The sequence below is a fragment of the Sus scrofa genome, chromosome 2, assembly GCF_054392235.1.
Source record: "Sus scrofa isolate SSC_HxYL_T2T_F1_AM1 chromosome 2, Sscrofa_HxYL_maternal_Yorkshire_Landrace_v2.0, whole genome shotgun sequence".
Taxonomy (NCBI): Eukaryota; Metazoa; Chordata; class Mammalia; order Artiodactyla; family Suidae; genus Sus; species Sus scrofa.
The window spans coordinates 50,913,336-50,973,548 of NC_139384.1; the positions used below are offsets into that span (position 1 = coordinate 50,913,336).

The 60,213-nt window shown below is 44.5% G+C and overlaps 1 long non-coding RNA gene across 1 annotated transcript; it reads right to left on the reverse strand.

Moving 5' to 3' along the window:
* Nucleotides 1-13,997: 13,997 nt before the first annotated feature.
* LOC146405380 (uncharacterized) lies at nt 13,998-44,933 on the reverse strand. Its single transcript, XR_014837288.1, has 3 exons — nt 44,839-44,933; nt 15,973-16,028; nt 13,998-14,132 (listed from the first exon to the last, which is right to left on the reverse strand). It is a non-coding gene; the product is annotated as an uncharacterized LOC146405380 (long non-coding RNA).
* Nucleotides 44,934-60,213: the final 15,280 nt, after the last annotated feature.

Genomic DNA, 60,213 nt, shown 5'->3' on the forward strand with positions numbered 1-60,213 from the left:
ATCTCTTCTATGTCTAATTCTGTTTTGGTATTTGCTTCTCAGGGGAACCACACTAACACGAAGACTGGGGATTTCCTGTTCTATTCCTGATTTGCTGAGAGGTGTCTTTTTTTCCTTTTGTCATAAATATGCATTGAATTTTATAAAAGGATTTTTCTGCATTTACTAAAATAATCATATGATTTTTCTTCTTCTTTTTTTTTTCTGTTACACTGATTGCTTTTTGAAAGTTAAGCCAACCTTGCATTCCTGAGGTAAACACTAGTTGGTCATGAAGTTTTATCTTTCTTATATATTGTTGTATCTTAGTTGCAATAGTTTCAAGGGTTTACATTTCTATTCATGGGAGATATTGATCTGTAATGCCTAGCGTCTTCATAAGATTTTGGTACCAAAATTACTCAGGTCTCATAAAATTAGTTTGGAGCGGTTCCCTGCTCCTTTATTTTCTAAAAGGGTTTTGTAAGATTGGCATTATTTCTTTTACATGTTTTGATAGAATTCATCAGGGCAGCCATCGTGCCTGGGGTTTTCTTTGTTTGCCTCTCTGCATTTTTAGTCTTTATTTCTGGCATACTTTATTGTCTGTGGGGACATTATTCTGCTCACTATTCTCTTTTTATCTTAAAATAACTTTGTGTGGGATTCAAACACAATCCTTTTTTGTTTTCATGCTTAAAGGGCATGAGTTCTCCTATTCACTTTGGAGAGCAGTGTGGGCCAGAATTGCTTTCCTAGTTTCACAGCACTAGACTTCACTATGCTGTTGTTATTTCCAAGTGTTCAAATGGCCTTATATGTTCTAACACCTGCTGGCTCAGTTATACTCCCCCAATTTTATCAAGGAATTTTCTTTCTGTTTCCCTTAATGCTTTGTCCTTGATAAATTAGATCCTAGCAGTGTTGACCTTTGTCTTGGAAGGGAACTCTTTTTTTAACTTTTTAGGGCTGCACCAGCAGCACATGAAAGTTCCCAGGCTAGGAGTTGAATTGGAGCTGTAGCCCACTTATGCCACAGCCACAGACAGCAAGGTGGGATACCAGTAGCATCTGTGACCTACACCACATCTCTCGGTGATGCTGGATCCTTAACCCAATGTGAGGCCAGGGATTGAACCCCACATCTTCAAGGATACTAGTTGGATTCGTTTCTGCTGCTCCACAATGGAAACTCCTGGAAGGGAGCTCTTGTTAGTACTAGGAGTTCATAGAACCCAGACTGCCCTAGCATTCTCTGACCTCATGCTCATAACCTACAGCCTGCAAGGCACCTGCCGTTATGGCTGTTTCCCCTAGATTGTGTTCTTCCTCCCTTGGGAGTATCTGTTGACAACATTGAGTTCTCTGAAAATCAAGTTCATCATAAATCCCTTTGTCTCTTCTTTGCTTCCCCCTGCACACTTGTTGATACCACATGGTCTTGGTGGTACTGTGGTTTTTCCTCAACTCCACATATTCTGGGGGTGGTGTGGATTTCTGGTTTTGCTGTATTGTCTGTAGAATTTTGATTTTGCTCTCTTAGGCTCTCTGTTTTGTGGGGTGATTCAAAAAGAAAAAATTACAACACCATTATTACCACCTTCCTAGAATCTCTGAACATCTCTGGAAATTTTACGGTGGACGTGGGGATGAAGGCATCCAATTATATGCCCACCTGAGAGTTTCAGCAATATGTCCAAATCGCTTAGAGTCTTACCTGATGTTTGAAATGTATGAGAAACTACAAAAGTCCTTTAGAATTGATGGTGGCAAGCCCAGGACACTAAAGTTAATACTTGTTAAAGTGGGAAGAAAAATAAGCTTCTTGTTGAGTTCTTCTTGGCACCAGGTGTTGTACGTTCTCCTTCCTGAGCTTTCTCAATTAAGTCTCTCAACCACCCTATAAGGCAGGTACTATTGTCATGCTGACCTTATCACTTTTATCACTAGGAATTGTCATGAGGCAGGCAGTATCACCCCAACTTTACGGGGTTAAAAATGAAGCATAGAGAGGGTTGTAACTTTCCTACAGTCTCACATGCCTCCCAAACTTCAAAGACGATGCTCATAGCCATACTTCCATACCACCTCCCACCTCCATGTGTATATACACCCCTGGGGAATGGAGCTCAGAGGGTCAAGGATCACATTCATGTCAGGAATCACTCTCAGGTAGGTACCTAAAGTCTTGCTTGAGTCATGAGGAGGGCGCTGTGTGCCTAGCCTTAATGACTTGTCCTGAGGATACAATGCAGCACTCTTCTTTCCCTGCAAAAAGAAGAGCTTTGGAGGAGTCTTGTAAGAAAGTGGCAATTCAATAGTCCAATGGCAGGAAGGGAGGGCCCTCTTCAATCAGGCAGAGCAGAAAAGGTAGATGTGTCAATAATGGCAAGGCCAGCAGTGGAAGCGTCAGTGGAGGTCACCAATTGATGGATGGGAGAGCCACCTGGTAGAAGCATCAGAGAGGCTTCAGCTGATCTGTATGAGAAAGTATGAGCCAGTTTGCCATGTTGAAGGAAAGGTAGGGGGTTCGGATCTTTGGCTTCCAAATGATTCTCTGGAGAAACTAAGCCCATCGATGGAGATTGCTATGCAGAGGCAATATGAATTAAGCATAGGGGTTCTAGAGCAAGATACCTGGGTTCACATCCTGGCTTTGTCAGAATGGCCATAGGACATTCAACAAGTTACTTTACTTCCTTTTTGCCTCCATTCCCTGAGCTGTAAAGTGGGGACAATAGTAAAACCTGCTTCATTGCATTACTGGTGGGATTAAATGAGTCAGTTCATGTGAAGCCCTTAGAGTGATTCCTTGTGTCTTTTAAGCCTCTATATATGTTCCTTCCAATTACAATCCATCCTCATTATTTGCAGATTCTGTATTTGCAAATTTGACTACTAGCTCAAATTTATTTGTAACCTCAACATCAGTACTCACGGTGCTTTCATGGTCATTTGTGGATATGTGCAGCGTGGTGAAAATTTGCATCAGATGATGTTCACATTCCAGGCTAAGGCTAAGGTGATGCCCCCTGCTGCCTTCTTTCAGCTCAAGCTAGAAACAACTATTCTTTTTGTGGTTTATTCAGTTCCAGGTTTTCTTTTGCATTTTTGTTGGTGACTTCACTGTCTAAAGTGAAGGGGGAACCTAAGCTGAAGTGTTCTCAACTGTTCCTAAGCACAAGAAAGCTGTGCTGATCCTTACAGAGAAAATATGGGTGTTAGATGAGCTCAGTTCAAGCCTGAGTTATAGCCCTGTTGGCTGTGAGTTCAATGTTAATGAGTCTTATATTAGATAAGATGTTTTTACACAGAAACACACAGAAAACAAGGTTATGTATTGATCAGTTGATGGAAATGTTGTGACCAGAGGCTCACAGGAGGCTGACCCTGATTTTCCCTCGCAGAGATGGTTCTGTAGCCATGTCCAGTTTATAGAACTTAACTACTGTGAATGATGAGAATCAGCTGTCTTGTCTCACCTGGACTCCCCCAGCCTTTGTGGCCTGCAGAAGTCAGGCTTGTGGACATGAGCAGTTGTTTTCTTCCTTGGGGCTGGAAGAGAAATGTCTTAAGCTCCTAACTACATTTTCGCATGGTCACAGGCTTTTCTTACAAGATGCTGGGAGGAAATTTCTTGACCAAATGCATGGGTATTGTGGGAAATGTCCACTGGGAGGTGGGTGTCTATTTGTAGGGGCAGACCGTGGGACAGAAGCTGGACCCCTGACCGGGCCCTTGGTGATTTTTTTTTTTTTTGTCTTTTTGCCTTTTCTAGGGCCGCTCCCACAGCATATGGAGGTTCCCAGGCTAGGGGGTGAATTGGAGCTGTAGCTGCCGGCCTACACCAGAGCCACAGCATCTCAGGATCTGAGCCGCGTCTGTAACCTACACCACAGCTCACAGCAACGCCGGATCCTTAACCCGCTGAGCAAGGCCAGGGATCGAACCTGCAACCTCATGGTTCCTAGTCGGATTCGTTAACCACTGAGCCATGACAGGAACCCCCCCTTGGTGATTTTGGAGTCATTCCTCCTTGCTGATGCCAGGCGAAGGTTAATCCTGGCTGAGGGATGGAGCTGCGCCTCTGCTCCCAGCCTGCTTCCTCTGCAGGAAACTGACAAGCTGCCTCTTATGCGGCAAGCTTTGGAAAACACCTGGCAGACACCTTGAGAGAGTGCTGGGATTCTAGTCGTTAGGCTTCCCATTAAGTGTTACCACTTGCACTTACACCTGAGGAGAAACGTGTGTGATCCCACGCTTGGGCATCTATCCAGAGAAAACCATGACTCGGAAAGACACATATACGCCAATGTTCATTGCAGCACTATTCACAATAGCCAAGACATGGAAACAACCTAAACTAAATGTCCATCAACAGAGGAGCCAATCAAGAAGATGTGGTACATATACACAATGGAATATTGCTCAGCCTTCAAAAGGAATGAAATACCAGCATTTTTAGCAACATGGATGGACCTAGAAATTAGCATGCTAAATGAAGTCAGTCAGACAATGAGACACCAACATCAAATATTATCACTTACATGTGGAACCTGAAAAAAGGACATAGTGAATTTCTTTGCAGAGCAGATACTGACTCACAGACTGAAAAACTTATAGTTTCCAAAGGAGACAGTTTGGGGGTTGGGGGGATGCGCTGGGGGTATGGGGTGGAAATTCTATAAAATTGGATTGTGATGATTATTGTACAACTATAAATGTAATAAATTCATTGAGTAATAATAATAATAAAGAAACATGTGTGGCATGTTTGGAGCCCTCTCTGGGGTTTCGGGAGGAAATGGACCAGGGCAAGCTTATAGTCTTGGGCACCAAAATGAAAAGACTTTCTGGTCCCTCAAACCAGTTGGGAATCCCTCTGGCAAGAAAAGCAGTGTCACATAGGATCTTGCCTCCAGTTCATGTTGCAAGATCACAAAGCCAGGACACAGCAGAGTCACCATGGCCTGGGACATCCTAGCCAGCTGTCATCACAACCCTGTGACACACTGCACTGTGACACATTGCACATCACACTACAAAATGGGTCTTGGCTCCAACACAACCCCACACTTGCTCTAACACCAAGGTTTTAATGTGGCAACCCAGTAGTCCCACTGCACCTCCCATGATATCACCATGTGTATATCATGATATTGCAACACTGACAATACGCTGGCATATTGCAAAGCCCTGACCACGCAGCATTCATTTCTGCCAGATTCTTTGACAGCATCTCATCAGCTGAGAGTCCAGATGTTTCAGGGGCTGGCTCAGAAGCACCACTGATATTAACACTTGAAGGAATTCCCTCGGCCACTCCCTCACTTGTGCTCTTGATGGACGTGCCTGCCTCCCCCACTGGATGTGAGAACAGAGATCATTTCTTCTTTACCTTTGTATCTCTCAGCACTAATGTAGTACCTGGCTCAGAGCGAGTAGAAATAAGGAAAAAAGCTGCTTGGCGAATATGGCATTGAGTTAAGGAAATCCAATGGCATCGAGAGGTCAGTGTATAAATCACAGTCACAGACGCAGAAGGTTCCTCAGCCTAGAACTGTGGCTTCCCAGAGTTTACTCATTCCCATATTCATTTTTTGCTATATTCATGTGTTACCTATTATTAGCGCAATATTTTTAAGTGTGCTCATTAAAATTAAAACATTTATGTGCGTGTGAACATGTATGCACAAACACACACACAATGCAAAATCCATTTCCTCCTTTTTTTTTTTTTTGTCTTTTTAGGGTTGCACCTGTGGCATATGGAGGTTCCCAGGCTTGGGGTCGAATTGGACCTGTAGGTGCTGGCCTACACCACAGCCACAGCAAAGTGGGATCCCAGCCACATCTGCAACCTACACCACAGCGTACAGGCAACACCAGATCCTTAACCCCCTGAGCGAGGCCAGGGATTGAACCTGTATCCTCATTTATACTAGTCAGATTCCATTCTGCTGAACCATGATGAGAACTCTGCAAAATACATTGCTTAAAATGAAAACAAAAAGCCACAAGAACAAATGGCCTCTTGCCCTGTCTCCCTGTGAAGCTAACCTGATGTTGGCCTCTGGGCCCTGTTGATGTGTGGAGGCTGCACTTCAGAAGCGGCAGGCAGGTGGAGTCCAAGGTAGTCTATGTCCCTTGAAGAATGCAGGGTTCCATGGATTCCCATTGATTTGGTGGTATCAGCCTAAGCTGGGGGTCAGGGGGCTTTGGGGCTGTGCATGACCAAGGCTGGGGAATTGGTGGCCTCAGGGAGATGAGGAGACTTAGATCAGCCCCCTTGGTGTTTTCCTGGGTCAGGGGACAGAGGTTCTTGCAGTTTGCCTGACAGTGGCTATACTCCTGGAATGATTCTTTGTTACCAGTACCCCCCTAGCTAACTTTTATTGAGCTCTTTTGCTCAAGTGTCTTGCTTTCTTTTCTTTTCTTTTCTTTTTTTCTTTTTTTTTTTTTTTTGGTCTTCTGTCTTTTTAGGGCCACACCTGTGGCATATGGAGGTTCCCAGGCTAGGGATCCAATCAGAGCTATGGCTGCCGGCCTACACCACAGCCACAGCAATGCCAGATCTGAGCTACATCTGCGACCTACACCACAGCTCACGACAACGCCAGATCCTCAACCCACTGAGCAAGGCCAGGGATCGAACCCGCAACCTCATGGTTCCCAGTCAGATTCATTTCCGCTGCGCCACAATAGGATCTCCAGTGCCTTTCTGTCTCTTTTTAATTTATGTACCAACTGAATGAGGTTGGTACTTCTTACTATCCCCAGTTTGACATTTGGGAAGCTGAGGCTCAGAGAGGTTGTGACCTGCACCAAAGTCACACAGCTAGTAAGAAGGAGAGCCAGAATCCAGCTGCAGGCTCTCCAGCTCTCTAGCTCCAGAGTCTGGGCTCTTAACCATTACACTCAACTCCCTTTCTGAGCTATTTTCCCTGATTTGTACCTGGCTGTCTGGTGTAGTCAGGAGATCAGGTAAGGGTGGATCACTGAATTTAGGATGATGTCCTAGTCACCCTTTCTGCTTGGACAAAGCCATATCCTGAGGCTTTGAAAAAATGCCAGAGGGACACAAATGGATCTGAGGCATAAATAATGTATAACATGAGAAGGTAGGATGTGGCTAATTCTATTGCCATCATTTTGCCTAATTAACGGATACTCCCAGGGATGTGTAGTAGTAATTACTCCTTTGTCATGTCCCTCTTTTCTCCCATTTGCTCCTAGAATCCACCTATAATCCGAGACCTGTCCTAGCTGGCTATTTCTGAAGCGATGCCCCTCTTTGTTCTGCTGGTTTGCTAGGACTGTCGTTGTTTGGAGCACAGAGATGTTGGCTTCTGAACACAAGCATCCCTAAATGGAAGGAAGCCTTGAGACGGTGAGCACAGATATTTGTTCTTAAGTATAATTTCATTAACATGACATAGGAGTTGAATACATGTTCGCACACATTCATGGAAGACTTATTCCCAATAGCCCACAGGGGGAAATAACCCAAATGTCCATCAATGGATGAATGGACAAACAAAATGTGGTAGATCCATATGGCGGAAAACTATTTGGCCATGAAAAAGAATGAGGTATTGATAAATGCTACAATGTGGACCAATCTTGAAAAGATTATACTGCGTGTAAGAAGCCAGGCTCAAAGGTCACACATGGTATGATTCCACTTAGATGAAATAGCCAGAAATGGTAAATCCACAGGGTCACATGTAGATTGGTGGTTGCCTGGGGCTGGGAGGAGGGGGAAAAGAAGAACCATTGCTTTATGGGTCTCGGGTTCCCTGCTGGGGTGAGAAAAATGTTTTGGAAATGGATAGAGGTGATAGTTGTACAGCATTGTGCATGAACTAAATGCCACTGATTTATTTATGTTCAAATGGTTAATGCTATGCTATGGACATCTCACCTCGATAACATGAGGCCAACTTTTTAAAATACTACAGAGATTTGGAGATACTCTGTGTCTACAGATACAGATACTGCAGATACTAGGAGAGATTTGGCAAAAGCACCATATAATTATTGGAAAGGGTCTGAGGTCATGACAGAAGCTACCTAGTTCTTCCATGGAAGGAGCATATGTTTTTCCCTATCTTTACACATCCCCAGTGGGCAGCACATTCCCACACTGGCAGGGTGTTAACCAGGCATATCCTGAGAGAGCATCTGGGGTGAGAAGAGAGTGGTTGGGGGAGGGAGAAGAGCTCGAAAGGAGTTAGCCTCCAGTTCAAGACACACGGGGCCACCTCTTCTGCCTGGGACAAGGGAGGGAGGAGACTTTTAATAATCGTTTCTGTAATCCAGAAAAAAGCAATTGACCAGAGAATTCATAATTAAATAGTAATGTATTTTTTTTAGAGTCACCATTTATTCCCCGTGCAGAATTAAGCATTCTTTTTTTTTTTCCATTATAGCTTGTTTACAGTGTTCTGTCAACTTTCTACTGTACAGCAAAGTGACACAGTCACACACACACACAAATATACACATTCTTTTTCTCACAGTATCTTCCATTGTGTTATATCGCATGTGACTAGATATAGTAGTAATGTATTTTTAGAAAAGTGTTCTCCTCATGAGTTTTTTTCTTAAAATTTATGGAATTACTTAACTATCAAAGGAACTTACTTATAGATTGGGAAGCATACAAAAGAATAAAGAAAAAAGGGGAAAGTCACCCATTAGCCCACCCCACAGAAATAGCTCCTTTTAATGGTTAAGATATATCTTTTCCAGTGTTTTATCTTTGCCCATTATTCACATGGCTTGAATCACATGATGCGCATGAGTTTTTAACCTGTTTCTTTTTCCTGTAATCTCATAGAATCAGCATTCCTCTGGTGTATTAAAACCGCTTTGTAAACATCATGTCAGTTGGTTGCACAATAGTCCATTGTAAGGAGGTATGGTTTATATAACCCCTCCCTTAGCATTAGACATTGACGCCCTTTGAGAGCTAAATACTAAACTCAGCACACACACAAGGAGTCATGGGTGGAGGGACCCAGAAGAGCCCATGGGCCCAACTGTGGGACCGGGAATACACAGATCTTCAGGCGAGGCAGCGGGGTGTAGTCTTGGGGAGATGAGCCTGGTGCATGATTATACTCTCGCTAGTAGGATGCAAGCTCCCAGCAGTGTACACCCTATTTGGAGAACAGACCAATGGGTGACAGCAGCAAGCAGCCCGGAAAAGAAAGAACCGGAGCTGGCAAACTCACCAAGGCACTGCCTAGGGAGGAGGGAGGGCTGGACCAAAGAACTGTAGTTTTCATATCTTCAGTAACCCTTTCCTGAGCCTCCTCTTAATGGCAGGTAAAGGTAGGATAAGGAGTTTGTGGAGCAGGCAGCCAGGCCATTCATTGTGATTGCGAAGATGAGGAGCAGTGAGGTCCATGCCACGATGTGACTCTATGCTGGGAGCACCAAGGAAGCCTCCCAGACTAGCCTTGGCATTGGGGGCAGGGGTGGGGACAAGGTGGCTTCCAGTAGAAGGTGACTCCTGAGCTGAGACTCAAGAGTGGAACTGTGATCAGAGTCCTGAGCGCCACTGTGGGTCCTCCCAGGGTCACCCCCTTTCTGATTCCGCGCTCTGTATGTCGCCATTTGTAACTCATTTGGCTTCCAGTAACTATAGAGAGAAAATGTACTGTTCAGGTCCATGTGATGGGGAGGCTTCTTATTGCCACGGCCAAGTTAGCATCTGCTCCTGAACTTGGTTCCCATGAGCCTGTCCCCAAGAAATGGGCCCACTCTTTGCTCTGGCCTGCTGGGTTTTTTGAGCCTATGAGGCCAAAGGTGGGCTGAGAGTGGGCTGGACATCCTTGGCCTTGTAGGCTCAGATGAATTGGCCAGGGTGGCCCAAGGCTCCCAAGAGGCCCTCTCTGGGAATATCCGAGCTCCGAGCTACGCACACACCTCATCCCTTCTAACTGCTGCAGGTCCCCCTCTAGGGTGCTGTGCAGATTCAATGAGATGACATGACGTGGGCAATGGCCCTGGCTCCAAGATAGTGCTCCCAGGTCTGATTCTTGTCCTCCCTCGCAGCCTCTCCTGCTCTGGCTTGTGGGATAGCGGAGGGGTGGAGAGGATGAGTCAGAGTTCGCCAGCACCCCCAGCGAGAGCTCCCAGTTCATTAACCAAACCATCAGTCAACGGGACTAATTGTTACTTTTTGAGATAAATGTTTAAAATATCATCTTCTATGACAAGGTTCTTTAAAGGCTCAAAGACTTGCTGGGGGTGGCAGGGGAAGGTAATAGGCATGCAGAGAACAACCAGAAAATCACACCGGGAGCGATTTGACTCTGAAGGTTCCTTCCTGGGCCTGAGCTCCATGTTTATGGCCAGCATCCCATTCTGACCAGGCAGTGCCCACATGGCACCTCTTCCCCTCAAGGCCTGGGACGAATGCCTTCTCCTCTCTCAACTCCCTCTCTCTCTCTCTCTGCACCTCTGCAAGCACCAGACACCTTTATGTCTGCATAGGGGCCGAAGCTCTCCTTCCTTAGACCTCTGTGACTCAGGGGTTAACCCAGAAGGGGTCTTACTGAAAAGCCTGATGTGGGCTCCACCTCAGGACTGAAATGACCCTGCTTGTGTGAGCTGAGAGCTCAGTGCACTTGACTAAGCTTGGTTTCTTGGATGAGGGCAGGGGTTACCAAAGGATGGGAGACAGATGCCTTAGGCAGTAGTTTATCGTTTCCATAAGCATGGGTGAGGCTTTCAGGAATGTCCGAGGCTGCCCAAGGCGGTCTTGGAATTGGACTTGGGCCTTTAGGGGGCCAAGCGTAAACTCTTGTAGATGGGATTCTGGGTTGACTCAGGCAAGGCCACAGCTTCCTGATTTCTAGATGCAGACAAGGCTCAAGCACACATTGGGTGCTGGGGCTCTCAGAAGTGCCAGGCACTTCCCTGTGCCCTCTAAGTGTGGGCTGCAGCATTAAAGCCCACCTCTGGCCTTCAAAAATAGAAGTGGCACTGCTACAGCCCTTCAAAAATAGAAGGGCTGTGTTGGCTGCTCTGTGACATCAGTGCTGAGACCTTGGAAACATTCGTTGTTTTACTTGGAGTTTTTCTTTTTTTTTTTTCTTTTGCTTTTTAGGGCTGCACTCTCACCATATGGAAGTTCCCAAGCTAGGGGTTGAATCGGAGCTACAGCTGCCCGCCTACACCATAGCCACAGCAACGTGGGATCCAAGCCACGTTCGTGACCTACACCACAGCTCATAGCAATGCCGGATCCCTAACCCAATGAGCGAGGCCAGGGATCGAACCCAAGGCCTCATGGAACCTTGTTGGGTTCGTTAACCACTGAGCCATGAAGGGAACTCCTACTTGGAGTTCTTAAAGTATCCAGGACATGGAGGATTTCTTGGCCAGCATTTGTGGATTTAAGAAAGACACACACACTCTTTGGTAAAATCTTCAATTAACCAAAAAGCTGCCCCTTGACAGTTATATCCACATGTGTTAGCAGGGAGTTTTCAGATGACCTGAAGCCCAAAGCAGGGCATCTTCTTGGCCAGCTTAGGGTACCTTGTTTGGAGGCCTGTGTCTTTGCTGGCCCATTTTTTTTTTTTTTTTTTTTTTGTCTTTTTGCTTTTCTGGGGCCGCTCCCATGGCATATGGAGGTTCCCTGGCTAGGGGTCTAATCGGAGCTGTAGCCACCGGCCTACATCAGAGCCACAGCTACTCAGGATCTGTGCCGTGTCTGCGACCTACACCACAGCCGGATCCTAAACCCACTGAGCAAGGCCAGGGATCGAACCCACAACCTCATGGTTCCTAGTCGGATTTGTTAACCACTGTGCCACGATGGGAACTCCTTTGCTGGCCCTTTCAATGGCTGATGAGAGTCATGATAATTCAATGTATTAAGGATTTACTGGGAGTTTTCATGCTTTCTATCACTTATTCCTCAAAATTAACTTGGAGGTAGAGACTCTTGTTAATTCCACTCACAGATTCAGAAACTGAAGTTCAGAGAGGCAAAGGGATTTGCCCAGGGTCACACAGCTGGGAACTGGCAGAACTGGTATTCAAACCTAGATCTGTCTTTCTAATGCCCAGTGCCTGTACATGTGGTCTCTCTGTGTGTGCTGAATGGACAGTCATGGACTTTGGTGTCAGATGAGCCTGGCTGTGCCTTACAAGCCATGGACAGACCTTTTAACCTCCTTAACAACCTTAAGACCACAATGGCAGCAGCAGCAATGATAATGGCCAATATTTATACTGCACCTGCTAGGATCCGGGCATGTTTTATTATACTAACTTGTTTAACTTGCAACAACCCTATGAGGTTGATACTGTTATTTTGGCAGGGAGTTAATAATGGCAAACTCAGTGTGATTTCCTGAAGGTTAAATGAGACACTATGTGTGCAAGTTTTTGGCCTGCAGAGGGTAAGGGCTAGACATTGGGGAACGTGGGTGGCTACAGCTCTGAGAAAGACACATGGGCTCTTTGCTGCCAACATCCTACTTTTGTTTTGTTTTGTTTTGTTTTGTTTTGCTTTTTGTTTTTGCTTTTTAGGGCTGCACCCATGGCATATGGTGGTTCGCAGGCTAGGGATCCAGTTGGAGCTACAGCTGCTGGCCTTACACCACAGCCACAGCAATGCTGGATCCGAGTGGTGTCTGCAACCTGTACCACAGCTCATAGCAATGCCAGATCCTTAACCCACTGAGCAAGGCCAGGGATTGAACGCGCAACCTCATGGTTCCTAGTCGGATTCGTTTCTGCTACACCACAAAGGGAACTCTAACATCCTCCATTTGTGAGAAGCTAGATTAGAATCCAGATTCTCTTTGATTTTCTCTGCTCAGTGTAACTACTCTGGTTCATGAAGCTGCCGTCCCATCGCTCCATAGTGTCAGCTGAGTGAATGAGCTCCCTGGAAGCTGACTTTGTCATCACAGGTTCCACAACAAACAGGCCATTTCCTTAGACACAGAGAAAGTGTGTCTCTGAGAGAAGGCATAGGGGCTGCTTTTGAGTCTCTGGTGCGGCTGTGTGGTGTTGGGGGCCCTGCTTTTTATTATCAGAAAGGGCAGACACCTGCATGGCTCGTCACCAAAACACCCCCAATAAGAAGACCTATTTTTCTCTGCACATTCCCTGGGAATTTTATTCTGGGGGTTGGAGGTGGGATGGAGGTTGGGAGTGGGGGAGAGTGGGCCATTGCCACATCCACGGGGAAAGACTCCCCGATTCCAGGACAGCGGAGCCTGCTTATTCCCTGGAGCCCTGGACAGAGGCACCCCTGTGAGCTCAGAAGGCTGGTCCTCTTGGCACTACATGGGGCTCTGCCTGACGTGTCCACTCCTGCTCCTGTGATGGTCCCTCCCCACCCGGACCCCAAGTCTGTCTTCTTTTTACCCAACTTGAGCATCTCCTTCTCCAATGTTACTCATTTCCTTTGGGACCCTGCTCTGAGCGGGGCCACCTGGTCCCTGATTTCTGTATGATAACCCTTCAGATCCTCAAAGACTGTTATTAAATCTCCTATCGGCTCCTGTCTGACTAAATCATTCCTGCCCCTTGCACATTTCTCCACGGGTCATTTCTCTACTCTGTGCAGCACTGGTCAGAGCTCCTCTGTTTTTTTTTTTGTTTGTTTGTTTGTTTTTGTTTTTAAATTTTATAAATGTTTTAATCGAAAAAAATTAAAAATTTTTTTATTTAAAAAAAAATTTTAATGATTTTTATTTTTTCCATTATACTTGTTTCACAATGTTCTGTCAATTTCTACTGTATAGCAAGGTGACCCAGCCCTACATATACAAACATTCTTTTTCTCACATTATCCTCCATCCTGTTCCATCCAAGTAACTGGATAGAGTTCCCAGTGCTAAACAGCAGGATTGCATTGCTTATCCATTCTAAAGGCAATAGTTTGCATCTATTAACCCCAGACTCCCACTCCATCCCACTCCCTCCTCCTCCCCCTTGGCAACCACACGTCTGTTCTCCAAGTCCATGACAGAGCTGCTCCGTTTTTTTCCCTTCCTCACCACCAGGAATCCAGGAAGCTGGGGGCTGGGGGTCAACCCAGGCTCAGGGGCTCCCACACCATTTTTGATTGCCCTTAGGTCTCAAGGGCAGGGTCTCAGTTTCTCTCCTTGCTGCTCCTGTTCTCAGAGGAAAAGGAGAAATATGTTTTGTCTATCAGGGAGAGCCTAGGTGCTCAGATTTTCTTGCCTCGCCCTCCCTTCTGGATCTGCCCCCTCCATGCAGACCATCACCATCAAGCGTCCTCCAGTGGGTTCAAATGCATAAGGGAAAACAGGCTGGAGAGTGGACACAGGCAGGCATCAGCCGCAAACAGAAGCCAACTTTGTCCATGAGCTGCTGCTGACTGTGTGCTGTATCTCAGTGCTTCAAACAACAAAACTGTCCCCATTTTTTTTTTTTTTTTTTGTCTTTTTGCCATTTCTAGGGCCGCGGCATATGGAGGTTCCCAGGCTAGGGGTAGAATCGGAGCTGTAGCCGCCGGCCTACAACACAGCCACAGCAATGCAGGATCCGAGACGCGTCTGAGACCTACACCACAGCTCATGGCAATGCCGGATCCTTAACCCACTGAGCAAGGGCAGGGATCAAACCTGCAACCTCATGGTTCCTAGTCGGAGTCATTAACCACTGAGCCACGATGGGAACTCCACAACTGTTCCCATTTTACCCAGGAAGTTTTCAAAGCTCAGATGTAGAGCCCATAAGGTCCTTGGCTGAGACCATGCCTGGGAGTCGGTACAGCCAAGAATTGAAAACCAGGAAGGGGGACTTCAGACACAGTGCTTTTATCACCTTCCGTCTCACTCTATTTATTTTGCAAAATGAATTTGGGACAGGAAGAGTCCATAATGGGTGCTTCAAGAACAGGTGACTATGTGGACAACTGAGGCTAAAGCAAAGGACTCTGAGGGAGCAGTCAGAGAGGCAGGAGAAGAACCACTTGGGAGAGTTTCAAGAAGGAGGAATGTCAAGGTCAAACACAATTATGCCTAGTTTGTCCTCCACCCAAGATAAGCTATTTCCCTGCCACTCCCCGGACTTATTTTCTGGCCTCTAGAAGAGGCTCATTTGTGTCCCAGGCTTGTCCACTGACTGCATGGTGTCACTGACTCTCCTTTCCATAGGGGTCCCCCCCAGCCAAAGCTTCTCCAGCCCCAAGAATCCAAACTCCTCCCAAATCCACCTCCTGGTTCCCAAGCAGGATCTAAGAGGCGAGGCCCAGGTGAGAACGCCTGGAAAGGTAAGGATGCTCCATCTCCCCTCTGTACATGGATCTGGACCTGGTTCTCCTGCTTGCCAGCTCATGGGGTCTGCCTCCGACTGCACTCCAGTACACTCTTGCTTCCCAAGTTCTCTTCCTCCCTTCCCTCATTGCCATCACCTGGGTAGAGGAGGGGCCTTTGTTCCTTGGTTCTCCACAACCAGCTGGGGTGTGATTGGGTGAAGAATGACCCCCTAAGGGATGTCCTAGTCCCCAGGACCTGTGAATGTTACCTTAGAGAGCAAAAAAGAGGTCTTTGCAGATGTGATTAAGGATTTTGAGATGCAGAGATTAGCCTGGATTATCCTGATGGGCACTAAAAACAGTCACCTGGAGTTCCCGTCGTGGCTCAGTCGTCAACGAATCCGACTAGGAACCATGAGGTCGTGGGTTAAGGATCCAGCGTTGCTGTGAGCTGTGGTGTAGGTCAAAGACGTGGCTTGGATCCCGTGTTGCTGTGGCTCTGGCATAGGCCGGTGGCTACAGCTATGATTAGACCCCTAGCCTGTGAGCCTCCTTATGCCGAGGGAGTGGCCCCAGAAAAGGCAAAAAGACAAAAAACAAAACAAAACAAAAGTCACCTGTATCTTTGTAAGAGAGAAGCAGAGGGACACTGGCCACCATCTGGTGTCCAAGGCTGGGAAGAGGAGAAGGCAATGTGAAGATAGAACAGAGAGAGATTAAAACATGCTGACCTTGTCGATTGCAGTGATGTGGCCACAAGTCAAGGAATGCCAGATGCCACCAAAACCTGGAAGAGGCACAGAAAAGATTCTTTGTAGACTGTGGAGCTAGCGTGATCCTGCCAATGCTTGATTTTGGCCCAGTGACACCAGTTATGAACTTATAACCTCCAGAACCATAAGAGAATAAATTTCTGTGCTTTAAGGCGCCAAGTTTGTGGAAATTTGTTAACAGCAATCATAAGAAAAAATGAATCCATAGACATTACCAATACACACTTGCAGGTTGAAGCCCACTACCACTTAAAAATGCTTGGGGAGTTCCCGCTGGGGCTCAATGGGATGGGCGGCATCCCTGGAGTGCTGGGATGCGGGTTCAATCCCCAGCCCTGCTCTGTGGGTTTGAGGATCTGGTATTCCCACAGCTGTGGCTCAAATCTGATCCCTTGCCTGGGAACCCCATATGCCTCAGGGTGGCCAAAAAAGAGGAAAAAAAAAAAAAGAAAGAAAGAAAAATGGACCCCATATTTGCAATTCAGAGCCTAGGGATAAGATAGGGATTGGGGGGGTGGGGTGGCATGTATCTCAAAATTTCAAATTCATTGGTACTTAAGCTTCTTCTATAGGGTCTGAGAGGATCTTGTTGAACTTGTGAATTCATGCCTTCTCAGCAGTGCTTACATTTAAAAGTGTGTTGTTCCCCCATTATCAATCCTCAAAGTGCACATCTTTAATTTTGTGCCTTCCTTAGGTTCTGCAGGTCCCTGAGGACAGCTATTCCATGGGTCCCTAAATGCTAGTAAGGAAATAAAGATAGAGACTAATGAAAAGCAGGGTGGGTGAGGTGACGATGGTGCTTAGGGTGGTTTTCTGAGGACAGGACTTTTATGCTTAAAATCTGGGTTATTCCAGGCAGAGAAAAATGCAATCAAAAATTTTGAGGTAGGAAAAAACATCAGACATGTTCTAGAACTGAAAGGAGGCTGGCGTGGCTAGAGAGTAGAGCTAAGCCGATCATACAGAGCTTCGGAGGCAACCCTGGGGAATTTGGATTTTTCTTTAAGTAAAATGCAAAGTAGTCTCACTTGTTAGTGCAAAAATCTCAGGCCCTTCACAGTTTCAAACTTACCAGTACTATTTTTCATCACACAGATGAAGAAACTGAGACACAGAGAAATTGATGCACTTGCTCAGAGGCACACAATGAATAAATGGCGTCTGGATGAAAACCTAGTGCTAGATTTTTCCAGACTCTTTGGTCTTAACCCCCGTGAACCAGGGTCTCCAGTGGATTCACTGTGATATACAGCTCAGCATGGCTGTAAGTCAAGATGGACCTCTTGGAGCGTAGCTTTCAGTGTGGCAAACTCTAATTATGTCATTTAGAGACCTGATCACCCAAGATGTGGTGAGCATGTGTGGTTAATTCATCCTGCACTGGATCCATCAGGCCCATGGCTCTGACTCCTAATTGTCTGAAATGCCTTTCTCATCTAATATACTCCAGAACATAATGATCCAGAAACTGCTGGCTAATAATAGTGGAATAAGAAAGAGGGAGAGAGGTGGGAGGAGTGGGGGGGGTGGGGAAGGAGGTTAGGGATGGGAGGGGGAGACAGAGAGAGAGGGCACTTCCTTGCTTTTCTATATGGGCTGGGATCTTTTTCCAAAATGGTTTTCTCACCCTTTTTCTACCACTCTCACTGCCCAATAAATGTTGCTGTGATTATTAGTAGTTATTATTCCCTTAAAATAGTGGAATTATGGTGAAACTCCCCAAAGAGGAAGAAAGCCAAGAAGAGGGAAGAAGGGAGGACCTCGCGGGGGGCCTTACCTGATGGGATGGCCAGGGCCAGTCCTATTGCATTTGGGCTGAGCCTAAAGCCATTGCAAGGACATAGCATGGAGAGGAGGGCCCCCCTGCCTTTGGACCTCCTTGGAAACTCTTTAATGGAATTCTAGGTCTTATGGCCCACCTTCTCCTACCAGGTACAAGCATGGCTGAGGAGATCCTTTAAATGTAGGCAAGGGATACCCAGTTTTGGAAGAGTGGGTGGGCCATCAGAGGCAGGGGAACAGTGAGGGGTCCTTTTTCATCTCTGTTCCTATTGTTTGGCCCAATGCTGGACACACCATTGACCCTTAGGAAGTACTGCACTGCAGGAGTGGACAGAATGAAGTCATTGTGTCCCAGCTCTGCTGCTGGTTCTCTGGGTGACCATGGTTAAGCTCTATTGCCTCACTGAACTGGGTTCCCCACCTGCCAAGGGGGCTTGAGAGTAGCAGCCACCTGGTAGAGATCGTTTTGAGGAGAAAGCGCAGTGCATATGCCACGTGAACTCTGAAGCCCTAAGTAATTCTAAGACACAACAATCTCTAAGACTGCGTTTGTTGTTCCTTTTCAAATATGCCCTGGTATCACATTTTCTAATGGTTAAAAGCACAGTTCTCCCACTAACATATTTCTGCATAATAATGAGAATATACATATTCCTCTTCACGGGATTCAAGAAAGCTATTTTTGGGAGTTCCCTTTGTGGCTCCGTGGTTAATGAACCCAGCTAGGATCCATGAGGATGCAGGTTCAATCCCTGACCTCGCTCAGTGGATTAAGGATCCGGCATTGCCATGAGCTGTGGTGTAGGTCGCAGAGGTGGCTCAGATCCCATGTTGCTGTGGCTGTGGTGTGGGCCGGCAGCTACAGCTCCAATTGGACCCCTAGCCTGGGAACTTCCATATGCAGCAGGTGCGGCCTTAAAAAGCAAAAAAAAAAAAAAAAAAAAAAAAAAAAAAAAGGCTATTTTCTTTTTTAAAAAATTTATTTTTTTCATTGTATAGTTGATTGACAATGAATATTTCAGGTATCTATTTTTTTGCATATTATGTTCCATTACAGATTACTAAAAGATATTGAATGTAGTTCCCTGAGCTATACAGCAGGTCCTTGTTTTTTATCTGTTTACTATGGATTAGCCTGTATCTTTTAATCCCAAACTCCATAAACATACACCTTCCTGCATTAGTCTGTGCAAAAAAACAAGAGAAAACACAACAAAAAACCCCTTCATTAGCTCTTAATTGGTTTCAGACAAAAATATCAGCAACATTATTTGTGCATCATGAAGACTTGTCTCCAGTTCCAACACTGGAACTTTCTTCTTCTCCTTCTTCCTTATTTAACATTGGATAGCTTTATGTCCTGAAGAGCAGTCTCTCCCCGACAATCTCAAGAATCCACTGTGATCCTTTGCCCTTGAGTTTCTGTGGGCCACCCGGAGGGGCCTGGCTCTGCTCTGTGTTGGCAGTGTGTGGCTGTATCATGCCCGTCCCTAAGGCCCCAGGTTTCTGAACTTTCTCCCTGAGCTTAGATGGCTGCAAGTGACACATTTGGGGACACGTTTATCAGTGAGTGCTACATTCTAAAGGAAACGTCTGGCAATGCCCAGGTGACAGCAGCCATCCTGCAGGGGGAGGGACTCATTACCACCTGTTTTCTAATGACAAATCTGGAATCATTCTTTAAGCAAGAATGATTTTTGCTTTAAGAATGATTCTTTCATTCTTAAGCAAGACTCTTAATTATGCACTTAAAGCAAAAGGCCACTCAGTGAAGACTGCATTCTGGGAGCTTCCATCTCTGCCTTCCTAGCCCTCAGGCCCTTTTTCCCCTTATGTAGCCAGGAGATCCCCAATCCCCTTGGTGAGAACACGCTCTCCAGGGCTCTCCTTGGGAAGGCACCTTGTTCCTGCTCCTCAGAAAGGTTTGGAGAAGCACTTTGCCATATGTCTCTTCTCTCCTGGGATCTCATGTGCAGAGTCAGATCCTGGCTGGAGGTGAAGGCAGGGCCAGGCCTCAGGGACAGGCTGCTTTTGGATCCCATGCCAAGAGACAGCAGAGCAGAGAAGCTGCAACCAAGGCCTTGCCTCCTGTGCTTCCAGATGAAAGATCACCTTGCATCCTTGTTTCCCTCATATTCCAATCTGGGAGGACACTGGAAGTGGCCTGTAAAACTAGACATCAGACACAGCTGAGGCTGAGAAACGTCTAACCTGGGGCAACCAGGTGAGGAAGCTGTGGTTTCCCCACTGTGAATGGGTGCGCTGGTCTCTGAGAGGGGGAGCCCTGAACCAGAAGCATGCAACTCAAAATGCAGGAAAGGGGAGCTAAGAAGAAATTTCTGGAACCAAAGTCAAAGTGTTAAGGGAGAGAGTGCTTTTCCACGTTTGGGGTGACTTGGAAGGTGGCAGGATGCAAACAGAGATCAGAGATCAGAGAGAGCAGTTTAACTACCTGCAGGTCAATATTTGCAAGCAGACAGGCCTTGTCACCAATCCTGGCTCTGCTGCTTACAAGGGCTATGATCTTGGACATGAAGCTTGGACCCTCTGGATTCTTATTATCTCATCTACAAAACAAGGCCAGTGATCCCGTCTTCTTGGGCTTGTGGTGAGGTTTAAGGAGAGAACGTGTGTCAAGCATGTGGCACAGGGCTTGGTGCATAGAAGCTCAGTCATTAGGGGCTGTTTCTAGGTGTCTTGGGCTTAGTTTTCTGTTGGCCAGCACAGAGGAGGGTGACTGCAGCAAAACAATCAGCCCTACAGCCGCTGGTTTTGCACAGCCACCAATCCTTCAGCATTCTGATGTGGTCCTTCAGTGTGTGACGTGATGACTGTCCCTTCCCCTCCCGGAAATGGAAACAGAGGGGTGGTCCTGCCACAACCCCATGCCAGACATTGTGATGGGTCAAGTGCATTTTCTTGGCCATGCATTTCCCCGAGAATGGATGTCTTTGCATCTGGAAAGCACTTCAGAGGTTCAGAGAGCTGGCCTCTTTGAGACACCGTTCTAGCTCATTCTGCCACCCCTTTGGGGCCAGCCTCAGTGGCAGAGGGAAATCCCTAGTTCCATCTTGGTTGGCCACTGCTTCCTCCCCTCCCAACTGGCCCAGGCTGCATAAGCCCATCAGTGCCACTGGATCTGCTGTCATGGGGCAACGATTACAAATGCAAACATGGGAGGTCCCTTCGTGGCTCATGACTAGGATCCATGAGGATGCAGGTTCGATCCCTGGCCTCGCTCAGTGGGTTAAAGATCCAGTGCTACTAGGAGCTGTGGTGTAGGTCTCAGATGCAGCTTGGATCCCAGCAGCAGATTCGACCCCCAGCCTGGGAACTTCCATATGCCTCGAGTGTGGCCCTAAAAAGGAAAACAAAACAAACAAACAAAAAATGCACACATGGACTGGGCTTGGTGGGTGCTTGGTGACAGGAAGAGTGAGGTCTGGCTCAAGGTTTGGTTTGTGATAATGATCCTCTAAAAAAAGAAACTTAATTGCACCTGGAAATGGAATGATTCCTTTATTCTCCTGAACTGAATGTGCTGGACTTGGGAGCCCCCTCACTTTCTTGCTGCCTGGCCTATTTCTTCCTCTCTCTTCTTGCCAGTGTTATTGGTGTCACATTCCAGAAATCCTTTCCGGGATTGAAATCCTAATGAAAATGGACTGGCTTATAACTCCGAGCTCCCCACAGATCAAGCCTTAGACACAATCCGGAGGATACACCATGGACTGAATAACCTCGAATGGTTTTAATTCACTACCTCCAGCTTGGTTTTATCAGAGAAATAATAATATTTGGCATATGACTACACAGAGTGGGTATTTAATAAGTGAATTTTGGGGGAAAACACAGAAAGAATGATTAAGTATAAGCACGTAGCCTGATGCCAACTAGGCAATCAAGATATATGAGTAGAATCTGAATTTCATCAGTTGTCTTATCTGTGAAAGTGGGAATAATAATCATAGCACCTGCTTGCAGGGGTCTGATAGAATGAAGTGAGATAATCTGAGCAAAGAGCCCAGTGCCTCTCTTACACTGGATCGTCAATATCTGCTGACGGTTATTATTATCAACTTGGCAGGCTTCGGGATTTTCATAATACGGTTAATTTGAGGAAAGTGAGAAATGACTTCCCCTGAGGAGACTCAGTTCCCCACACCACCACAGGCTGGATGGAGTGTGAGGTGTGGGAGGATTGGATCGGGGAGCCAGCCGAGGGACAGAGATGATCCAAAGAACATTTGGGGCTGCTAGTTCCCTGCAAAGCACGGGGCGTCCAGATCATTTTCACATGATGCATTGAGTTGCAAGGAAGAAGGCACTGGAATGGTCCAGGAAGCCCAGTGAGACCAACTGTAGGCATGCCGTCCTTAGAATCTCAGAAGTATTTCAGGGGACTAGTCTGATTTCCACCTGCAAATACAGGGTACAGGGCATTCACGACACATGGCTTCATTTTGAGACCTGGCCGTTTGTCTTGGCAAACACAAGCAGAATAAGGCCAGGCTGAGCAAAGGAAGTGCCTGCTGCAAACAGGAGCGGATTTGCAGCAACATGGCTCCATGAGATGATCGTTGGACCAACCTGGTACAGAACTGATGGCAGCTGGGATCTCCCTGGCCTGCAAGCCCTGAAGAGCATGTGAATCTCCATTCCATGGCTGTGGAAAGTCCAGTTCCTCTCTAAGGTTTTCATAATCCCCTGGGCCTCATGTCGGTATCATGTTTGCTCAGACATGGAACTCATCCATCTTTCTAAATTTATACACACAAACTCACATATGGGAGCCGTGTGTCTACCAGACTTTACTGAACATTTGGATAAAAAACGTTCAAAAATTAAAATAGGATATTTTAATATATTTTTTAATATTTTTAATATATTTTCTATATTGTATATCGAAATGATATAAATATAAATAAAATAATATACAATGTATAAAATAATATATTTTATTTCTATTTAATAATATTTAATATATTGAATACATTTTCTCAGCTGAGAGCAGTGCTTCCCATTCTTTCTCTCTCTCTTCTTGGTTTTCTCCAGTGACTCGTCTGTCCTCTCCAATTCAGCTCCAGCCACCTTGCATATCCAAAGGAACTGTCACTGAATAGGACCCACACTCCTCAGGAAGCAGATGTGCTTATAAGTTGGCTTCCCTTTTCCACTATATATTCAAAACCAGGAGGATTTCTCAATCCATTAAAGAAGGACAAGAAAATGTGCTCCATGCACAGGAAGACGCTTCTTCCTAAGCCGATCAAGACGAAAGGTCAAAGCCATCTGTCCTGAGCTGCAGGCCCCCCTTTCCAGCCTGGACAATGGACTGGTCAGGCTGGCTCCATCCTCTGGAAGGACATTGGTTTTGGATGCAGCCTCAGGCCCTCGCAGTCTGCACACAGGGCTGCGTCTGTCACTAGGCAGATCCACTAACAAGCACTGGACTAACAAGCCCGGGTGACAGGTGGTGAATCACAATATCCCAGGCTGAAGGTTTCAGCTGGAGGCCAGCACTCTGGCTGACCAGACCCAGCTCTCAGAGCAGAGCTGGCACCACCTCGAAAATCGTACCGCTGCTATGGGCTTCGCCTTCGCCCTGAGATGTTCCAGGAGCAAATCAAACACACCCCGGTGGTTTGTTTCCTCCTGAGGAGCAGGGGGTCACGGGGCTTTCTTTTCCAGTCATTTAATGAGGGCAGACCCTGCGAAGTGCTCTACATGGGGGATCTCATCCAGTCCTCACCCTCATCCTGTGGGGAGAGAGAGTCTCATGTTACAGAGGAAGGTGCAGGCTCAGGGTTCACAGAGGACTCCAGAGCCCACTCACGTCACTTTTCACAACAATGATGTCCCACTGTCCCTGGGAGAAGAGGAGGGACACTGACAATCACTGGGCATGAGCTCCATGCCTGGTGCTTCCACACTAATGTTACCCTTTTACTGTGAATTGACAGCTCTGAGATTTTATTAACCCCATTTTCTAGCGTCAGAAAGAGAACCATCAGAAGTGACATCCTGGTTCCAGCCACCGTTCTTCTCCCTGTCATTACCCACAGCGACTGTGGGTTAAGCTGACTCCGGGCTCAGCCCATCAGGTGTGGAGGTCACAGACCCCACCCAGCTCCCCATCCAGCCCGGCTGGCTCATTGTCCCCAGGCCTCCCCAGCTGTCGACTTTCATAACCAGCCACTGCCAGGCTCAGCCCTGCCCAGGACCGCAGCCAATGCAAGCCTGGCCACGCACAGTGGACATTTGCTCGCCATCAAAGAGTAACTTGTGGAGTTGGCCTGATGCTTCATGCCCTGTGATAGGCTGTTTAGAATGAGCGAGCTGAGCAGGAGGTCAATACAGGAGCATCAAGTTGCAGCCTCCCTTGCTCATCTGCTTGGCTCCCTGGACTAATGCCAGGACACTGGTTTCAATTCAGTTCTTGCATCACAGGGCTTGGTGGGCCTGGAGAATGGTTTTGACTGTTGGCCTTTGTTCTGGGGCTTTGATCTGACTTGAGCATATCTTGGTCAAGTAAGGTGCCCTACTATACAGGTTATGTGACAAACAATACCCCCAGCCCATTCCCAGAATGCAATGCTTGAGTACTGCATTAATTGGAGTTCTACAGAGAAAGAGAAACAATTTTTTAAATTAAATTTTATTTTATTTTATTTTAATTATTTATTTATTTTTTCATCTTTTCTAGGGCCATACCTGTGGCATATGGAGGGTCCCAGGCTAGGGGTCCAATCAGAGCTGTAGCCGCTGGCCTACACCACAGCCACAGCAACACTGGATCTGAGCCGCATCTGTGACCTACACCACAGCTCACGGCAATGCTGGATCCTTAACCCACTGAAGATATTTTTTAGACGTGATTAAGATTTCAAATCAGTAGACTTTGAATAAAGCAGATAAACCAGCAGATTTTTAAAAAATAAAAAATTTAAAAAAATATCTTCACAGCAACATCTACTTGGTGGGGGACAAAGTGGCTAAGGGCCATAGCCTAGCCAAGTTGACACATGAAATGAACCCATAAGTACCCATCTGTGAATAATAGCAGCAAGTCCAGAAGTCCAGTCCATGCCCCTCATAGCTCCTTGTGATGGATTAAGCGTGGCTTCACAAAGCTAGTTCCCTCATGGCTCAGAGGGTTAAGGATCCAGCATTGTCACTGCTGTGGCTCTTGTTATAGCCATGGTATGGATTTGATTCCTGGCCTGGGAACTTCCCCACCCTGTGCACACAACCAAAAAAAAAAAAAAAGAGTGGCCTCACGCAGAAGCTCCTATATAGAGACCACACACAGGTGTCAATATAAATAACAATAGCAACTCTCCCCAGCATTGTGATCTGGGGAGGGTACTAGCTCTTCAAATTCCTAGGCATACGGAGATGGATTTTGCTGTGGCAGACCCAGGCAGCTAGAAACAAAATGCCACTGGCTGGACACTAGGATGCTTAGGAATGAAACAGCTGAGTCTCACCAGCACAAAGCAGGGGCAGATCACCTGCCCCGAAAGCGATGTTTAAGGTATGCCAGTGGAGGTGCATCTTTTGTGCTGGCTGCTGCTCAGGCCGCAATGCATGGCATGATGTTTATACTGGGCCCTCCTGCCCTCGAAGCTTAACCCCAAAGGGGAAGAGAGAGAGCACTGTAGGGTTTTGATGATTCAGCTCCCGGTTCTCCTTGCAGCCAGGTGCGCTTTTCTCCCTCCTTCCGTGAAAGAAGCTGGCTGCTGCTCTCTGTACAAGCAGTCCTAAAAGGTTGCAGTTCTTGATGGAGGGGACCTGAAAGAGCTGATCATTAAGAATACCTGGCAGGCTCTGCCTCCTCCATCCCCCAAACTGTGCGGGTGGGCAAGAGCCCTGATGGAGGACCCCATACCATCTGCTTACATACTTTAAAGCTATACATCCTGCTAACTACGGCTAAATACGTTCTATCCTCCTACCTGGACAACTATAGCTTCAGAAGCACCTGGAAGCCGGGCTTGAATTTAGAATCCCCCGCCTTCTCTGAGTTGTGAGAATATGGTGCTGCAGGTGGAGCTGACAACTGGCCATGGAGCTGACACATGGCCCCCAGCCTCCAGACTGCCTCTTTTTCTCTTCCTGTTCCTGGCTCTGACCCCTTTCCACCCCTCTCCACCCCTGCCACTGCAAGGGCCATGGGGGCACACAGTAGACATCCCCGAGTTCATGTCTAAGCTTAGGCTCTAAGCCCTGTGAGCAGCTCCTCAGGGCTGCCACTCAAGCCTAGGGATGTACAATGCTTGGAGGGGTTTAACCTTTGGAGGGTGTGCCCAGGGAGGAGGCCTGCTCAAATCTGGAAGCATGGAGTTCCCTTCGTGGCTCAGTGGAAACAAACCCAACTAGTATCCATGAGGATGCAGGTTCGGCTCCTGGCCTCGCTCAGTGGCTTAAGGATCCGGTGTTGCCACGAACTGTGGCATAGGTTGCAGATGAGGCTCGGATCCCGCGTTTCTGTGGCTGTGGTGCAGGTTCCTTGCTATAGCTCCGATTTGATCCCTAGCCTGAGAACCTCCATATACCACAGGTGTGGCCCTAAAAAGACCAAAAAACAAAAAAACAAACAAACAAAAAAAACCTGGAAGCAGACTCAGGCTATCCAGACAAAGAATTAAATTCAGGGTAACTAGAATGCCCTCTGGGTGCAGAGTGTGGGATTAGCTGAGGGTGGGCTCATCCTCTTGTCCCTGTGGACTCTCTGCTTTAGGGAGAGGGGCGTGGCCAGAGGAAGGCCAAAACGGGACTCTAAACCATGGGGCCAGGGCAGGGACCCCTCTTGTCTAAAAGTTGTTCAGTATAATGGAATGATCTCAGAGGCACTAGCTCAAGATTAGCTTCTTGCTCTGGGTACCAACTGTTTTGTGATTTGGTGTTCAGTCTGTTTCCATGGTTATCACTTCCCTCTCCTCATTCTCATCTCCTTTTCCCTTTACCTCTAATCTTGGAGGTTTTCCCAAGTTTGCCCTTCAAATCACACATTAGATTTTGTGTGTGTGTGTTGGGGGGGCAGTGTCAATTTTGCTACATACTACCATTTGGGAGGACTTTAAATTATTTGCTATTTTTTTGGGGGGGTGGGATGTTAAAATTTTCATCCAGTTCCCTTTTCATGCCAGGTTTCATCTTAGCTGGGGTTCCCTTTGTGGTTCTTTCGGTCTGCCTAACAGTGACCAGGTCTTCTTTCATGGTCCTGAAATGTCAAGCAGGCTTCTAAAAATTTATTTAGTCTCTTGTGGTAAATAATTTTTCAAAGATAGGATTTTGTCTGTTTCTTCATTGTGTCTCATATTGGATTTTACCAGTTGTTTGTTCATTTGTGAGAAGGAATTAAACTAGATGTTCATTTTGCAAACAGATCGCCCTTCTTCCTCAAGTGTCTTGGCATCCCCTGCCCCCCAACCTGTGCATATCTTGACCTGCTGTGTGTTCTGAGGAGCACAGCCTCCTTTAGGCATCTGCCTTTGGACAAAGGATTGGGCTCCTGTTCTGAGGTCCCAATTCTCTGTCTAAGCGTGAGCCTGAGTCCAGCTTCTTTTTGTCTGCCTGTAGCACATGGAAATCTCTAAGCTCTGGAATATTGAGCTTCCGGAGGCGGGGGCAGGGGGCAGTCTGTCTCTGTCCTCACTTAGGGTTTTTCCAGGATATAGCACCCTCTACTCTCAACAGTATTGTATTCTTAGAGTTTTAGTTTCTGAACATTTCTAGAAAATAAGGTTGGGGGTTGAGGGGGAAGGGAGCAAAACAATTTAGCATGAATTTGGCTGCCTTGGAAAATAAATACCAAACAGTACAGTTGGTACTCTCTGATTTTGGGGAGATACTGGCATGCTCAAGCCAGGGAAAGATGCCGGGGGATGAAAGGCATCAGACAAAGCTTTTGACTGCTTTTTCCCCTGTTCCCTGTCTTGGGTTCAGAGGGCATGGTATTTAGTCATTAACTGTGTAGCTCAGTCTGACCTTAACAGGAACATACCAAATGTTTGCTTTTAAAATTAGCTCTATAAATTAGAGAAATTTCCACCCTGAATTCTGGCGATGATCTTCTCTTAACCTTAGTTTCTGCCTTATTCAAGGATTATTAGGTGCAAGTGACAGGACCATGGAAGCTAATTTAAGGAAAAAGTAGAATTAATCGGAAGGACATAAGAGCTTCTCAAAAACCCAAGGCTGGGAAATAAATTTCTCAGCCCCATGAGGGACTGCATAGTCAGAGCGCTCTGATTTATACTGTGGGATGTGATTAGCATGCTTTGGCCAAGAGTCAGGGGAGAACGCTGTGCCATCCATGCTGGGAGCGGTAAGAGAATCACAGATCCAGTTTACTCTTCCAAGGCTGCAAAAGCCCCCCCCCCCCATTTATATGTGCAATGCTTATACTTTCAGCTTGGGGACCCCAATGATCCCATTGTGGTGCAGACTCTGGGGGAAGGGTGCTGGGCACTGAGTTAAAGCCGGCCTCACTGGGTCAGGTCTGAAGCTGGTGGCTGTGTTAAGCACCATGGCTCCATCTTGCCCCAGACATAGTATATTTCAAGAGGCCACTGCCTGGTGAAAGGGCTCCCTAGCAAAATGACTCTATCACCTAACATCTGCCATAATGTGTGGAGCCTACACCTTGAGTAGCTCAGTCAGCACAACGTCCCCCTCCTTTTAGGTTGTTAGGAAAGCACAGTAAAGCCTTGCTTTTCACTGTGGGAAGTCATTCATGGAGGATAACATCTCTCACGTTACCCCCAATTGAATTTCTGCTATAGATACTAGCATGGAACCATGCTATGATTCCAAGGATTTTAGGTGGAAAGCCTCCATGTTTTAAGCCTATAAGTTATTAATTGGCTTCTTCAGTACAATTCTTGGCCCCAGAATAGGGCTAAAGTCAGTGCTTAAAAGGCTGGATGCAGCCTGGCTCTAGCGCCTACTGACCCACCATCTCCGTTCCTTTTCCTAATAAGTTGGCAAAACAACCCATAAGTTCTACCTGTCTCTATTACTATAACAACTTATTTGTAGAATTCCACCGTCACTGGGGATCTTAAGTTTATGCCATAAATATTCCTCCATTTAAGTCTTGGAGGGAATGGACTAAAAACATGGGTTTCTTCTTTCTTGGAAACTGTCCATGATACAAATTTCTCCACTTTCTCATCAGAGCTCCCTATATCATAAACAAGTAAAAGGGTCCCATCGTGTCTTTCTCCATGGCTGAGGCTGCCTACTTTGCATCTATAAAAATAAGAGGGGACTTCAAGATCAGACTATGGTGAACATGGAGTCTTTCTTCATCACCAAAGGAAAAAAGATTATGAAGTCAGATGGGGCACTCTAGGATAACCTGAACCAGGAAGTGGACGTCATCAGCCCCAAAGGCAGTCTCCTCCTCTTCCCTGCCCCTCCCTCTGGCTGCTCCTCTCAGTGGACCTCTCCATTCTGCCATTTTTTGCAGAGTGCCTTTCTCAGTCCCACTTAAACTTGACACGAAGACAGCTGCCCTCCTCCCAGTTTTACACACCTCCCCAGCTAGAGTCCTCTGGAGACAGCAAGGAGAGCTCCAGGATTGCAATTTTAAAGTCAGGGAAGTAAGAATCACATTGGTCAATTTGGGTCAGGTGTGTATCAGTGGACCAATCAGCTCTAATCAGGGTCCAGTGTCAGAAGCCCATTGTCCAATCAGCGGAGGCAGTGGGAGGAGTCTCTCTGAGAGAGGAGATGGCAAGGCTGGGAGAGTGACTGCTATGGTTTCCATGGCTTTATTGTGTCTTGTCTTGGTATTTTGATGAAAGGTAGATGAGGGTTCACCAAGTGCTCCATGATAACCTGAGAAATGTTACCATGTGATAACATCCTTTGGCATTTGGTCACCAGTCAGTTTCTGTCATCTGGCTTCATGTGTCTGAGACTACTGGAAACAAGCAGAACCCTAGAGAGCCCTGCTGGGGACAGACCCCTGTGTCCTCTGACTCTTGTTTGTAGTAAAGCTTTGGCCTCCTAGGCCTTCCGCAAGTTCCAAAGAGCAAATGAAAAAATGCAGAAACAATGAAAACAGTCAAGCAAGATAAAATAATAATAGTTTAGCCATAAAACAAAGTCAAGGACCCTTAGTTTCTCCTCAAGGGCTATAGATAAGATCCTGAGCCATGTCCTTGAATTGTTTGGCAGATGCTAAGATCCCCACTGGATGGAAGAAGTCGACTGCATGCTTCCAGATTCTAGCACATAGATTCCAGACTAGTTGGAGCCAGAAAATTGATAAATGAGATTCCTGAAACACCGTTCTCTTACTTTACCACCATCCAATAGGAAGGATGTACACGACCTGATCATGCACCCTACCACCCTCTCCCTCATCTTGTTTTTAAAAACCCTTCCCTGAAAGCCACTGGGGAGTTCAAGTCTTTTGAGCATGAGCTGCCTATTTTCCTTGCTTGGCATTCTGCAATAAATTCTGTACTTTCCTTCACCACAGTTCAGCATCAGTAGATGGGCTTTGCTGCATGTTGGGTGAGTGGACCCAAATTTACTTAAGTAACACTACCAAACTTTAGAGGGTGTGGAGGTTTTGTATCTAGAAGTCCACTGCACTTTGATCAAGCATTGGCATTTTAAGGATACAGTGGAGAATAATTCCAACATGTGATCATTCTTAGTATGAACTCAGTAATTCAAAGGGGATAGGAAACAGCAAGAATGAAATAAAGTCTGGACTATGGGGTTGAGGATGTAGAATACAAGGTTGCAAAAAAAATTGTTTTCCTTTTATTTTGTAATTTATCTAGGCCTATAAAACTAATGCAATATATTTTCTCTTCCCCCTCTCCCCACCCCGAGTTTCCTGGGCAGAGCTGTGTCCCTCCCCCTTCACTTCCATAGCACTTTGTTCATATGTCATATGTTCATACCATTTATCACACTGTGTGGTAACTATTTGCTGATGGGTCTATTTTCCTGGCTAGAGCAGGCTCCTCTAGAGAAAAATCTGTATTGTGATCCCTTTGAATTCCTAGCATGAATTGGATTTGAACATAGTAAATGTTCAATAAATATTTGTTGAATAAACCAGACCCAGAACTTGATGAGCCCAGGCAAGCCTTGGATATCTGTGCAGCATCCAAGTTGAAGAGGTCCTTGCCTTTTTGCTTCTCATTATGTGGACTCCATTCACACTCTGAGATCCTCTTGTGGATCTCTGCCTCCTTTCACATACTTTCCTTCAGATTAGGGATCCTATCCAAATCTCAGCCCACTCGGATGGAGCCTTGACCCTATGCCTAGCTTTCTCAGCCCTCTTTTCAGCAATCAGACACTGAATTGTGTTCCTGCCAGGACTGCCTGGATCCAAGATGAGCACACAGATCTCTGGTACCAGGCTGTAGCATATACATGACACAGCACAGCTGCATTCTCTACAGGGGCTCTTCTGTTTTCTCCTCCATGTTAGCTTAGGCAGTGATCCCTACATTCCCTTTTCTGTCCCTTGCTCCAGTGTGGACCATGTTTAAACACCATAAACACTCTGGCTAGTGCAGCCCCTCCATCCACCTCCACCTAATTTGGTATCACTCGCTCTTCTCATGGTATTGGCTGATCTCTACTTTCCTCATTTTGTGCCCACCATCAGCTCATGCTAACACCCCAGCACATAAAGACCCCGTCTTCCCTGAGCCACCGTGCAGAAAGCTCCATGTGAACCCTTCCTGGTCCCTTTCAGAACTTTTTCTTGCTTTACTGGTAAGGAAGGGGCATTCAGTGTTTCCTCAGCCACCATGTCAAACAGACCCGCCTGAAGCTAAGGCTGGGATATTCTGACCCTCTGTAAAACCAAGGCCAATTTGTGCTTGGATGGTTGACTTATCACGGAGCTCAGCCCTGCCTGGTTTTCTAAGGCAGGACTGGGAAGACCTAGGACTGAAGAAGGCTCATCTGCCAGAAAGGAAGAAGAAACTCCAGGCAGACTTAGTTTCTGTCTAACAGGAATGCAGGTGTCTGTGGGGACCACAGTGATGGTGGTAACTGAATTTGTTTCTAGGGCTGCCGTAAGGAAGTACTACAACCTGGGTGCTTAGAACAACCCATTTATTGGCTCATAGTCATGGAGGCTAGAGGTCAAAATCAATGTGTCAGCAGGGCCAGGCTCTGTCTGAAACCTGTAGCGGAGAGTTCTTCTTCACCTCTTTCTAGCTCTGATGGTTTGCCAGCACTCCTGGGTGATCCTTGGCTTGCAGCTGCTGCACTTCATCTGCCTCTGTCATCACATGGCATTCCTCCTCCATGTGTCTGTGGCTCTTCTCCTCTACTCATGAGGACACCAGTCATTATTGGATTAAAGTTCTATCCTTCTAAAGTATGACCTCATCTTTAACTAATCACATCTGTAGTGACCCTATTTTTAAATAAGGACCCATTCTGGGGGTACTGGGGTTAGGATGTCAACCTATCTTTGGGGAGACACAATTCAATCCATAACAGTAATGTCAAAGATGGTGTCAGAATAACCCAAGTTTTGGGATTTTAGTGGATGAGAATAATTAATGGAGAATTTAGGATCCATGTTAATCAGGAATCTTGGTTAACCAGGTTGTTGGGTGGCTTAAAGGGAAAAGGGAGTTTGGATTCTATTATGATGCCATTATGGCCAGGGATACAGGAGTGCCTAGATGCTGACCCTTCGTCCCGTCAGACCCTTAATCAAGTGAGGTACCTGCAAGGAATAACAGACAGATGGGAAATAAAACACCACTCTTAAAAACTGAGCAAGCTCCTGGACTCCAGTGCCACTAGTAGAACATGGTGCATTGATTGTTCAGGGCCGTAAGTTGACTACATCTCTCTTCTAGTCTCCAGTCAGAACAGTAATGGCAAGAATGGATCCTAATGCAAAGTGTGGTGACTGTGGGGAGATGGTAAGAAAGAGAAGCACAGATATAGAACCTGGAAACTGAGACAGAACCTGACCTTCCTTTGCCCCTTCTGTTGAGTAGCCACTGCATGATCCATAGTTTTTGCCCCTTGTTTAGTCCTCACATGTCTCTCTGCATCCATCATACTCACTTGGCAAAACTCCAAGCCTGGATGAATTCACCTATTCACCTGCATGAATTTGGAAAACTGAATCTTGCTAGAGAAAACCACACAAGCTGAGAAACTTCCCTTTACACTTATAATTTTAATGCACTGTGCAGCATTAAATATATATATATATATACACACACACATATATATATATATACATATAGATATAAATGTATACACACACACACACAAAGTAAAATAAACCTGTTATCCCATCCTTTAGAATGATATTTCATACCTTCACCTCTTTCCTTAAATCTCCTACTCCATCCCTATACTTCTCGCTCTTATCTAATTATCCTGCATCAGTTGTATCCAAGTGAAAAATTAGAATCATCAGGTAAGAACTCCCTTATTCTACATCTACATTCATCTGTATCTTCCCTGTCTGCCCTCCTGGAACAAAGGAGAAAGTGTGTTGCTTCCATCACAGTTCAGCTCCTCCTAGAGTTGGATGCTTGATGGGCTCTGGATGCCTTCCCCTCCCTCTCACTTTCTCAAGTTGCACTCCCCCACTTATCTCCCATCCATCCTAAGTCATCAATCTTCTCCCTTTTTGATGGGCTATTCTCTTCAGCTCACAAACATGACTGACTCTCCTTTTTGCCTGAAAGTCCTTCTTTGTTACCCTCACCCCTTTCCAACTACTGTCCATTTCTATGCATCCCTTCACAGCTTAATGTCTCTCAAGATAGTTGTTTCCATATTTATCTCTACTGTTTCATCTTTGATCAAGCTTCAAAAGTCTCAAATTGGGTCTCTTATCATCTCATCAAAACTTGCTGTGTCAAGGTTACTATAAATCTCCATAAGGTCAAGTTCAATGGACCGTTTGTTTTCTCATCTTACGCACTCTCAGTTGCACTAGCCCCAGGTGACCACACCTTTATTTGACAGTACACCATTGATTTTCTTCCTACCACTGACGTCTCTGACAATTTCTTCTCAGTTGCTCTTCTCAGACCCTCTTCCAATGTCTAAATATTGGTGTTTCCTAGGGCTGCTTCTCTCTCTCCACTTTCTTCCTAAATGGTCTATTTTTATGACCTAAGACATCACTACATGCTGAAGATGACCAAGTCTGTATCTCCAGCTCCATGTCTCATTTGAACTCCAGACCTACATACATATCCAACCTTCTACTTGAGTTTTCTACTTGGATACATCGTAAGCATCTCAACCTACATATGCCCCAAACCCATTAAGCTTAGTTCCTGAGACACATTAAGCTCTTTCCTATCACCAGGGTTCATCTATGCTATTCTATCTATTTGATTCCAGGACTCATTTCTTATCCTTCGGGCTTCAGGGAGATCTTCTGCATTCTCCCATTTAAGATTCCCCCCCAATGCTACTTCCTGTTAATTTTTTTCATAGCACTAATTACTCATGTATGGTTATTTTTAAATTTATTTACTTTTTTTCCCTTTTTCCTCCACTGGACTGTGTCTTCTTAAAGTCAGGGCTGTCTGTTTTCTTCTCCATTATATACCCAGCCATCAGTACAGTGCTTGGCCTGTAGGAGGTGCTCAAAAATGATTTGCAAAATGAGTGAATACCAATTGACTGGGCTTTAGATTGCCTTGGAAATGCAGGTCCTGGGCAGGGCAAAGATATCCCCCAGGGCTGCTACCCAGTTTCAGAAATTAGTGTTAGGGAAATAATATAAAATTTCTGTCTAGGAAATCTGAAAACATTTCAAATAAATGTGCCTATTCATATAAATAATTGCACAGAGCACTTTCCAAAAGCTCTCATTCTAAGTACTTCAGTAAAATAGTGCAATGAGTCAGTGTTGAGAGGAGACAAACTGCCTTAAAACTTGAGGTCTTGGGAGAATGAGGGCCAACATTGTAAGCATGGCTTCTCTTTTTTTTTTTTTTTTTTTGGTCTTTTTTGCCTTTTCTGGGGCTGCTCCTGTGGCATATGGAGGTTCCCAGGCTAGAGGTCCAATCAGAGCTGTAGCCACCAGCCTATACCACAGCCACAGCAACTTGGGATCCAAGCCGCATCTTCAACCTTAACCCACTGAACAAGGCCAGGGATTGAACCCGCAACCTCATGGTCCCTAGTCAGATTCGTTAATCACTGCACACGATGGGAACTCCCATCATGGCTTCTAAGGAGGGATGCTGATCCAAAAGTCCAGAGTGAGTCTGTCATTGGATATTGGGGCACCAGATTCAAGCCTGGAGATGGCTTCTTAGACTGAGAACGAGGTCTTCTTTATATTGCTGTAGAAAAAGTGTTAACTTGGCTAAGTGAAGTTAGCCTCTGTGGCCTGGGTTCCCAAGTACATATGACTTCTTAAAGATTCATGTTCATGACTCTTTCACTCATAGGCAGCCTTAGAAGATGAGGTTGAGTATAAACAACTGAGACAGGACTAATGATGCTTCTTGCAGAAAAGGCAGCCCAGAGGTTGGATTGGAGACAAAAGAAGAGAGCAGTGGAGCTCCAATCAATACAGAAATATTTTGTTTCAAAGATTGCCTGCTTCAAAGTTAGCTGCTCTTCCCCCAAAGAAGGATTTCATCCAGTTATTCTATATGGGCCAGGGGAGAAACTGGCCTCTCTGGGAACCAAGCTATTATCAGAGAAGAATCTTAGGCTGAAAGCAATAGAAATGGACTCTGAACAAAAAAAGGGGAATGTTGAAAGCAGAGTGGACTGCCTTAGGACTGAAGAAAAAATCTAAACAATCAGATCCCTGAAAGGCCAGGAAACAAGGGAGCTCCAGGGTTCTCAACTGCAGAAACTGATCAACTTTTCTTTAGGGAACGATTACCCTGTGGCTTAGATTTAAAATTTTGCGGGGGAGAACCTGACTGACCTAACCCGTGGGCCATATGCCTGCTTCAGTGAGTGACAGGAGGTGGGAGCCTGAGATTCTCAATCCCATCAGAGCCACAGGGAGTAGAGGATAAAAAGCGTTTCACAAAGGACTTGGTGTAGGGCAGACAAAACAAGCAATTCATGAGATTCTGGTGGTGGTAGAGGTATCAGTAACCAGATTAATGAATTCATTCATTATTAACCTTATCAGCATTTATAGAATTCAGTCATGTGACTATGAGCTGTGTTTTACAATTGAAATAAAACACACTGCTTACCTTTAAAGAAGTTCCTATGCAGTGTTGGGAGACAATTAAAAAGGCAGGTGAAATTGTTCAGGTTATGGCTCCTTTGGTTGCAAGAAAACAAAACTCATTCAAAGTTACTCAAGTAGAGAACGGTGTTTACTGCAAGGAAATAGAGTTCTCACAGAATCAAAGGAAATGAAATCAAGTGCAGCCGAGCATCAGGGGAGATTGAGGAGAACGGAAGCAGCTGGCTACTACCTCTATTTCCCTCTCTTGAGCCACAGGATCTCCTCTCCTCTTTGCTTCTTGTCAGCTCCATTTTCCTTTCTCTGCAGAACAGATTCCCCCTTTTACTCATCAACTTGCAAATGGCTGGCCATTACTTTTAATTTATGAGAACTTCTCACCACCAGCTGTCAGCAATCTTGTGTCTGACACCATATTCTCAACATAGAAGCTACTCAGCCCCTCATGTCTTGCTGTAGATCACACAAAGCCAGATTTCTAGATAACTAACATATTGGCTGTTTTGGGGCCAGGTGGTTATCAGTTCAATTCAGCCCTAGCTGTGTGTGCATTTGGGGGGTGGGGTGGACAGACGCGGGTGTGAATGCAAAACTGGGGGTGGGGCAGAAAAAGATGTTTCTTTCTTGTGTGTATGTGTGTCTTTTTAGGGCTGCACCCAAGGCATATGGAAGTTCCCAGGCTATCCACCAGCCTACATCACAGGCACAGCAACTCCAGATCTGAGCTGCGTCTGCAACCTACACCACAGCTCAGGGCAACAATGGATCCTTGACCTACTGAGCAAGGTCAGGGATCAAACCTAGGTCCTCATGGATGCTAGTCAGATTCATGTCCGCTGAGCCATGATGGGAACTCCAAAAGACATTTCTTTTACAGCGATAAAATTACGATGAGTCGAAGAGGATGCATGACATATTGATATAGACAGCCCTATAGATGGAGAGATGGAACGGAAGCTTGATGAAATGGTAGGAGAGGGAAGTCATGTGAGCATCCATTGCTCTTGCCAGATAAACATCCCTTCCTCTGCTTTTGATTTAACACAGTATTGTGTTTTACCTCTAGGTCTTACCACACCTTCCCTCTGTTCTTAATCGGGTTATTTCCTCTAAGAACCTTTCATCTTTACATCTACCCCAGAAATTTTGATAGTTTGTGATTTTATTTTACGAGGTGAAAATACTGTCTCATTTCCCTTTTGATTTCTTTCTTGTCAAATGAGTTATTTGTAAGCATGTTAATTTCCAAACATTCGGCATTTTCCAGATGTCTTTATGTTAATTATTCAGTTTAATTTCATTGTGATCAGAAGACGTATTATATCGTTTCAATCCTTTTTAATTTGTAGGCTTTTTAAAATGATCCAGAATGTTGTCAGTTTCGGTAAATCTTAAATGCGTACTTGGAAAGAATGTGTATTTGGCTGTTCTTGATCAGAATGTCCTATATGTGTCTATTTGCTTTAATTCATTCATGTTTTCTATATCTTCAGTGATCTTCATTAAGTTGTTGAATTACTGAAAAGGTGTTAAAATATTCAACCACAATTATGGATTTTTCTAACTCTTCCTTCAGTTCCATCAGTTTTTACTTTCTTTTTTTTTAAGGTTCTGTTCAGCGTATACACATTTAGGTCTGTTCTGTCCTCTTGATGGATTGACCAATTTATTATTAGAAAAACACCTCTTTATCTTTTAATATTTCTTATCCAAAAGTAGCCACTCAAGCTTTCTTTCGATTAGAGCTTTCATGGTATATCTTTTTTCATTCTTTTACTTTTAATTTACTTTTGTCTGCATTTTATTTATTTTTATTTTTATCACTATTTCTTTTTTAATGTTTTTAAATTATAGTTGATTTACAATGTTGTGGCAATTTCTGCTGTACAGTATTGTGTCTATATTTTTAAAGTGAGTTCTTATAGATAGCACAAAATTTGTTCTTGCTGGGAATTCCCATTTCGCTCAGTGGAAACGAATCTGACTAGCATCCATGAGGATTCAGGTTCAATCCCTGGCCTTGCTCAGTGGGTTAAGGATCTGGCGTTGCCGTGAGCTGTGGTGTGGGTCACAGACATGGCTTGGATCCCATGTTGCTGTGGCTGTGGTGCAGGCCAGCAGCTACAGCTCCGATTGGACCCCTAGCCTGGGAACCTCCATAAGCTGCTGGTGAGGCCCTAAAAATACAAAAAAAAATTGCTTCTTGTATTTTAAATCCAGTCTAACAATCACTGCTTTTAATCGCAATGTTTAGATCACGTACTTTTAATGTAATTATTGATGTGTCTTGTCTGGGTTTAAATCCATCTGCACTTCCACTGTGCTACCGCACGAATTCCTACTTTCATTCTGGAAATTTTAGCTAGCAGGAAACTAGTTAACAGCTTTGTTGTCTCCTGGTTTGCACAGTTTCAGACATAAAATATTCTGCCATTCTTATCTTTATTTCTCCGTACATACTGTGTTTGTATGCCCTGGCTGCTTGTAAGAATTTCTGTTTTCAGTAATTTCATTATTAAGTGGTCTGATGCATTTTAAAAATGTTTAATCTCCTTGGAGTCATTGAGCTCTTTGGGATCTATGGGCTTATAGTTTTTGTTTTTAATTTTATTACTCTAGTGATGTTTTTATCATTAACAAAATATATTTCTTTTTAAAGAACTTTTTTTCTAGCTTTACTTTGGTATGATTGGCAAATACAAATTGTACTGGCATACCCCAAAGACATTGCAGGTTTGGTTTCAGACCACTGCAATAAATCAAATCCCAATAGTGCAAGTCACACCAATTTTTTGGTTTCCCAATGCATATAAAAGTTATGTTTACACTATACACTATACAGCCATGTAGTTTACTAAGTGTGCAAGAACATTGTATCCTTAAAAAGTCCATACCTTAATTAAAAAATACTTTATTTTTCAAAAATGCTAACCATCATTTGGCAACCCAAGGTTGCCACAAACCTTCAATTTGCAAATAATGCAGTATCTGTGAAGTGCAACACAACAAAGCACAATAAAATAAGGTATGCTTTGTATATATTTCGGCTGCAATAACATGGTTTCTTTAAAGTGTACAATGTGATGACTTAATATATGTATACGGTGTGAAATGATGACGACAATCAAGTTAATAACATATCCATCATCTCACAGGTTCCATTTTTTTGTGTGTGTGGTGAGAATGCAAGATCTACTCTCTTAGCAGTTTCCAAGTATTCTTTTTTTTTTTTTTTTTTTTTTTTTGCCTTTTCTAGGGCCACTTCTGCAGCACATGGAGGTTCCCAGGCTAGGGGTCTCATCAGAGCTGCAGCCATCAGCCTATGCCAGAGCCATAGCCATGAGGGATCTGAGTCGCGTCCATGACCTACACCACAGCTCACAGCAACGCCAGATCCTTAACCCACTGCGCAAGGCCAGGGATCGAACCCACAACCTCATGGTTCCTAGTCCAATTTGTTAACCACTGAGCCACAACGGGAACTCCTCCAAGTATTCTTAACTATAATCACCATGCTGTACTGTTAGCTCTCCAAAACTTATTTGTCTCATAACTAAAAGTTTACACCCTTTGCATGTTTGGTAGTTTTTTATTGTATGCCAAACATTGTTGATTTCTATGTTATTAGCTACTAGATTTCACTCTATTTACGGAAAAATAATTCTGGGTTTCCTTTATTTGACATGCAATTAAAAGTTGAAAGTTAAAAATAGAAAACTCCATATATCTAAATAATATACCTCTACTGCCATTTATTTATTTATTTTTTTAGGGCCGTACCTGCGGCAAATGGAGATTCCCAGGCTAAGGGTCCAAGAGGAGCTACAGATGCCGGCCTACACCACAGCCACAGCAACATCAGATCCAAGCCATGTCTGTGGCCTACACCATAGCTCACAGCATGGCGGATCCTTAACCCACTGAGCGAGGCCAGGGATCGAACCTGAATCCTCATGGTTCCTGGTCGGATTCGTTTGTGCTGCGCCACAGTGGCAACTCCAGATTTAGATTTTTAAATACCACTTCTCCATTCCTCATCTTCCACCTTCCTAATAAAATTGGATCACAATTTTTATTTAATAAGTAATCAGTTTTTTGTCATTATGACTATGCAAATATTGCTTATTTCAGACCCTAATATATTACCATGATTCTATTTTATTTCTACTTCAATTGTTTATTATTCTTCAAGTTTATAATTGCTTAGTTAAAAATATGTGTGTATTTTGCCATTCATGTGCTCTTAATATTTTCCAAATGCTCTACTTTTTATGATATGATGTGGAATTCCCCTTTTCTTTTTTTCTTTTTTCTTTTTTTTGGTCTTTTGTCCTTTTAGGGCCACACTGTGGCATATGGAGGCTAGGGGTCTAATCGGAGCTGTTGCTGCCGGCCTACACCACAGCCACAGCAACGGCAGATCCAAGCCACGTCTGCAAACTACACCACAGCTCACGGCAGTGCCGGGTACTCAACCCACTGAACAAGGCCAGGAATCGAACCCACAACCTCGTGGTTCCTAGTCAGATATTCGTTAACCACTGAGTCACAACAGGAACTCCTTCCCCTGCTCTTTTTATTGGAAGTGACTCTCCTGGGGTTTCCTGAGATGCCAAGAAGTTACATATCTGTTACCCTGGAGTCCTAAGTTGTATCCATTGCTTCTCATTTTCTATGTCATTATCTTTCTTGGTTTACTTCCTCTTTTTTTGCTGAAGTATATTCTCAAGCAGCTTCCTAATAAATGAGGATAATTTGGGGTTCATGAAATGCCTGAAATATCTTTGTTCCATGGTTAAATTTTGGTGGCAAGTTTGACTATGTATAACATTTTGTTTTCAGTTTTTTTTTTTTTTTCTGCATCATTCGTTATTGCTTTCGCCTTTATTATTGTCATCCTTTTGTTAACTGTCTTTGTTCATTTCCTTGCTTTTGTTTTTTTAATGATTTTTATCTTTTCTTTTTTTTTTTTTTTTTTTTTTTTGTCTTTTGTCTTTTTTGTTGTTGTTTTGTTGTTGTTGTTGTTGCTATTTCTTGGGCCGCTCCCGCGGCATATGGAGGTTCCCAGGCTACGGGTTGAATCGGAGCTGTAGCCACCGGCCTACACCAGAGCCACAGCAACTCAGGATCCGAGCCGCGTCTGCAACCTACACCACAGTTCACGGCAACGCCAGATCGTTAACCCACTGAGCAAGGGCAGGGACCGAACCCGCAACCTCATGGTTCCTAGTCGGATTCGTTAACCACTGCGCCACGACGGGAACTCCTGACTATGTATAACATTTTAAGTTAAAAAAGTTTCCAATCTTATTTGGATGATCTTGGTCTATAGTCTTCTGGCATCCAGCATTGCTAAGGAAAAGTCTGAAGTCATTATAATTCTTATTTCTTTTTTGCAATTTATTTTCATTTTATTTTATTATTATTATTTTTGTCTTTTGTATTTTTAGAGCTGCATCTGCAGCATATGGAGGTTCCCAGTCTACTGGTCGAATCAGAGGTATAGCTGCTGGCCTACACCACAGCCATAGCAATGCCAGATCCTTAACCCACTGAGCGAGGTCAGGGATTGAACCTACATCTTCATGGATGCTAATGGGTTTTTTTAATCACTGAGCCATGATGGGAACTCATTTTCATTTCAGATTAATTTATGATTTCCTCTCTATCCCCTGGCCCCTGAAATTGCATGTTCATGAATTTTTAATGTGCTAGATAGCCTATGGATTCTTTCAATCTGGAGACATGTCTTTGAGAAAGTAAAAATACCTTCCCTTCTACTCCCTTCCCCTAATGTTCTCTGTTCTTTGTTTCTATATCTCCTATAATTTGTATGATAGAGTTCTTGGATTTATCTTCTATTTTATTTTTTTTTCCAACCCCTTGGTCATCTCTTTGTCTTTTTGTTTGATTTTCCTTCAGAGTTTTTGGACTTTATTTTGGCATTCTATTCAAGATTTTTATTTTGGCAATCCTATATGCTAATTTTCAAGAATTCTTTCTTAGTCTTTGAATGTTTTCTGTCTTAGTTTCTCAGTGTTTAATATATGTTTTTCTTTTTTTTTTCATATCTGACTGAGGGTAATAATTCAGTGAAAATCTTTTCTTTTGCTTTGCATTATTTCTGTTAAAGTTTTTTTTTTTTTTTGATTCCTCACTTTCTTGTTAGGGGTTTTTCTCAATTATTTGGTGAGCTTTGGTTGTTCATATTTAAGATTAAGACACAAAATATGTGTGTGCCTGTGTGTGTGTGGGGGGGTCTAAGAATGTGTGTGGGAGTGGGTGGTGGTGGTGCTTTTCAATGGATAGGCTTCACTTTAAGATACTTGGACAAGTAATTGGTCATCTTACAGGTGCTCCCCAAATGTCAGAGAAGAAAACTCCAAAAGATACTCGGGGAAGTGCCTGACCACCACCACTCTGCTTGGGGTCTGGATGATGGGGACAAAGGAAGATTTAGACACATCACTTCACTTTCCAGACTTTTGATTAATCTCTTTGTTGTTAATTTTGCCCTCCACTTCTGAGGTGCCTCTGAACTCTGAACTTGCATTAATTTTGCCAGAGAAGAAAATTTAGATCTTTTGCCTGGTGAAGAAGTGAGTGGGTTTGGTACCAGATGCCTTGATCTTGGTGTTCTGGACTCCCTTGAATTCATAGGCTTTCCAGGGTTTTTTGGAGCAAGCTTCTTCTTTTTTTTTTTTTTTTTTTTTGGTCTTTTTAGTGCTGCACCGTGGCATATGGAGGTTCCCAGGCTAGGGGTCAAATCAGAGGCTGGCCTACACCACAGCCACAGCAAGACAGGATCTGAGCTGAGTCTGTGACCTACTCCACAGATCAAGGCAATGCCAGATCCTTAACCCACAAGACCCAGGTCAGGAATTGAACCTGTGTCCTCATGGATACTAGTTGGGTTCATTATCGCTGAGCCATAACAGAAACTGAAAATTGCTTTTTTTTCATGCCCCTTCTCTGGTTACCTTTGTCCTGCCTAATCAGTAGTTACTCCTCCAAAAAATTTCAGTTTTCTAAAAATTTCTTGCAATCTCTCATATACTGATGTCCGCTTTCTATTCTCTGTGTGGTTTTTTAAGAATTTTTCTTTCTATTGGAGTTCCCGTCATGGTTCAGTGGTTAATGAATCTGACTAGGAACCATGAGGTTGCAGGTTCGATCCCTGGCCTTGCTTAGCAGGTTAAGGATCTGGCATTGCCGTGAGCTGTGGTATAGGTTGCGGCTCGGATCCCGCATTGCTGTGGCTCTGGTGTAGGCCAGTGGCTATAGCTCTGATTTGACCCCTAGCCTGGGAACCTCCACGTGCCGCAGGAGCGGCCCCAGAAATGGCAAAAAGACAAAAAAATAATAATAATAATTTTTCTTTCTATCACATTTGTGGGAGCACGAACTCAAGATATAAACATATGCTAGCAAACTGCAATTTTTTAACCAGAAATCTAGCTTATACGATTTTTACTGATATTGCTATAATGAACACTCTTTTGTGCCTATAGCTGTTTTTTCTTCTTTTGCATTTATGGATTAGTATAGGATCAAAAGCAAAAGTAAGAAATTAGATTTAAATAGAGGGGCACTTTATCCCATTTTTCTGAAGGTGAGAAGAGCTGTAGAGAGCATGTGAGGCTAATGGGAGCTGAGATAAAGAGCTCTGCGTCGTATACCTTCAGCTTTTAAAAAAATGAGTTTATATGCAGACTCACAGGACTGTGAATGTCTTGGTCTCTTTAAGTAAGTAGGGGAGTCTAGAGCTCTTTTCTTTGAGAAGTAAAGAACTATATATATACAAGGGTAGTTTCTCCAACCTCAGTTTTTTTGGTCTGGGGCAGGCCCCGTTGGCAGCCTGGAAGCCTTCACTCCCCAGGGAAATAAAAGCTCCATTGAGAAGCCCAAGGCATTAGGCCTAAGGACCAGACATCTTCCAAGGATTGTGCCTGGGTGTGCCAAAAGTCTCAGCTTCTCTGAGACTTCACCCCCCACTAGGCCATGTGTCTGTAGAGATCTCAGAGACTGAAGGAAGAACTTGCAAGGATTCCCCAGCAGGTAGGAGCTGCTTCCCCAGATGAGTGACCCCACTTGTTAGTTGGTTAACTCTAGGCTCTGGGCCTCAGCTCATTGACCAGTGGTCTGTAACAGGAAGCTCCTAGCCCATTCTTCTCAGTACCTGGTCCCTCAGTGCCTGGGGCCAAATGAACAACAAGTAGTCCTGAGCTCCCAAACTAGAGTAGGAACTGAAGGACTTGACTCCTTTGGCCTTAGTCCCTACTTTTTTTTTTTTTTCTTTTCTTTCTAGGACCACACCTATGGCATATGGAAGTTCCCAGGCTAGGGGTCCAATTGGAGCCGCAGCTGCCAGCCTACACCGCGTAGCAATGTGGGATCCATATCATATCTCTGACCTACTCCTCAGCTTGCAGCAACACTGGATCCTCAACCCACTGAGTGAGGCCATCCTCATGGACACTATGTAGGGGTTCTGAACCTGCTGAGCCACAACCAGAACTCCCCCTAATCCCTGCTTTGGATTATGAACTCTTCCAAAACTTTCATTTCTTATATTTCCCCTTTAAGGCCTCATATAGTATTGTGATCACAGTAGAGGCACCAAGAAAATGCTTCTTAGTTATCATTAGTCCAAAGAGGGTAGTAAATGACAGCTTCTTCCATGTGCATAGCATTTTATAGTTTTCACAGCCCCTTTCTGTGCATTGGCTCATCGAATCTCCAGCACAACCCTAGGAAGTTCTCAGGATAATAAATAGTGTCTTTCTTTTACAGATGAGGTAACTGAGATTTAGATAAGTTACACTTACCTGAGGTCAGGTAGCTAATGTGCATCAGCCACAAGATTCTGTCCCAGATCTTCTAACTTCAAGTCCAGGGTAATTTCCAGTGAATGAAGCAGTCTTGGAAAAATAATAGCAACATAAGAAATAGCCATGAAATCATATTATATTATACCCAGACACCTGAGTTTGCTTTCAAGAGCTTTTATAATCTAGGTCTATCTATCATGTGACTGGTTGATTTTCAAACTGTTTTACATCGATTAGTTCATTCATTCACTCACTTAAAAAAAATAACCATTGGGGAGTTCCCACTGTGGTATAATGGGTTAAGAATCCAACTGTAGCAGCTCAGGTCACTGTGGAAGTGCAGGTTTGATCCCTGGCCTGGTGCAGTGGGTTAGAGGATTTAGCGTTGCCACAGCTGCAGCTTGGATTCAATTGCTGGTCCAGGAACTTCCATATGTTGAGGTTGCAGCCATTAAAACAAAACAAACCCAAACCCCATTGGTTGCTTACTTTGTATTTAGTACTATTTGGTAGCCAGCAGAAAAACATTGACTATAGTCCATGACATCTGACAGTTTAGCATAAATTATAGCGTGTAATAGGTGGTATATAAATTTCCTATTGTTGCCATAATAAATTACCACAAATAGAGTAGTTTAAAGCAACTGAGATTTTTATTTTACTGTCTGGAGGTCCTAATTTTGAGATGAGTTTCACTGGGTCAAAATCAAGTTGTTGGCAAGCTGTGTTCCTTCTGGAGGGTCTAGGCAAGCAACCATTTACTGCCTTTTCCCACCTTCTAGAAGCCCCCTGCATTCTTTGACGTGTGGTCTCATGCATCTTCAAACCTAGTAATGACTGGTGGAGTCATTCTGGCTCTTCTGCCTCCCCCCTTCCTTATTTAAAGACCCCCGTGAGTACACTGGGCTCACCTGGATAACCCAGACTATGTTCCTTAAGGTCAGCTGGTCAGCAAGCTTAATTTCACCTGCAACCTTAATTCTCCCTTGCTATGGAACATAACATTCACAGGTTTTGGGGATTAACATGTAGATATCTTTGGGGACCTATTATTCTGCCTCCTATAGACAGTAAGAGATTTTCCTGGAGTTACAATAACATTGTAATTCCAAGCATCAGATACAGGGCCAAATGAGTATCACAGATCATAAATGAAGAGAGGAGGAGGAAGGCCCTCCTTGGGCTTGAGTGATCAAAGGACTCTTCACATTAGGCAAGGAAACGGAATAAGCAATGTCGTAGGGATATGAATGAACACAGGGAGTCACAAGCGATTCTTAAGCAGAGATGACCTAAAGATGAAGACAAAGGTTTTGTTTCATTTACTTTTGTTCACCAGATACAACTGTGGCATATGGAAGTTCCCAGGCTAGGGGTTGAATCAGAGATGCAGCTTCTGGCCTACTCCACAGCCACAGCAACGAGGGATCCGAGCCACGTCTATGATCTAAATACAGCTTGCGGCAACACCAAATCCTTAGCCCACTGAGCCAGGGATAGAACCCGTATCCTCATGGAGACTATGTTGGATTTTTAACCTGCTGAGTCACAATGGGAACTCCTGAAGACAGTTTTGAGTGTAGGAATATGGTGCTTGGATATGCATGGGCATCATTTGAATATCACAGGCTTTGTCCTTCTCTACTTTATAGAAGAGAAAACCAAGGTCCAGAGGGTTTAAATGCCCTATGAGAAAGTTAGTTGGCAACACCCCTGACCAGATGGGAAGGGGTTTTTTTTCATGTTTTTGGGGAGAAGAGGCTCTAACTTTTGCCACTGCCCATGAGTGTTCTCAGTAAACCAAAATCTCTTTGGAATTATTCCCAGAAAATCCCTAAAATTAGCTCTTTCTATCTTTGCTTCTGATCATATTTTCTTATGGGGAAGATGCATTTTTCAGAGCCCCACTGTTCCATGCTGCTTTTCAGCTGCAAATTTGTAGGGGGGTTGGTTCTGGAGCACAGTTTGGGATACAGGATATAAGGCTTGTCTTAGAATGTATTGGGACAAGTCCTTTCCTTCGGTAGTAATTTGCCATTCAAGTCACATTGGGTCATCAGCTCTGGACTTTTGCCTAAAGCTTCAGCTCCATTTTTAGCTGCTCTTCTGGGAAATGAGACAGAACAGTGCTTTTAGAAAAAGCACTGTAGGAAGAGAGCACTGTAGGAAGAGGCAGAAGAGCTGGCTCTGACTTTCTGTTGGTAGTGACTATAGGTAAGTCACTTTTCCTAGCCTTAGTTTCCCCACCTTTCAAATGGGTTGATTTGACATGGTAAGCCTTTTGAGTTCTGAGAGTCTGTATTCACAATTCTAGGATTCAGCATCAGTGGAGGTCAAAGGTGCATCTGGATCTACCACGCAGATATCCAACTCCCCATTTCCCTAACTTCATGATTTACTTTCATCACCTGCTTTCGATCTCCTCCTCACCTTGGTATGGCAACCCTTTCCTCAGAAATGTCTGAAGTATGTGTCATTGGATGTCACTCATTCACTGATCCCTCCATCTATTCATCCAACAATGAAGTGCCCATTTTTGCAAGATGAGCTACTGCCATTTTCCTAAGACTTTGTTTGTGTGTTTGTTTGTTTGTTTTGCTTTATCTAGGGCCACTTCCACGGCATGTGGAGGTTCCCAGGCTAGGGGTCCAATCGAAGCTGTAGCCACCGGCCAACGCCAGAGCCACAGCAACGTAGGATCCGAGCCGTGTCTGCAAACTACACCACAGCTCACGGCAACGCTGGATCCTTTAACCCACTGAGCAAGGCCAGGGATCCAACCTGCAACCTCATGGTTCCTAGTCAGATTCGTAAACCACTGCACCACATCGGGAACTCTGATTTTCCTAAGACTTTTTGTTAGGTGGGAAGGAAGTGCAGTCAGGCTTATTACTAAATCACGGACACCAGAGAATATCTGATTTGGAAGGATACTTGGAAACCAAGTTCAATAATGTTCTTCTTAAAACAAGGAAACAAAAGCCTAGAGAGATGAAATGATTTACCTCCCATGACTAGTAAATGTCAGAACTGGGAACAGAATCAATTATTCCAGTCTTCCAGCCCAATTCTGCCCTCTCCTTCCATTATCTACTACATTCTATTCACTGTTAGGAAAACAAAACTCTAATGAGCCCTAACTTGTTTTTTCCTCAAGCACAAAGAATTATTAATTGGGGGAAGATGTGCCCAAATTTGTGATGAGAAACAATTAACACGGCCTCTGTGGAATTCCTGGGCCATGGCCCATTGTTTCAGCAAAGGCCTTTTGGAGAAGAACAATAAGATGAGGAAGAAGAAAAAGCTGCCCTTTCTTGTTCTCAAAATCTTTTGCCTCCCTATTAAGGTGTGGTTGTTTGTCAAACATGAGCCTAGTAAGTCTCATAGCCCAAGCAATCCCAACTGTCTACCCCAGTTGCTCAGTTCTGCATTTGGCATCTGATAGTCCAGCTCTGTTCTGTTTCCAAGTTGGACGAACAGACCTTGGCTGACTTGTGCCTATAAAGAAGGCCTTGGGTACAAGGACCCCATCCTTTCTGTGATCCAGTGGGACAGGCAAGTGCCTGTCTTATTTGCCTTCAAACTAGGCCGCCTGCCCCACACCACACAGAACCAATGAAAATGACTGGTCACTACTGCGAGCAGGCCAATTGCCACCCACCTCTTTCTTCACTCCTGCTCTGGTGTTCCCCTCTCTACTCCATTCTGATTTCTAACAGCTCCCCAAATTTTTAGCTTTGTCTCCTATTTCTAGCTCCATTGAGTCGACCTTTAACTTGACAGCCAGATTTATTGAGTTCAACTCTTAGTTTCTTCCTGGGTCATGAACTGTACTTATCCTCTGACTTTTCCTACTCTTGGCCACTTTGGATTAAAGCCCAACCCAGTTTTGGTTGGATCTATTTCCAAGAATCAGTTTATCCTTGCTTCAGGAATCACTCTGCTGGGCTCATCTCTGTTGTCTTGCCTAGTCCCCTACAAGGGGTAACTTGACATCCAGGCCACTGTATCAGTCCCTAGGATTCTCTGAGCTTTCTCCATCAGACAATTGCTTGGATATGGCACTTGTATGACCACCTTCTTATTCTCTGCTTTGAAACTTCACTTTCAGAACCTGCTTTGGGCTCCTTCTTCACCCTGGTTTGGCAAACTTTGAGTTCTTGGTTTACCCATCATTATTCCTTGCAGGCTCTGGGCTCTGCTTTGGTGTCCCTGGTGCCATTAAGAGACTCTCCCTCCAGTCTCCTATAACCCTTACTGATGGTTGCAAAATCCCAGCTCCTTTATTCCCAGGCTTCAGCTCCAGCGCCAAAGAGGATGTGGCTAGACATAATCAGTGCTTTTCCTGCAATACTTAGAATATTTTGAATCTCTTGCATATCTGGAATTGGAAATTAACCACTCCAAGTCTAGAATTTCTCAAATTGTGGTTTTGTGACTACGTGCATCAGAGTTACCTTATTAACAATATGGATTCTAGGAGTTCCCATTGTGGCACAGTGGTTAAGAACTCAGTGTTGCGGAGTCTGTGGTGTAGGTCACAGCTGTGGCTCAGATTCAGTCCTTGGCCCCAGGAACTTCCATATGCCATGGGTGTGGCCAAAACAAACGAAAGAACAATATGAATTCCAAACCATCATCCCAGATGCACTGAAATGGAGGATATTATTAAGTTAATGATTAGGGTAACAAAATTTGAAAATTGCTGATTGACTCTATCTCCCAGATTCTAGTTGGTGTCCCATTTATGCTGCCTCTAGCAGTCAAAGGACACTTTTGGTCTAGGTTGGCCTTGAAAGAGGGAGATTCCATAAGGCACCAAGCTATGAAAGAAACATTGATGCTACAAGTATCCACTATTTTCACAAATATCCTCAGTAAGTTTACTGGGAAGCTTTTTTGAGCAGAATTCTTTCCGGGCACAGTGGGGGTACTAGTTGACTTAAAACACTCCAACAAGCAGTGATTCTAAAGTGAGAATACATATTTTTCATTTGTGTCTCAGGGAAACAGAGACAGTTGGGGACAGCTTGCAACAAGTCTCACCTTGTCAGAGTGGAGCTGTTGACTTTGGCAGGTAAGTTTGTCCTGATGGCTGTGATAAGTGAAAGTAGGTATGGTGAAGAAAAAGTGGGCCACCATTTTGAGATCTAAAAATTGACATGAAATTTTACGTGAAAGTAAATCTCCATGGGATGTACCCATCGAATTAACAGAAGCCCATGGAAATGAGGTAAAGTCAAAATATGTAAAGAGGGAGTTCCCATCGTGGCACAAGGGGAAACGAATCTAACTGGGAACCATGAGGTTGCAGGTTCAACTCCTGGCCTCACTCAGTGGGTAAGGATCCAGCATTGCTGTGAGCTGTGGTGTAGGTCAGCAGATGTAGTTCCTATTGGACCCCTAGCCTGGGAATCTCCATATGCCACTGATGTGGCCCTAAAAAAGCAAAAATGTGTGTGTGTGTGTGTGTGTGTGTGTGTGTGTGTGTGTGAAGAGGGTAGGGAAGGTAGATGGAATGCTGGAAGAATCTGTGTAGAATCATAGATTTCTGATTGGAAATGTCCTCAGAAATCAAATTTTCAAATTGATTTTAGCCCTTGGACCCATTTGTAAATGAAATCTTAGGTAGAATTTGTGTATGAGTGAGTATATCTGTGTGTATGTATCAGTCAGCATAGGCTAGGTTATATGCAGTGGAAAACAACCTCTCATATTTTTCAGCTGTTTCAAAAAAGTTTTTCTTGTTCATGTTATGTCTTTCATAGATGGGCATGGGCTCAGATCCCAGCTCCTCATTCTAGGACCCAAGTGGATGGAGCAGACACCATCCTGAACATTGCTGGCTGCCATGGAAGAAGCAAAGAAACAATGCTCAAGAGTGCTGCCTTGGTAATTAAGTGCTGTGATTTCACAGTGCCACACAGTACTTGTACTTAGGTCGCATAGATCAAAACCAGTCACATGATCCTACCCAACCTCAAAGAGGCCCAGAAGTACAACTTTATCACATGCCTAGAAGGCATTTCCTAGTAAAAATATTTGGTGGAAACCACCATTGACTAGCATTGTAAGTGAGCACATGTGTGTGTGTGTGTGTGTGTGTGTGTGTGTGTGAGTGTGTGAGCCCTCCCTCATATCCAATATTATCCCTAGTTACTTCCAAGGAACTCCATGAAAAGTCATTTGAAAACTATTTGTGTCAGATCCCTTATGTCATAAATGAGGGAACTGCAAAAAGACAAAAAAAAAAAAAAAAAAAGGAGTTCCCGTCGTGGCGCAGTGGTTAACAAATCCGACTAGGAACCATGAGGTTGCGGGTTCAGTCCCTGCCCTTGCTCAGTGTGTTAACGATCCGGCGTTGCCGTGAGCTGTGGTGTAGGTTGCAGACGCGGCTCGGATCCCGCGTTGCTGTGGCTCTGGTGTAGGCCGGTGGCTATAGCTCCGATCGGACCCCTAGCCTGGGAACCTCCATATGCAGCAGGAGCGGCCCAAGAAATAGCAAAAAGACAAAATAAATAAATAAATAAATGAGGGAACTGAGGTCAAGGTGCTTAGTTAAGGTCAAGTGATATCAAAACCTGGACTAGAATGGAGATCTCTTGGCTCTCAATCCAACAATGTTCCCTTGTAAGGTCAGAAGATGGTGTGTGTGTGTGTGTGTGTGTGTGTGTGTGTGTATGAGAGAGGAAGGGAAAATGGTGACTCAAGAGTTAAATGTAGATAAAGACTCATTTTGAAAAGAAATGTGAACTTGAGGAAATTTTCCATGAAGGCTCGCCATGCATTCCAAGTGACAAATAGATGCAGTAAAGACATTATATTTGCTCTGATTACCCAGGGGATGCTGGGCAATATAAAGAGTTTTGGAAGAGAACAGCAACTGATGATGAAACACGGTGTTTCTAATGTGGTGAGGAAACCAAGCAGAAATCACCAACTTGGCTGAGACCTGGGAGAAATACTCCCATCAAGATCACAGGTGAGAAGGGCATCCATTGAGTTCACTCAAGTCAAGGGCGTTGTACAGGGAACATCTGCCCCACAGGAGTAAGCCGTCCCGCCGGGCTCGACAAACATGAGCAATCACCCACTCCATTCCAGACATGCTGTTAGGAGTCAGGAATCCGAAGACAAATCACACACCACAACCCAAAGGAGAAATGGTGAGACCAGCTCTTAGACACAGAGAAGGAGTGGAAGACACAGGGCTTTTAGACTATTCATGTGTGTATTGGGCAGTAGGTGGAGGAGTGAAGGACAGGAGCATCTGGAATGACTGCCACGTTTCTCTTTTTCTAGGGTTTCTCACTGGGCATTTGAGGCTGGACAATTCATTGGGCAGATCTATCCCATCTACAGCAGGATATGTAACATTTCTGGACTTGTGCTGCATTTCCAGTCATTGATGGTGACCACTACACACACACACATAGCATTTCCATTTGTCCCTGGAAGGATGGTATCCCCTCCTTCCTGCTCCCCTCCCCTTTCAGAACCACTAACCCTTCACTCTTATGCTCCATTTGACAGCCTGAATAATATTTTGATCTCTCTAAAAATACTCCTTTTTTTCTTTTTTTTCTTTTTTTTTTTTTTTTTAGGGCTGCAACCACAGCACATGGATGTTCCCAGGTTAGGGGTTGAATCTGAGCTACAGCTGCCGCCCTAAACCACAGCCACAGCAAGGTGGGATCTGAGCCGCCTCTGAGACCTACACCACAGCTCACGGCAGCACCTGATCCTTAACCCACGGAGCAAGGCCAGGGATCGAATCTGCATCCTCATGGATGCCAGTCAGATTCATTTCTGCTGAGCCACGATGGGAACTCCTAAAAATACAAATATTATCCCACCCTTTCCTCACCTGACTCCTTCATTGCTTTCTAATTTCCCCTGGGAAAACTAGTGTAACATGAGGTTGCCCCAAACCTGGGTCCTTCCTGTATTTCTGCCCTCATTTCTCTCCACTTACTCCTTTGCCCTTCATTTCCCATACCCGGGTCCCCAATGCATGTGACAACTCGTAGCTCTCTTGGTGTCTAAGCTATCTCCCTTCTCTGTGCTTTTGCATATGCTATTCTTGTTGTCTGGGTGATCTCTTTTGTTCTCCTGGTGAAATCTTACTCCCACTTGCCTGATTACTACTTCCTTGTCACTAGCCAGTACCCAGCTTGAGTTTGTCCTGAACACACTGCTTGCAATTATTTGTTTACTTAGGGGAAACTGTAGAGTATTGTGCTAATAGTTTAGGTTCTAAACAGATTATGTAAATTTTCCCCACTTCAGTATTTAGCAGCAGCAAATTACTTGGACTCTCTGGATCTCAGTTTCTTTTGTAAAATGAGAATAATAATCATACTATCTCCTGCATAGATTTATTCTGAGAATAAGATATTGCAAGTAAAATACAGGCTAACACAAGTTGATGGATAACCATGACCATGGTTAAGATTATGAATATTATTTGTATATGTCCCCTCCATACTTTGAACTCCTTGGAGAAAAGTATCTTGTTTTATGCAACTTTGTATTCTTAGTTCTTATCCTAGTGCCAGGCAAAATAGGAGATCCTCCATATATATGCGTATACACACACACACACACACACACACACACACACACACACACACACACGCACACACACACATATGTCTTTTTAGGGCCGAACCTACAGCATATGGAAGTTCCCAGGCTATGGGTCGAATCAGAGCTTCAGCTGCCAGCCTACACCACAATCACAATAACCCTGGATCTGAGCCGCATCTGCAACCTACAACACAGCTCACAGCAACACCAGATCCTTAACCCACTGAACAAGGCCAGGGATGGAATCTGAGTCCTCATGGATACTAGTCAAGTTCACTACCACTGAGCCATAATGGGAACTTCATGTCCTCCCTATATTTTTGAATGAATCAATCAATCATGAAAATGTTACAGTGTGCTCAGTAAGTGACGAGTTTAAGCAGGCAGGTAATGTTACGTGTTTTAGGATTTCCAATTAACATGTCTGAAAAAGAAAAAGAGTCCCTTGAAGTGTTTGTTTCACTTACTTGGAAACTTCATTGATAGGAACTTGTCATTTTCTCATGGTGCCAAAGCAGAGGACCACACCCTTTCCCACTGGAGAGGAATGTGGGAACTGGGTGATGTGGGTTTGCTGTCAGCCCCAACAGGTTCCCATTCAGGCTTTGCTACATTCTAGTTACAGGACCTTGTACTGGTTACCTAAGCTGTGGGAGCATCAGTCTCCTTAGCTATAGAGTGATGGGAAATCGATCAACTCATTGGGCTGTTTTGATTAGAACTGATGTGTTCTATGGCTTACCATAGCTCTGGCACTTAGTAGGTGCTCATTCAATGTTCATTATTTCCACCTGCATTGCCAGGTGAATTATTTCTTTATAAACTTGTGAGTAACTTGGAGGTGGGATTCTAGGTCAGTGTAAGTCAGGGATTTTGGGGTGGCAAGTATACCCATTCACTGAAATGCAACTAGGATTCAGGGAAATCTCATGAGATGCGGTTGTACAAGTTCTCTTTTTCTTTCTTCTGTGTTCAACTGGCCTCTATTTACTCATCTACTTTCATACAGCCCATCCTGTTCTAAAATAGTCATCTTATCTCCTGACTATGCACCACTACCCTCCTTTACTCCTCCCACTGGTAATAGATCTGGTCTTTTGTGTTGCAGTCACAGATTCTTGGGAGAGGGAATCTGAGTGGGCTAATCTCCAATCAATAGGTGCCCATCTCTTGTTCAGCTTTGCCGAAGCAGGGCTGAGGGTGGTGGGAGAAGCAAGCAAGGGAGGCAGGATGCACCTGCCAGGGCTGAGGGTTTCTCTGACAAGAGTGTATGGGTGCCTCTGGTACAATGTCCTGTCCTCTCAATGTTTGTATCATTTCAGTGTTCAGTGGGAGAGGAACAAGGAGGAAAAGATGGGATTTTGTGGCAGACCAAAAAGTGGTCATAACAGGGAGTAATTTTATTTTCTTCTTCTGGCTATCACACATGCTGCCTTCCTTGTTTTGTCTTTGTGTTATAATTTTGTTTGTTTCCAACCCCTTCTGTGGTGCCACCAGGAACACAAGTTTTGGTGGGATCCAAAGAAGTCCTTTCATTTGCCTCTCAATTGTATTCTCTTGGTCGACCCCTTGAAGTGTGTCATTAGACTAAACCCCAGGCTGGAGATTAATTAATCAAGTAATTACGGAGAAAATGAGGTTACAGATGTCAGTAACACCTAAGAAGACATGGAGTCTCCTTCCCTTCCTATGATTCTCAATGGTAGTCCCCTCACTCTTTCTTCGCATTATTAATCATGTAAATTACACCTTAATACGTCAGATGGCCCTGAGTCTATAGTTGTGACCTGTGATCTGAGACACAATTAGGTCAGGAGGCTGTAGGGAGAGCAAGGTCTCCAACTGGGAGCCAGGGAGACTAGGAGCCAAGGAGCTGGAGTGCCAGGGGTAGGAATTTGCAGCCAGAAGGGAGCTTGGGCCGGGCTGCAAGCCTTTAGACAGGAAGGGCTAGGACAGGGGCTGGTCATGGTCCTTTAAGCAGGATGAGAAGTCTTCACCTTAAAAACGTGATCCTAAGGGTAAGCATTCTGTGCTGTTCTTATTTGCTTGCTTTCTTTGATGCTCAATTGTGAAGGAGTCATGGTTTCTTTAAAATTTTTCTTTTTTTGCCTCCGACATTCAACCTATGGGCACAGAGAATGAAAATCCTTAAGCTAGAGTTGACTAGAATCAGGACTGGCTGTGCCCATCAGCTGCCAGGCTGCTCTTCAGGCGGGCTTGCAAAGTTCCAGCAAAAGCCTTGCCTTTGAACCTCTCTGTCATCGTCTGTACACAGATCCCTTGTAGGAAACAGAAATCTTTGTTCTCTATAAACAGCAGAGCAGCACTCTTGTTGGGCTCTTCCCTCTGCTAAGAATCCCAAGTACTGCTTCATCATCCCCGATTGCTCTGCGATGCTTTAATGTCTGGCAGAGCATGAATTGTAAACACGTCATTAGACTTAAAGGCTGCTCCGAGATGATGGCTGGAGGAGAAGGCCCTGAAGTAAAGAGGAGTCTGGCTGCAAATGAGCTGCTGAATAATTTATCTCGCATTGAAAAGTCAATACCTTAAGTGAGGCGTGGTGAAGCTCGGGAACTTGGAGGTAAACGTGCGAGGATGTAATTTCTGAGAGAATGTTACTGAAAGGCATGGCCCTTTGGAAAGAGCAGGAGGTAGAAGAACCCTGGCTGAGGGTGGGCCAACTTTGACCAGGGCTGGGAGGGGATGGGGCACAAAAGGAGAAGGAGAGGAGAAGTTGCCTTCAAGGCCACTGCAAACTGACTGGAGGAGAGGTGAGGCTGGAAAGGAGCTGGGGAATGATCGAGAACAAAGTGAGTGATGTGAAGTCGGAGATCCAACAAGAGTGGAGCAGTGGGCACAGGAAAGCTTCCTGGAGGAAGACCCAGCTCTGGAAGGGAGGATTTCATGAGGGGAAAGGAGGTGAAGGGAATTTCATCAGCCAGGCTGTTAAAGTGAAGCTGATGAGGCCAGTGGTAGGGCAAGTTGAAGAATGTCAGGTGGAAGGATGGAAATGTGTTCAAGTGTGAAATGGGAGCCCTCGGAAATTCTTGGGCAGGACACTGATTCATTTACCCATTCAGCAAATATTGAGCAATAATGGAGTAGCCATGTTTCCGATTCCCTGCTCAGTAATGAGCATGCCTTAGTAAGCACAAAATAGGCATAGTTCCTCACCTCATGGAGCTTACATTTTGGTGAGGAAAACAGATAATCACAAAAAATAGTAATCACCTTTATTGTGCTAACTGCTTTATCTGCACTATCTCAACCCTCACTGTGAGGTTAAAAGGTAGGTAAAATAATTACCTCCATATCATAGATAAAGAAACTGAGGCTTAGAGCCATTAAATAATTTGCCCAAGGCAACCCAACTAGTAAAGGGTGGAGCTACAAATCTACAATACTATTATGCAGCTGTGACTGGGGCTAAATGCTTGCATGGGGAGGTAGATGAAGTCTTGGGCCATTGTTGGATGCATAACTTCATTCAGAGGGCAGGCAGGCTTTCTACAGGAAGGGGTTAAGATGAAACACATAAAATGAACTGGGTGGGGGGGTGTGTGGTGAGGTAAGAGTGACCTGTACAAGGGCCTGGAGGTGATGAAGGAGGAAGGTGGGAAGGGGCAGGCCTGGCAGGGCTATGAATACCTATCAAAAGCTACATGAAGGCAAACCTTCACCCCCAGAGCAATGAGAAGCCACTAAAAGATTCTAAGACAGAGGGATGGAGGGTGTGCATGTGTGACAGAATCAATTTTGCATTTTTAGGAGATGACTCTGGATGATTTGTAGGGAACTGATTGCTGGGGCCAGGAGTGCAAGCTGCTGGAACAGTGAAGAAGTTGAGAAGCAGGAAATAAGTGAACCAATAAATGTGTCAAACCCTTGAATACTTTATTCATGGGAGAGTCTCTCAGTTCCTTGCTTAAAACGTTTATATTAAAAAAAAAAAAAAAGCCTTCCTTCATTTACATCCAGTTTTCATAATTCAGCTGTTTGTTTTCCCAGTTTATAGTAGATCAAGAACAACCATTTAAGAAAGAATCTGAGTTCAGTGGGGGGTAAAGGAAAACCACTAGCAGTTGTGAAAAGCGGCAGCCTGATTGTGAGCAAAGACACACATTAAAAATGCTAAAATAAACAAATTGCTCAGCAGGTTGGGATTAGTCAATACAAAGGCAAATAGCTATACCCCAATGCCATCTTCCCATTGTTTAGTCAGTATTTGATAACTTTAGAGATTAATTTGACAACAATAAAGCATGACATTAAATACTAACCTCTCTTTAAAAACTCAAGGACAGGAGTGTCAGCGTGGCACAGTGGTTAACGAATCCAACTAGGAACCATGAGGTTGCGGGTTCAATCCCTGGCCTCACTCAGTGGGTTAAGGATCCCGTGTTGCCGTGAGCTGTGGTGTAGGTCACAGATGCGGCTCGGATCTGGCATGGCACAGTGGCTACAGCTCCCATTAGACCCCTAGCCTGGGAACCTCCATATGCCGCAGGTGCGGCCCTAAAAGGGCAAAAGAGGAAAGAAAAAAAAAAAACAAAACAAACCTCAAGGACAAAAATAGGACAACACACTCCCAGCAGCCCTTGCGAGTTGTGGGCGGACTGACGCTAAGATGGCGGCGAGGCCAGGCTTCCGCCTGTCTCCTCCAGTCTCCGAGGCCAGCGCTACATCTCTCCCTCTGTGAGGGCGACCACTTGGTGGCTGCCGGAGTAGAGGGTCTGGGAGTTTGTCATCAAAGCCTCTGGACTCTCATCAGTGAACCCGGAACGTGAGCTGAGGCGAAGTGAAGTGACAGCGGTTATGGCAGCCAAGGGCCTCCTCCTTCCTTCAGGAGGAAGTTCAGCCAGAACATTTCCCAGAACCCCTCAGCCTTTCAGGGATTTGGAAAGGTCGCAGCTGCTATAGGGAACTTCCTTAGAGAAGCACAGAGTGTAAAAGATCCCTCAGCGCCCGGACTCAGGGATTTTACCTAGTGAGGACATGGCTCCGGCTCGTCCCTAGGCTCATCATGAGTGAGGGATGCTCTCTGTTCTGTGAGGACTTAGATCCACTCGTCTCCGGTCTTGGGCTAATGGCTCCAGCACCCCTGTACTCAGGGGTCATGCTCTAGGTGGTGATTCATGACCTTTCAGATGCCAGTCCCAGAGTGAATCGGCTTACCTGTTAGCTTGTTTGAATGATTAGAAGTAGGGAACTGGGTTGATGGAAGGCTCCTGCACAAATTCTATTTAAGGTGCCTTCTTTTGCTCTTGTTAGCATAATTAACAGACTAAAAAAAAAACTGTGTTATTTGGTTAGGATCTGGGAGGCTGAAGTATGAAAAATAGTGTCTGAAGAGTGGGGAGGCCCCACAGGCATAGATTCTAAGGAGGACTGAAATCCCCTATTGCCTCTTTCAACTATTCTGGATTCTTGGCCTCTGCTGAATTACTGGAGATACTCAGATTCCATCAGGAGAAAAATCTTCAGCAGAAGTGAGTTGGGTAGGTCTGAGAGGCCTACTCTGGGCCTCAGTTTATGACATAATGAGTGGGAACTATGACTAGTAAAAGTGTGACTGTTGAAAGCTATGAGGTCTCTTTGGTGACTTTTGCTAGCTTGAGTTTTAGGCATATTTTTTTGGTTGCTATGATAAATAGAATTTTTTCATTGCTTTCAAATTGTTTTTTGAAGTGTAGAAAAGCAATTGATTTTTGTTTATTGGTCATATATCCAGCAACTTGTTAAATTATTTATTTATTTGTTTTTATTGAGGTATAATTGACTTACACAATTATATTAGTTTCGGGTGTACAACGTAGTGATTTGGTACTCATAAATTACAAAATGATGACTGTGTTAAGTGTAGTTACCATCTGTCACTATACAAAGTTATTACGTATTATTGACTATGTTCCCTGTGTTGCACATTACATCCCAATATAGGTGGGGTTTATTCCATTGTAACTGGAAGTTTGTAACTCTTAGTCTCCCTCACGTGTTTCACTCCTCTGTCGCCTCCCCTCCCCTTTGGCAGACACCAGTTTGTTTTCTGTATCTATGAGTCTTTCTGTTAGTTTTAATTGTTCATTTTGTTTTGTAGATTTCACATATAAGTGAAATTATATGGTATTTATCTTTCTCTGTCTGACTTATTTCATTTAGCTTAGTACCCTCTTGGTCCGAGCATGTTGTTGCAAATGGCATGGTTTCATTCTTTTTTATGGCTGAGTAATATTCCCTGTGTGAGTGTGTATAACATCTTTATCCATCTATCAATGGATGCTTAGTGCACTTCCATATCTTGGCTATTGTAAGTAGTGCTGCAATGAACACATGGGTGCATATATCTTTTCTTTTTTTTTAATATTTTTTTTTATTTTCCCACTGTATAGCAAGGGGGTCAAGTTATCCTTATATGTATACATTACAATTACATTTTTTCCCCCACCCTTTGTTATGTTGCAACATGAGTATCTAGACAAAGTTCTCAATGCTATTCAGCAGGATCTCCTTGTAAATCTATTCTAAGTTGTGTCTGATAAGCCCAAGCTCCCGATCCCTCCCACTCCCTCCCTCTCCCATCAGGCAGCCACAAGTCTCTTCTCCAAGTCCATGATTGATTTTCTGAGGAGATGTTCATTTGTGCTGGATATTAGATTCCAGTTATAAGTGATATCATATGGTATTTGTCTTTGTCTTTCTGGCTCATTTCACTCAGTATGAGATTCTCTAGTTCCATCCATGTTGCTGGAAATGGCATTATGTCATTCTTTTTTATGGCTG